Source organism: Asparagus officinalis, chromosome 8 (assembly GCF_001876935.1).
Source record: "Asparagus officinalis chromosome 8, Aspof.V1, whole genome shotgun sequence".
Classification (NCBI taxonomy): domain Eukaryota; kingdom Viridiplantae; phylum Streptophyta; class Magnoliopsida; order Asparagales; family Asparagaceae; genus Asparagus; species Asparagus officinalis.
In genome coordinates, this window is record NC_033801.1 from 112,871,849 (window position 1) to 112,943,937 (window position 72,089).

General features: G+C 36.3%; 4 protein-coding genes, 1 long non-coding RNA gene and 1 pseudogene across 10 annotated transcripts in view; 5 read left to right on the forward strand and 1 right to left on the reverse strand.

Moving 5' to 3' along the window:
* Nucleotides 1-539, reverse strand: part of LOC109822966 (protein FAR-RED IMPAIRED RESPONSE 1-like) — a 2,509-nt gene extending 1,970 nt beyond the window's left edge. For all 6 annotated transcript variants that reach the window (XR_002242332.1, XR_002242335.1, XR_002242334.1 and 3 more), the window contains exon 1: nt 1-539. This exon is cut by the window's left edge and continues 607 nt beyond it. Coding sequence is in view for 2 of the 6 variants with exons in the window: in XM_020389251.1 (XP_020244840.1) it covers nt 1-204 (204 nt within the window). In the remaining 4 variants the exon portion in view is untranslated.
* LOC109821728 (60S ribosomal protein L17-like) lies at nt 961-2,647 on the forward strand. Its single transcript, XM_020387890.1, has 4 exons — nt 961-1,217; nt 1,556-1,658; nt 1,736-1,803; nt 2,388-2,647. The coding sequence occupies exons 1-4, from the start codon at nt 1,020-1,022 to the stop codon at nt 2,451-2,453; spliced, it is 435 nt and encodes a 144-aa protein (XP_020243479.1). The 5' UTR covers nt 961-1,019; the 3' UTR covers nt 2,454-2,647.
* Nucleotides 3,518-7,607, forward strand: LOC109822511 (serine carboxypeptidase-like 40). Its single transcript, XM_020388725.1, has 8 exons — nt 3,518-3,884; nt 4,339-4,455; nt 4,547-4,821; nt 5,708-5,953; nt 6,388-6,506; nt 6,608-6,700; nt 6,953-7,058; nt 7,287-7,607. The coding sequence occupies exons 1-8, from the start codon at nt 3,539-3,541 to the stop codon at nt 7,434-7,436; spliced, it is 1,452 nt and encodes a 483-aa protein (XP_020244314.1). The 5' UTR covers nt 3,518-3,538; the 3' UTR covers nt 7,437-7,607.
* On the forward strand, nt 30,209-42,708 carry LOC109821733 (glutathione S-transferase DHAR3, chloroplastic-like). Its single transcript, XM_020387896.1, has 7 exons — nt 30,209-30,305; nt 31,373-31,432; nt 33,486-33,576; nt 33,687-33,830; nt 39,531-39,648; nt 41,804-41,944; nt 42,428-42,708. The coding sequence occupies exons 1-7, from the start codon at nt 30,209-30,211 to the stop codon at nt 42,512-42,514; spliced, it is 738 nt and encodes a 245-aa protein (XP_020243485.1). The 3' UTR covers nt 42,515-42,708.
* LOC109820567 lies at nt 33,841-34,645 on the forward strand. Its single transcript, XR_002241898.1, has 2 exons — nt 33,841-34,304; nt 34,378-34,645. It is a non-coding gene; the product is annotated as an uncharacterized LOC109820567 (long non-coding RNA).
* LOC109851523 lies at nt 54,869-58,818 on the forward strand (annotated as a pseudogene).

Genomic DNA, 72,089 nt, shown 5'->3' on the forward strand with positions numbered 1-72,089 from the left:
ACCTGACATTTGCCTTTCAAACAAGGATGGCGTCTTTACAGCAGGTTCTTTATGCCAAGTGTTAAAATTTGCATGACGTTCTGCTTCCTCGCTATCCTCCAAAGCCATCACATATTTTTCAATGAATCCCTTCAATACAGTCATCTTGTTCACATATTTATCAAAAAAGGAATTGATACTCTCAGATCTTTGAGAAGTTGACATGCCTGCAATAAAAATTAAATTTAATGTCAATGAAAGATTTGCACCCTTGTTAACCCTTAACTAAAAAAAGAAAAAAAAATAGTAATAGAGGATTAGTTTCTCACACCCTAAACATGAGAGTACAGCTCATTCAAATAAAATCTGACGAACTAGAAGCATGGTTAGTTCATGGACTAAAATTCATCAGAAAGGCAGAAACATTGAACTCACTAAGTTGTAGAATAAACTTCAGTTTAGTAAATGTACGAAGGGCAAATTACAAGCAGAAAGGACAAACAAATGAATACTACTAGGTGATAACATTATATAGCAGCATGAGCAAAATTTAACGACATTATAAATTATGTGAAACTGTTATATGATTAAAAAAAATTGGATCTGGCAGACACCGACTTTGGCTAGTTGGTCTGCAAGGGTATATATATATATATATATATAGAGAGAGAGAGATTCTTATGTCAACTTAAGGGCGCGTTTGGAACACTTATTTTTGGGTGTTTTTTGGGTGAAAGCCTGACAAAGTGTCAGGCTTTCACCCAAAAAACACAAAAAAAGTTTCTGTCCAATGTCAACTTAAGTGGACCATCCACCAAACTTTCTATCCATTGATGATACCTAGGGATCCATGCAAGATACGAAGAGACTTTTTATATATATATGAGTGTCTCTAGCTACTATGTTTTTGGTTGCCCAGTTCTCAAATGAGTGTCTCTAGCTACTATAATTTTCTAAACATTACTTTCTTTCCCAAATCATGTCCAATAACTTGTTTAATCTAACAGAATACCCGGGAGACAGCGTTTGCACTTAGAAAGATGCCTTTGGGCAAGGCCAAGAGATATCTTGAGGATGTCATTGCACATAAGCAAGCTATACCCTTCCGGAGATATTGTGGAGGTGTTGGACGAACTGCTCAAGCTAAGAACCGTCACTCTAATGGACAGGGTCGTTGGCCTGCTAAGTCCGCCAAGTTTATTCTCGATTTACTCAAGAATGCTGAAAGCAATGCTGATGTATGACCACTTTGCGCTGTTTTTTGCCTTTAAATTTATGATTAATTTGCTGCTAGACCCAGTACTATCACCCGAATGCATAGAGTCGCCTTGAATAAATTTCTCTATTGGCTCTTTTACCCTGAGGGAGAAAGTTGTTTTTTTGACTAAAAGAACTCTTGAGGATAAAAGAGTTAATTAAAAAAATCGCACTGACGGCGTCTATATGCAACAATAAAACTATAGGGTGTCTATCTACATTTTGGTGATAGTATCGGGGGGTTTATCCGCCATCAACCCAATTTATAATCATCTTCTCATCTGAGTGATTTTGTTACTGGAATTGGTAATTTCTTTAGGTGAAAGGCTTGGATGTTGATGCACTTTACATATCTCACATTCAAGTGAACCAGGCCCAGAAGCAAAGGCGCAGAACATACCGAGCCCATGGACGAATTAATCGTTAGTCCTCTTCGTCCTGAATTTATTTTTATTTGTTTTTCTTTGAGATGTTGCTTATTTTAATTTCTCTATTGCAGCTTATATGTCATCTCCTTGTCATATTGAATTAATGCTGTCTGAGAAGGAAGAACCAGTTAAGAAAGAGGTACGTAACTTGAATGTCCTTTAAATTGTTGGGATTAATTTGAATTTGCTTCTAATTCATTCATTGCATTTCCTTGCAATTACAAAGAGTAGCATGTCAGTATTTTTTACTGAATCAAAGATCAAATGATTGAAAATCTTCTATTGTAATTTGGCTATGTATATGAAATTTAATTTTCCAACTGTTTCTCTTTGTATTGTATAGGGTAATTTACAGAAAATCTCCTGAGGTTTGTACGAGTAACAGGAAAAAAACCACCCTAAGGTTTTAAAAGTGACAATTTATGCCCTCTCTTTTTAAAACTTACAAAATTAACATTAGTATAAAAGTTAAAGTCACGAATATTTGCACTCCAGTATAAACACATATATGATTATTACATTGAATATCATTGACTACATCAAAAATTTAATCATTGTTTGACTAGAAATAGAAATGAGGGGCGTAAATTGTTGTTTGTAACCTTAAGGGGGACCTTCAGTCAATCATGCAAACCTCAAATGGGATTTTCTGTAATTAGCCCCATTGTTGGTATGATATCTTGTATAATTTTTGGTTTTAATTTCACAATATTCTTTTTGCAGCCTGATACACAGATTGCACCCAGGAAGCCTAGGAAAGACCAACCTCTGCGAAGTGGCACCTCTTAATTTTCTTTGTAGCGTTTGCTGTAGAAGCTTAAATTAAGGAAATTAAGGAGTTTTGATTTATTTTCCATGGTTATTTCAAAACATTTTGTCAGAACTTATTGCATCTTTATCTTTAATTTCTTGCTGATGTCTGAAAAGAGATTATTAGAAGACTTGACTTCTGGAGAATATGAAGTATTTAGTATTTGTGTGAAGTATGTTGTGGCAGTGTGACTCCTCTCTAATTGTTTTTTCATGCTTTTGAATTTCTGCGAGTTCTTGATTGCATCTGTTGCATGCAATTATAAGCCTATGTGAAAGTGAGTTTATACATCGTCAATTATGAATGATGTATGTTTTGGCTGCCAATCACTATTGAGGTTGTAATTGATTTATGAGAAACGAAGTGAATGAAATGATCTTATAAGGTCAGGTAATATGAGCAAAAGAAATTGTTCTCTTGACGCATGTGTTGTATGGTTCCAGAGTTGGTTCTAAAATATCCGGTATGATTCAAACAGCAAAGTTGTTCTATAATATCTTGTGTAGTATCGTTAATTTTTTTTATTTGTTCTCTCAACTTATCCCTTTATTTGGCCAGCTATAAAATTTGAAATTCACATAGATTAGGTGGCATGCTCAATGGTACAGATTTTTAGTTTGTAAAACTAAATATTATTTTGGTATCTGTAAATCTGGATAACCCCTTCTTGGATATTTAGTAATCTTACATAAAACTTGTCCTTTTCCATTGGAGCTAAAAGTATGCGACATGGAGACATGCGAGATTGTTCGGCGAACTCAAACAGAATATAGAAGAGCATGAAAAATTGTTCCCATATGATTTCTTCGCGCAATTAAGTAACATTTACTATGATTTTTGCTCAAATTAAGAAGGTACAAAGTTAAGAACAGGTAAAATCTGAAACAAGAGCCCCAAAATCAGCATAACATCCCAAACCCATGCAATCCGAAACTTAAGCAAACTACTCACAAGACACAAAAGCATGAACAACAAGCTTGCATCTTGAAACTTCATTTCTCCCTCTCAATCCTTATATAAACTCCGTCGAACTCTTCAAAAACTTTCAGGCACAGAAACAACAATGAGACCCTTTTCTCTCCTCCTCACTCTTGTTGCCACTGTAACTCTAACCAATGCGCAATTTCATAAGTTCATGAAGGGAGGCTCAGCGCTTAACATATCGTCGTGGGACCACGACGTGATGAGGTTCTGCGACGCATATGTAGACAAACAGTGTGGGCAAAGGGAGGACGATAAGGTGGAGAGTTTGCCAGGGCAGCCGGATTGTGATGATGATTCTGAGGCTTTTGATCAGTATGCTGGGTATATCACAGTTGATCCTAAGGCTGGTCGTGCATTGTTTTATTATTTTGTGGAGGCGGTTAATGATTCTAAGTCTGTGCCGCTTGTGTTGTGGTTTAATGGAGGTAATGGAGATGATTTGCAAATTATTGAAATTTTTAGATTATTATTATTATTATATTTGGACATGGAAACTTTTAGAATTTTACGATAATAGTTTTAATTATATATATAATGAGTACATATTGTTATAACAGCAAGTTTATTATTTTTTAACGGAAAAAGGGTTTTAATACATTTTGATTATAAAAGACAAAGAGCAAAATGCAGAAAATGATGGTCATAATAGTCTGATACTAAAAGCTATACAAGAAGAATACAATCTTAAAGCCAGAATTATGCAAGTTGGGAAGAATCGCAATGGCTTCAGTTAAAATGTTAACTTATGATATAAGAAACATAGTAGGAAATCAACAGGATATCAATTGCACTAGTTTGTATAGTTCTCTTCATGTGATCATCTTGAATAATTTCATGGGGCAAGTATATGTTTTATTGAGAATATATATACATGTGTAGGTGGATATTGGGAGTCTCATTCTTCCTTGGGACACGGAGCTCTGATGGGGCAGGGACCCTTCAGAGTTAATAGCGATGGCGAAACATTATCACCAAATAATTATTCATGGAACAAAGGTAAACCATCTCAGCTCTTCTCAATTTACGAATGCATGCCTAAACTACAAAGAAAAATATTGGAGGTAAAAATTCATTCGTTTCTCTTCAGTTGCAAATATCATATTTCTCGAAACACCGGCTGGTGTTGGGTACTCATACTCGAACTCAACACTGGACTACGAAGAGATTGGAGATAAAAAGGCCACTGAAGATTCTTTCGCATTCATTCTTAACTGGCTTCAGAGATTTCCTCGGTACAAGAAAAGAGACTTTTACATAGCAGGAGACGGATACGCAGGCCATTGTCTACCTCAACTAGCTTATGCAATTCTTCACAACAACAAGAAATGCAACAACACACACATCAACCTCAAAGGAATTGCTGTAAGTCAACTTCATTCATCAATGGTTCATTCATTTGCATTACTTTGCGTAGAAGTTAACACTGGACTTTTGCTTTATCAGAAAATCCAGTCACAATTGCTCATTCCTTTTAAAACTTTAGGATGTGCCATGCATGGTAGAAAAAATAGGGTTTTTTCCCCTTATATTGGACCTTAAATTCTATCATATTTTTACATTTAATTTAGTCCTTAAATCCTCATGTGCAATTAAACATTCATCAGCCTTCAAGCGATCGTTGTAAGTTTAAGACCGACCAAAATGGTTACACTATCATGCGTCAATGATATATTCATCCATTTCCATTAATTTCCATAAAGAAAGTAACATCAGAATTTTGTTAAAACTCATTCATATCTGCTTAATCCTTTTAAAAATACACGTTTTTCTCATATTAGGCCATAAATTCTATCATATTTTTACCTTAGCCCCTAAGTTTTTAACTTTTACACCCCAAAATAACCCTCTTAATTGTTAACAACACCCCTTGATGGAATTCCATCCAACTTTCATTGGCCTTCAATAGTCTATCTTCATCAATCTTCAAGGGATTGCATCAATGTTTCCTCTTTGATGCTTAATGACGCGTCCATTTCCACTAATTATCATCGTGAAAGTAACAGCGAAACTTCATTAAAAATTCCGTCGCATACAGTCTCTTATTCCTTTTTAAGTTGTAGGATGAATTCCACTAAGAAACAATTAATAAAGGAGTTCATCCACTCAGACAATTGGCCATCTTACTTTGACAACTGATGAACATTAGTATCGAGATTAGAGACCATGAAGCTTTACGTGTAACGTTTTCCTACAATATATATTTCATGATATTATACAACCTAACTTTAGAATTCTTCGGTTATCCTAGATTGGCAATGGATGGATGGATGAAGATGATTCTTTGAAAGGAGTATACGATTTCCACGGGGACCACACTTTGATTTCTAATGACGTCCGTAACAAAATACTTTTCAACTGCAACTTCACTACTCCGATAGTCTTATCACCTGATTGTTTGGACTATTTGAATCAAGCTTCAGAGATGGTGGCAGGCCTCAATCTATATGACATCTACGGTCCACCCTGTAAACCTTCGTCCAGAACTAATATCTCTGTAAGTGATATCCATGAAAGACACGCAAATATAAATTCATATGCATTGAAACGTGCATTGATAATTTTATGTTCATAATATGGAGAACTTTGTTTGTGATATTTCAATGAATCACAAGCACTGTGCTAACTTCACTTCTGGTACATATCAATTTTCTATCCTTATAGAGGTTAGTATTAAGAGGATCATCCTTTAAATAGACCATATGATATCTCCATGGCACCATCGAAAAGTGGAAAACGCTACATGCTTTCTCAAGAGACAAGAAAATTATTCCTCCATGCATAAGTTAAACTATGGTTTTGGTAAAAGGAATACTTTGTAAAACTAGAAAATTGCTTATAGATGGAAAACAAAATTTCATAGAATCCACGTACGTACCTACCTATTTTACGAGACAAACTTCACGTGTCAGTTTAATTTCATGTGAACAGATTGGAGGCTTTGATACATGTTCACATATGTATGTAGAATCCTATCTCAACCTCCCCAAAGTTCAAGAAGCTCTACATGCGAACATTACATCTCTACCATATCCATGGACAGTTAACAGGTAAAATAATATGCCAATATTTCCTTATACACTATTTGTGCCTTTCATGTTTTTGGATTTATAACTCGGCTTTGAATATTTTGTTGATTGCATCTGAGCAGCTCTGTAATCAAGGAATGGAAAAATTGGTACCCAACCATTACACCTCTAGTCAAGAAATTGATGGCAAATGGCACAAGAGTCTGGCTCTATACGTAAGATTTATTATTACTTTTCTTCTTCTTAATTACAAAATTTTCTAAAGTAAAGTCCATTTCAGTCATCTCCTAACGATCTACGAGCTATAGAGATGTTATGCGCTTTAAAACTTATGTTGGCATGCTTCTTTATTTATATGGGCGTTGATATATCCATAAATATCTGAAATTTCTCAGCTAATTATCAATAAAATATCAATATCGCAATGTTCATAACTAACGAATGCTTATCTAATTTTCATAACGCAGCGGTGATACTGATAGTGTGGCGCCTATAACATTGACAGATTACTTCATAGAAAGACTTAATGTAACTGAGCAGACATCTTCTTATCCTTGGTACTCTGAAGGAGAGGTAAGCTAATTTGACATGGATAACTTCAATAATAAGCATTTTGAACACCAGCGTAAACTTTATCTGGTTTTGGTAAACTAAATATGATTTTGTTAAAGGAATAGTTAGTAAAATAATGCTTATAGTTGAGAAGCAAAATTTCAACTAATAAGCATTAGGAGTTCATCCACTCAGCATAAATTATATATTCTCATATTTAAATTTATTTATTTTCATTGGTATGTGAAGGTTGCTGGATTTGCTGTTGGATATGAGAATCTCACACTGGTGAGTGTGAGAGGAGGTGGACATTTTGTTCCAAGCTATCAGCCAGCTAGAGCTCTCACTCTCTTCTCATCCTTCATAAAACAAGAGATGCCTCCTCGTTCTCCTCACTAGATAGAAACAACATTTGCAAAAGATGTCTAATAGAAATTGCTGTTTCTGGAACGAATACTAGATTGGTACTTTAACTGAATACAATGGTTGAAACATATGTTTATTGAAAATAAAGATGAAGTTTGTGTTATTTTTATGCCTATAAATGTTTCTAAAGTATGAAATTTGACATGCTTAGGTCTCCTCCTCCTTTAGCGTTGCGTATAGTCTATACGATACATACAGTTTGTTGGGAAAAACAAGCATAAAAACAGATCCAAAATAGTACAGAACAAACCATATAGGTAAGAAGGAAAATAGCAGAAAGTTAGAAACATCATATTAAAAGTACTTCAAGTTTGAAATACTTTACAGAAGTGTCGAATCGCCCTCTTAACAGAGGACTGACCTTAAAGAAACTATGCCCCACCTACGGTAGCGTTGGGTTTGCACAGTACTTTCGAGAATGAGACGACTGTAGTCTAAAGAAGTGCTCTCTTCTTGTGAACACCACGACTATTTCTTCAGTTCGCCAGAACCTCCAATACTTAACAGCTTATAGAATTATTAAAAGAATAAGAAGACATGAGATTTTATTTTTCTGTGTGTTCCAAATGATCAGAAGGAGCCCTTTTATAAGGTTCATGGGAGACGAAGATTTGAATTTCAGTTACTGCAATGTTTGTAACATCTGCAATAAAACTTATTCAATCCTTGTAATGTTTGTAACGTACGAAAGGTTCAACTAGTTTTAAGTGAGCACATGCAAAATGTTTAAGCTCGTTTAAAGACAACACGTGCAAAAAGAGCACGCGCTAGCACACGCGCCGGACCATGCACCCGGACCGCGCGCCCGAACCCCGCACACACGGTCCCGTTCACTTGCTCGCATGCTCGCTTATATACCAACACAAGTGTATAATACTAAAACCTTTATTATACCATATATAATACATGTGTTAATTTGAACCAACTAAAATGCATTCAATTAGCCAATATGAGACTAAAACTCACATACTACTTATTAAACACATTTTAATTTTCATATATAGAATCCAATCATTAAATGATATCTTTCCATAAAATCCCTCTAAGATTCATTTATTTCAACAATCGCCCACAATTCCATAGCTGACAGTAATAAAGATTATACATATCATGCTTTCGGAGAAGGTATCTTCCGATTTGAACCTTCCCTATAGTTATCAATTTTATCACCACAACCACAAAGTAAAACTAAGTCTTGAACTTGAACCTTGGATGTGGTGATATTTATTGGTAACAACACGATATAGGCTATAGAAGCAATCTTTAGGTTTGACGCATTATGACCATGCTTTCTTATCATTTTCAAGAACAATTTTGAGGAATAACATTCTTCCTCTAATTGCGGCCACACAATTATGTTAATATAGTGGGCATCTCCAGGGCTGCATTGCTTGCATCTCGTCTTAAAGACTTGATCCCATTCAGAGTCGAAACACTCTTACTATACAAGCAATTATCAACACCTTCCAGGTATACATGATGATAGACTCAGATACAAAGTATCAATCTATGATTAGGTGTTTAACTCACTCAACTGTTTGTTATTACCACATTTAACCTACTTTGTGGGATCTCCACTCAGATAGGTTGGGTTGTTACTGTCGATGAGTTAGATAAGGGTTTCGATCCCATCATCAACCTAGATTTAAGAACTAGTGACAACTCTAGTCCTTTTGTAAAGGGATATGCTATGTTGTCCTTAGACCTGACAAAGTCCACAACAATTACCCCTTCATCAACAAACTTCTTCACACTCTTTATCCGTACTTGGATATGACCTCGAGTTTTGCGGTTATACTTTGAACTTTTAATTCTTGCAATTGTGGTCATATTGTCACAATATATGACCTCGAGTTTTGCGGTTATACTTTGAACTTTTAATTCTTGCAATTGTGGTCATATTGTCACAATGCACAGAGATTGCAGGAATTATACTTTGAACTTTTAATTCTTGCAATTGTGGTCATATTGTCACAATGCACAGAGATTGCAGGAATAGGCTTGCTGATTATGGGCAATTTGAACATAAATCTCTTAAGTCATTCAACTTTTAAACCAGTAGTGTCCAAACAACAAAGTTCTGCCTCAAACGTAGACTGAGACAAAATAGTTTGTTTGACAGATCTCCAGGCAACAGCGCATCCACCCAAGGTAAATACATACCTTGTACAACCATTACTACATGAACCCATAGCAATCCAGGTAGCATCATTTTATCCCTCCATAACAGAAGGGAATCTACCGTAATGCAATGCAAGGGAAACAGTTCCCTTCAGATACCGAAGTATCCTATCCAAGGCCTCCCAATGATTCCTATTTAGACAGCTAGTGTATATACTTAATTTAGAAACCGAGTAAGATATATCCGGTCTTGAACAATTTTCAAGATACATCAAGCTTCCAATGATCTGAGAATATCTCAATTGAGATATAGAGACTCCACTTACACTATTGTAGAGAGTTACTCAAGGATTATATGGAGTTTTGACGGGCTTGCAATTCTTATAGCCAAATTTCTCAATAACATTCTCAACATAGTGAGATTGGGAAATAGCTATACCCTCAACTGATCTTATTAATTTTAGGTCAAGAATCATGTCAGCAACTTCTATGTCCTTCATTTTAAACTTACTACTCAAGAATGACTTAGTCTCATTGATTATCCCAATATTAGATCCAAACAATAGAATATCATTAACATAAATGCACAGAAGAATACAAGAATTGTTAGGACTCATGTTTTTGAGCCTACTTGTCTAATCTAGTTTTGATGATTAATAAACAATTTCTAATCTTGTTTCTAGCATCTGCGTTTTTTTCTAACATGCATTCAGGTTCTATTTGAGCATAACTATGATATTCGTGAAGTTTAAATGCAGCTATCAATTCAAGTCTAGATTCAACACCGCTTCATATGCTACCAATATCGAGCTAAAACGAAGAATCATTAGCTTGGGTAAAATAGTTTAGGTTTATACTTTGTGCGTTATACTTATAGCTCGGTTCATACACGTACATGTTTTTGAGAAAATATCAAGCTTTTGAGCTATTGACTTAACGACAATGTTTTATATCTTTCATTAAGTCCATTAATCCACTCAAAAGTATTTCCAAACTTGTATGTAATCATTGTGTCAAATCAAGAACTTAACGAACTCATATTTTTGACGATTTTGCAAAATGACGAGTTTTCACAAATGAGAATTGAGTTTTTAAAAATTTATTTGTTGACATGTTTATCTTCATGTTTATAAAAATTCCTCAAAATTTTACGATTTTTGGAGTTAATTTATTATTTTAATTGATTTTAGAAAGTCAGCATTTCTGGAAAACTGAGTATCTGATGTATCATACATCAGTTAACTGACCTATGTCAATCGGTCGACTGATGTAGGCAATAAAAATTGCCTTTATACTTGCACAGTAACTTAGAACAAACAAAAGAGCTTAATAGTCCATCTGAGTGAAGTCAGGCCCACCTGAGCGAAGTTAGGCCCACCTGAAAGTCAAGTTCGCCTGAATGCTTGACTTTACAAAACAGACAAAAACACTGATATCTCTCAAATCAGAAGGAATTTGGTAAAACGGATAGTGACAAATCAAACTTTAGTTGGTTTGTTCAGCCCGTCTCATTGAGATAGTCGATTATCATATATAATTTGTCCAATTCTAACTTATGGTTTGAAAGTTATGACCTATGCTTCGTAGTATGTTCTGGAGCTCGCATGAAGAGCAAACTCGCCTGCAAAGGAGTTTATCTTGCCTGAAGAGAAAACTCGTATGAAGGCTTGAAGCTTTAAGCTCGTCTGAATAAGGTTGGCTCGCCTGCACAGCCTCGTCTACCAAGCTCGCCTGAAGGCCAAAATCGCCTGCATAAGTCAAGCTTGCCTAACAGCTAGAAGCTCGTCTACATAAGCCAAGCTCATCTAACAGCTTGAAGCTCGTCTGACAGCTTGAAGCTCGTCTGCATGAGTCAAGCTCTCCTGAAGGCCAAGCTCGCCTGAAGGTCAAGCTCGTCTGACACCTAGAAGCTCACCTGTATAAGCCAAGCTCACTTGACAGCTTGAAGCTCGCCTACATGAGCCAAGCTCGCCTGACAGCTAGAAGCTTATCTGCATGATCCAGACTCGCCTAAAAACCAAGCTCACCTGATAGCTTGAAGCTTTCCTGCATGAGCCAAGCTCGCCTGATAGCTGGAAGCTCGCCTGTATGACCCAAGCTTACCTGCATGCTTGAAGCTCCCTGCACAGGGCAAGCTCGCCCGCAAGCTTGACAAGCCCACGCACTTGAGGCATGGGAGAGGTCACTTCTCACGGTTTAAGAGAATGACTATGATTTTTCTCATGGCCATACCCAGTATGGGAATGTTCACTTCCCACGATTTCATGGATTGGTCACGATTCTCCTCATGGCCATATCCAGTATGTGAATGATCACTTCCTATGATTTAAGAGAGTGATTACACCATCCTTCCTCTCTATAAAAGGCCATGAGCAGTCATAGAGAAAGGGTCTTAGGACCTGTCCTCTTTGAGGGCGAATTTGAAAGATCTCAAGACCATCTTGGACTTGAGATCCATCTTGTTCCTGGTACACCATTGGTGGAGTCTTGTTCTTTGGAGATCAGACTTCTTGTCATTCAAGAAGACTGAATTCGTGGCATCTTTGGCCCACAAGCACAAGCACTTGTTTGGCCTCGATTGATCGAACTCATCCAATCAAGCTTCTACTATGTACTGAAGCTTGTCCACAGCCTCGTTCGGATCGTCCAAGGGAAGCAAACTCGACGCAATCATTCGAAGTAGGTGTTCTATCACTACCGAAGAACCCACGTTAAACAAGAAGAGCATTCTCTTCGCTTCTATTGTAATTGTTGATCCTTAGTTTGTAATAATCTATTCTTATTAATACAAACAATCCCTTTTCAGGAGTTAATTTTTACGCCGAACAACTGATAGCATCGAGTTTATAGGGTCTGGAAAATTCCTCTGGCAAGTCGACCGATACACAATTATCGGTCGACCGATGACTTAGGTTCAGTCGACCGATATAACCTTATCGGTTGACCAAATGAGCTTGAGATTTCTAGTTTGCTAACGGTCATCTCATCGGTCGACCGACCATGGTCCATCAGTCAACCAAAGTCACTGTAACGACTAGTTTTCTAGACTCCAGGATTTTGGGGATTTTGTTGGTTTTGAGGATTTTCTTAGGATTTGGGCTATTGTATTGAGTGCTTGCTTACGGTCATCTCATAGATCGACCGGCCATGGTCCATCAGTCAACCGAAGTAACTGTAACAGTTAGTTTTCCAGACTTTGGGATTTTAGGGATTTTGTTGGTTTTGAGGATTTTATTGGGATTTGGGCTATTGTATTGAGTGCCTATAAATATCTTCCAGCCCTCATTTGTTCAAAAAAACCAAGAAGTGAGTTTAAAACAAGTTTTGCATGTTTTGTTTAAGGGTTTCAAAGGAAAACCAAGTGTAGTTTGTTTGTGTGAAGAGATTTTCACCAGAGAAGAATTGCAACAACGTTCTTGAGGATTTCAACCTCAAATTTATACCTTTCTTGTTTTGGATAAGTTTTCTAAACTCATTTATCTACCTTCTTCTTATTTTTATTCTCATATATATCTTTGTTAGATTTAATTGAGTTTTAATTTCATTTTTACTCATTGCTTTCACACGCAACCATTTAAGCTTAAGTATTTCATATATAGTATATTTAGGCTATGGGTGTGATTCATTGAGTGTGAGATTACAATTTTATTCTCATCTTTGTTGGAGAACAAAACATTTGTTTGAGCCTATTATTGTTGAGAGAACACGTTGTAATACACAAGGACACTTAGAGAAGTGGTTGGTGAGAGATGAGATCAATTCCAAGATGAGTGGAGTTAGTTTAAATCCTAGGGAGATGTAGTAATTTCGAGCACTTGAGGAATGTGACATGAGCTAAGCCAACACTTAGAGGAGTGTATTGTATATTATTAATTGTGTGAGTTGTAAACATCTCACCATTGAGAATTAAAAACTGATTGTGTAGTTGTTTTTGAAATAGTGGAGATTCTCTTCGAGGGTGAGGAGCGGAGACGTAGGTTGAGGGTGACCGAACTCCGTGATCATATTGTTTGTTTACGTTTGGCATTGACGCACTTATCATTGTCTCATTGTTTATATCGCCTTTTGCTCATTGTATATCCTTGCATATTTTGTTGTATATCAAAATTACTATGATATTGTATTAGAAGTTTTTATTTGGCATTAATATCGGATTAGATTAGCAATAACCATATTCATACCCTCTAAGGTACTTTCAAGAATCACCTCTTACTTTGTGTAGACGTCAAAAATTGTCTATAGATTATCATACATAGCTCAAGATAAAGAGAAGGCGATAAAAATCATCATCTGAGTTGCAGGGGATCATCCAAAGCCAAAGATCAACTAAAGAATACACAGAAAGTGCATCGTACAAATTTCAAGGCGCAAAACATGTCTCAGAAGCATAAGAGGAATTCACAATTTTTGAGACAGTTACAAGTGTCTTAGAAACTACGAGGAAGATTGCAGCTTCTGAGACACATACAACTGTCTCGGAAGCATGAAGGGAACATACAGTTTCCGAGACAGTTGTAACTATCTTGGAAGCTATGAAGAAGGCTATAGCTTCCGAGACACTTTCAACCGTCTCGGAAGCTAAGGTGATATAAATGACGATTTTCTTGAGATTCGCGCATATCACGTGGCTCCATAACTATCAAAGATCGTGTGTGAACGTGGGGAGGACGTTACAAGCAGAAATTACGTCAATAACTATCAGAATAATGACATTAAAACATGTTTAAAGCAGTTACAAAAGAACTAAAATGAAGCATGCTTTCGAGACAGTTTAACTGTCTCCGAAATGGAAAGCCAATAATGCTTCCAAGATAGTTACAACTGTCTCAAAAATAGGAGTCCTCGACGCGACTTCTTTTCGACTTCTGACTTCAGTTATTATTCCTAAGGGCTATAAATACCCCCTAGGACCATTACTGATGAGGACAGAGCAATTTTTAGCAGATTAAGCAGAGAGACTTGAGCAATTTAGTAAATTCCAAGCAAGAAAGAGAGAGTCTTTATTACGTGGAAGCCTTTTTCAGAGTTCTTGTGATTTCTTAAGATCTAAGCTTTGATTTGATCTTAAGAAGAGTGTTTATCTTACATCGATAAGATATTCACTTTCTTTTTCTTACTTCTAAATGAAGCAAAAATTCCTAAATAGCCTTCATGGTTCAATTTGAATCTGTGATTCGGTGGTCGACGGGCAACACACCCCCGATATAGGCAAAGATCCCACGCAAGCAGCGATCCAAAATGATCATGTGTGTGTTTCTAAGGAGCATTTGTAATTTGATTTTATTGTAAAGAGTAGTTTTACAAAGTACGAAGCTCACCCTTTTGTATTCATTGTAATCGATAAACAATTATAATGAATTATGCAACAAAACTTGTTCCTGACGCAAACACTTTGCTATAAACGCGCTTATTAGACTAAACCATTTTGAAACCAAAATCAATGATAGTTGTATCAAACCTTTTATGCCATTGTTTAGGGGCTTGTTTAAGTCCGTAAAGAGACTTCACAAGTTTATATAATTTTCTTTTATTTCTAGGTCCTACAATCCCTCAGGCTGATCCATATAAATCTATTCTTCAAGAAAACCATGAAGAAAAGCAATTTTTATATCCATCTGGTGGATTGTAAAATTATATATAGAAGCCAATGTTATAAGCATTCCGATTGTAGTTATTTGGGCAACTAGAGAGTATGTGTCAAATAAATCAATTCCTTCAACTTGTTTGAACCCCTTAGCAACAATTCTGGCCTTAAATTTTTTTACGGTTCCATCTGGTTTTATTTTTCTTTTAAAAATCTATTTAGACCCAATTGTCTTGCACTAAGGAGGAAGATCAACTAATTCCCATGTCCCATTAGAGACAATGAAATCCATTTCACTTTTGACAGCTTCCTCCCACTGTTTAGCCTCTTTCGAGGTCATAACGGTTCTGTAGGAAATGATCATCCTCGATATGGTAAGTGACAAAGTCACTTCCAAAATCTTTGATGATCCTAGCTCTCTTACTCCTTCTAGGTTCATCTAAATCATTTGATCTTTTAGATTCAGATTTAGAACTATATGCCCCCCATATTTGTCATCTTTTCCACATGATTAGGAATGGAAGTTGAGACAGATATGGATTTTCATTAGAAATATTTTGAGGTATTCTAGTTTTCACAGGGAGAACATCCTCAAAAAATATCGCGTCACAAAATTCAATAATTGTATTAACATCTATTGGGATTTTAGATTTGATCACTGAGAATCTCAAAGCATAGGTGTTTTCTACATAACCCAAAAAGATAGAGTCTACTGTCTTATGACCTAGCTTCTCCCTTTTGTGTTCTGGAATTAGCACTTTTGCTAGACACCCCCACACTTTAAGGTATTTCAAGCTTATCTTTCAACTTCTCCAAAGTTCAAATGGACTACTTTCTTTATGTTTATGAGGGACTCTACTCAGAATATAGCAAGCCGTGTTCAAATCCTCTCCCCACATATATTTAGGAAGTCCTAAACTTTCAAGTAGACTACTAATTATATCTTTTAAGGTTCTATTTTTTGTTAAGCTACACCGTTAGACTGAGGAGAATAAGGAGCAGTTTCCTCATGTACTATGTCAAAAGATTGATATATAGAAGAGTAAACTCATTTGATGTATATTCTCCACCTCTATCAGATCTTAACCTTTTAAGTTTCTTGCCAGTTTGGTTTTCAGTTTCATTCTTAAAAATGATAAATTTTTATTGAGCATCATCTTTAGTTTTAAGCAAGTAAACATAATAGTATTTGCTATGGTCATCTATAAATATGATAAAATATTTTCATGTCTATGGTCAAAACACCATTAAATTCACAAATGTCAGTACGAACTAAATCAAGCAACTCAGAGTTTCTATCAATCGATTGAAAATGTTTCCTTATTTGTTTAGTTGTTACACATACTTGACATTTCTTACTATGATCTAAAGAGTGTTTTGGAATCATATTAAGATTCATCATTCTTTTTACAGAATTAAAATTAATATGACCAATACGTTTGTGCCAAATATCAGATGATTGAATATTATTACTAACAGGATAATCCGAAATAGAAATTTTATTTATTTTAGAACTAAGAACAGGTTATACTCTAACCTTATAAATTCTATCAATAGTCTTTAAAGATAAAAGATCTAGCATGTGACATAACTACTTTATTACATTTAAAAGAAAACTCATAACCCTCCCTAACTAAACATGAACCACTGATAATGTTGCGTCAAACAACAGGAACATGAAGCACCCTGTGTAATGATAGAACTCACCCTAAAGGAAATTTCAGGCCCACTCGTCCATATCCTAACACTTTAGATATAGTTTGGTTCCCCATCTTCATAATATTTCCATTTGTAGGCTGGTAAGACACAAACAACAATTTGTCAATACAAAAATGTACGTTTGCACCAGTGTCTACCAAACATTCATTTGGTTCATAAATATTTAGCAATTCAGAGTTAATAGAGACATACCCTTCTATGGACCTAGTAGGCTCAGTCATAACCATGTTAAACTGAGGTGCACTAGTGGACCCTGGATTGGCTTTAGTTTTCTTTGTAGGACAAGCTTTAGCCCAATATCCAACCTGTCCACAATTCCAACATGGTTTGTTTACTTTTGGTTTCTTTTGGATCTTATATTTGGCTTTGATTTTGTCATCTGGTTTGCCATTAAGTTTATTTTTAAGCTTTTTCCCAGAAGTTATAATATTTATTTTAGGTTGGTGCTCAATAGTCACAACATGTTTCTGATTCTTATGCTCTTCCTCAATAGCTATGGCAATCATCAAGTTATAAAGATTTATTTTTTCCTTATGATCATTGAGATACATTCCAAAAGTCTCATAAGAATTAGAAATTTTCTCAATGATTGCCATGACTTAAAATTTTTTTAGGAAGCTCTATTTCAGCTTCTCGAAGAGCATGAAGAATGAACAGAAGTTCATGTGATTGTTTTGTTATAGATTTACCCTCGACCATTTGAAACTTTAAGAAATTGGACACAAAATATTTTTCAAGACTGATGTCTTCAGTATTATATTTTTTATTCATTTTATCCCATAATGCCTTTGTAGTGGCCGAAGAAGAACAATTGACATTGAAGAGCACTTGGACAGAGCCAACAAAATGCATCCTCTGGTTATTTGGTCCTTCTCCGTCCACTGTGCAATTTTATCTGCACTATTAGGATATTTTTCATTTAGTTTTGGGCATTCTGTTAATATCATTACCAACAGCCCCTTAGTCATCAACCAGATCTTCATACGTTAATGCCAATGTTTGAAGAACTGACCAACGAACTTTTCAGGCATTCCAGACATGTCCATTTTAGAGGCATATGAACATGAACCAACTCTAGAAACAGACGACATAACTTCAATTAAAAATAGTTTCTTCAAGATTGTTGGGAAAAACAATCACAAAAATAGATCTAAAATAGTACAGAACAAACCATACAAGAAAGAAGGAAAAGAGCAGAAAGTTAGAAACATCATATTAAAAATACTTTAAGTTTGAAATACTTTATAGAAGTACCGAATCGCCTTCTTAACAGAGGACTGGCCTTGAAGAAACTATGTTCAACATACGGTAGCGTTGGGTCTGCACAATACTTCCGAGAATGAGATGGATGCAGTCCAAAGAAGTGCTCTCTTCTTGTGAACACCACGACTACTTCTTCAGTTCACCAGAACCTCCAATACTTAACAGCTTATACAATTACTAAAAGAAGAAGAAGATATGAGATTTCGTTTTTCTATGTGTTTCAAATGATCAGAAGAAGACCTTTTATAAGGTTCATGAGAGACAAAAATTTGAATTCTAGTTATTGCAATATTTGTAATGTTTGCAATAAAACTTATTCAATCCTTATAATGCTTGAAACGTACTAAACATTCAACTAGTTTTAAGTGAGTACATGCAAAACATTTAAGCTCGTTTAAAAAGTGCACGCGCCGGACCGTGCACTCGTCCCGCACGCACGTGCACGTTCGCTTATATACCAACACAAGTGTATAATACTAACATCTTTGTTATACCATATATAACACATGTGTTAATTTGAACCAACTAAAATGAATTCAATTAGCCAATGTGGGACTAAAACTCACATACTATTTATTAAACACATTTTAAGTTTTATCTATAGAATCCAATCATTAAATGATATCTTTTCATAAAAGCCCTCTAAGATTCATTTATTTCAACACAGTTTTGGTCAGAAGATTTCTTATTCCTAAGCTCAGACAATTTGGTGTTGCGCTGCAAAATTTGGGAGTACATAGCAATTTATAAGATTTACGGGACTAACAAATAATTATCAAAGGTGTAAGAGAAGAGAATAAAATTAGTGTCTCCTCCATTGAGGGGGCAGCGAAATTCCCAAATTAATCCATGCTATTTACACGCCCAGACTTGTGAACTTGGTACTTCTAAATTTTAATCATTGCAAACAATATAGAATGCAAATGGATATGCAAAATCAATACAAACAATTAAATGCTACACAAATAATATAAGAATTAATTTAATCATCAACTTTAAAATTGATGTCATGGTATTTGTTGCTTTCTTTGTCCTCCTTAGATGAATTTCTACTATTTTCCCCCGAAAAATGTATCATCTACAATTCTACAATTTTATGTAAAAGACTTGGACGTGAGAATGCCTTACGCTCAATCCCTAAGGGTCAATTTGTAGCAAACATACTAAACTAGATTTACTGAGATAAAATTTGATCAATCTTAGTTTGGCAACTGCAATATTTGGACCTAACCATTTTTTAACCTTGGCGGATTTTTTCCAATAATCATACATAGTAGGGTTTCTTTGGTTTATATATTTTATTTCTTTGTTATTTAGAGTTGTTTTTTTTTGTTATGCACGTGCTTCTAAATCAATAGTACTATTCTATTTTCTTTGCAATGCTGCATCTCTTTTTTGTGTTTGCTTCATACTCCGCTTTCTTATGAATATGAGGAAATAAATGATGTATAACAATGACTTATATTATAAAAATAAATATGATATTGTTATAGGCTGCAAGTTAACCAAGTATTAAACTTTGCTAGGAAGCCGATGCGTGTCCATCCTACGCTTGATCAGATCATTCTAGAAACCATACTTGTCGGCCTTCAGCCAATCAACTAGAGAGGCGTTGTGTCCTTGACCCCCCCTGCGACAACCAACTACCGTCGCATTAACTGCTCTGACAAAGTCATCATTGCTCTAGTTCTCATAGTCTTTATGACTCATCAGACCTAGTCAGCACCAAGTAGCTGATGTCGTCTTTGAACTAACTACTTGGATGACTCATCCTCGTCTGCAGCCAACACCTATAAGACACCTACTGAGTCAGCTGCTTGCCTGGACTCGGCCCAAGTTATCTTTTTGCCCTTTCGATTTGCTATAAAAGGAAGCTACACTGCATGAGGTAACTTCTTCTGCTCCATGCAACTCTGAAACTCTAGATTAACTTCATCACTTATATTATATTTCTCCACTCAAGTTCAAACACTGACTTGATTGTCGAAAGAACCACAATAGCACCCAACTCCGGTCTCTTATGAGTTATTCATGTGCAGGAAAGAATAGCGAGCCTCCGAACTGTTAGACCCTAGAGGGGGGGTGATTAGGGTCTTATGCTAATCTAATCCCGATTAAAAGCCAATTAAAATTATGTTGATTAATTTGTTCTTGCAAGAATAATATAAGATAGATATGAGCAAGAGAGATATGAATAAGCACAAATAAAAAGTACGCTAAGCAAAATACAAACAAACGATATGTTTACGAGGTTCGGTCACCACGGCCTACGTCCCCGCTCCTCACCTCGAGGAGTTCTCCACTATCAAAATCCGGTTTGGAAGCTGGAACTTCTACACATTCGGTTTATAAGCTTACCGAAAAACTCTCACACAACAAATATTATGCAATCACACTTTACACACTAAGTGTAGGAACCTAGCCCGTGTCCTCCTCCTCAAGTACTCGGATGCAACCTCTCCCTAGGTTCGTCAACCGATGCTATTCCTATTGGATTTGACCCCGTCTCACGCCTCACACTTCTCTCGGTGTACAAGTGTATTACAAGTAATTCTCACAATAAAAGGTAAATACAATGATTTGTTCTTAACAACAAATGAGAACACAAATGAAGCTCACACTCACTAAATCACACCCCACAACCCACACTATATAGTATGAAGATATTAAGCTCAATATGTGTGTGTGATAATAGTGAATGAAAATAATACAACTTAATAAATATAGCTAAATAAATAAAAATAAAATAGTAAGCTATATAAGGAAGAGTTTAGAAAACTTCTCAATAAACAAGAAGAGTAGTAGATGATGATTCCAATAGGAATTGAAAGCCACTGCTTGTTGTAGAAAACTTCTCTTGAAGTAGATTAACGAAAATTAGCTTAACAGCTCTTTAAACGTCTCTTAAACCTTTGTTAAAACTTCTTATAAAAATAAAACTCTTGGTTTTTCTTAGTTACTAAAATAGAAGAGAAATGGGGTATTTATACCCACTCAAGAACTCAGCAAAAACCAACTTGAAATGACCAAAAAGCCCCCAAAGAATCAAATCAGAAACTAGCCGTTGGAATACAATCATAAGTTCGGCGGTCAACCGTGGCGGTCGACCACGAAGCACAAAAAGTCTGAATTTGGAAATTAAAAGCTGGCGGTCGACCGCAGTGGTCGACCGCGAAAGTCTCTGGATGATTTCACGGTCGACCGTGAGCACTAAAACCATAATATGAAAGTTTGCTTTTGGCGGTCGACCGTGCGATCGACCGCAAACTGATACTTTAGCATATGAACGGTTTTTGGGCTGATTTTGAAAATACTTTAAAAATATCAAATCAATTCCAAAAATAGTAAAACTTTGGAAAACTTTCAAATGATAAAATGAATATGTTAGAAAATGAATTTTTGCGAAAAAATAATCTTCGTTTGCAAAAACACACTGTTTTTGAAAAGTGTTCGTAAAACATAGTATTTCTATGAACATTGAAAATTTTGATATGCACTTTATAAACATGATATATATATATATATATTATATATATATATATATATATCATATATATATATTATATATATATATATATATATATATATAATGCATATATTATATGTATATAATAAAGTATGAATGAGCTGTAAACATAAAATAAAAGATATTCTAACAACGTTTAATGAAAAATCATTTATATGATAGAAAACGTCAAAAATTGTGTTAAGTGTACATATATTGAGCTTAAATATAAACATACAACATATGTAAGTAAACTACTCTTATACCTAGGTAAATCCACATATATGAACTTGAATCTTTAACGCTTGATTGCCGTGTATTGAAATACCTGTAAAGAGAAACATAAAAACAAAATTAGAGAATATATTAGCGATAAATTATTTGACAAATCATCATCAAAACTATAGGGCCAACAATCTCCCTTTTTTTGATGATGACAAATAATTTATTTATTGATATGAAATATATATTGAGAAACCATATATAACATATAGACCATATATATCATGAATCAATATATCATGATCAAACATCAAACATTAGATTTTCCCCCCCTTTGACAACATCAAAAAGGAAAATAAATAAATATATATTGAATAGGAGCAATGCTCCCCCTGCATACAAGCACGAATAATAAACAAATATACAGCTAAAGCTCCCCCTGTCAATTTGCATAGATGATATATAAAGATCATATACATACATAGGAGCTAAGCAACCACATCCATCCATATACAACCATAAACATTTGAAATATATAGACTAAATAAATCACAAATCATCACTTAAAAACTAAAATACTACATAGTTTTCCACAATCATAACTTGTTCCACAATACTACAAACCATACACAATTTGTTCCACAATAACACATAGTTTTCCACACAAAACATAGAGTCATTTAAAACTTAAAATAAAAGCATAAGTATCAAGTATTGTTTCACCAAGACATAACCATGAGCATGAAAGCCAACAATAAAAGTCAATCACCACCATCATCATCAGATCCAAAAGCAGATCCCAAACCAGAGCCTGACGCAGATTCATCAACAGAGCCCTCCTCAGAATCAGAACTGGAAGATGGATCCGGAATCCTAAGAGATTGACACTGATAACTGAGAATGGTCTTAACATCCTTCTGAATCGATGAGACCTGAGTCTCAAGACGATCCAGCCGGTCACAAATATCAGAAGTAGAGATGGAAGAGGCTCTAGACCGGGAACGAGAAGATGATGACTGAGTAGGATCAGATAAGGAGTCGAAAATTTACATCCGGGAAAGTGAGACCCTATCAAAATATTCTTTACTAGGCTCCACTTTGGGTTCATTAGACAGAGCAACACCGAAGTGTTGGAGAATGAGAGTGATGATACAACCAAAGGGAAGGAATTTGAAATGCTTACATGCCATACTCTTGAGAAAATGATTAGCCCAATTCACTTTTATTTGGGCAAAGATGGCATAAACTGCATTAACTTTATCAGGGGCAAAGTGATCGAAACTCCCGGTTTTCGGAATAAGGTTTTGAGCAACAATACGAGCTATAATTTTAGCAGTGAGATTGAGTGATTTGTTGTTCATTGGGTAGGTGCAACCGAGCTTAAACATGATATCGTTCACAACTTGATCAGTGTGTTCGATAGACATAAGCTCGACATCGCTTGATGGGATCTTAAGGATTCCCGCAAGTTCGTCGGCATTAAAAGAAATCTGTATGTTTTTAACTGATGTGGAGATGGTTTGGACACCATCAGCAGTGGAAGTGACAGACAAATTCGCATAAAACAAATATACCAGAAATGGATAATAAGGAACTTTGCGTTGCTCATCTAGTAATTTGTCTAAGCCAACAGCAAGAAGAATTTCATGAATGTTGTAGATGGCCAATTGATCATATTTGATATACCTACTAGGCAGGATTTTTAGTTTGCGCAGCTCCCTATATTTCTTAACTAGGGGTTTAAACAGAAGATAATCCTCATAATGAGAGGCAATGATAGATGAGAAACTAGATTCAGGCTTGGATCTCTTCTTAGGAGGCATAATTACAGATAGTAACAGCTAGGGTTTTATAGATGCAAATAAAACAGAAATTGAATTAAAAACCCTAGATTAGGCAATGAACCCTAAGAGAGAAATAGAACACAAGAAATGAGAGATAGGAGAGATTACCCAAGATTCCCAAAAGAGATTATGGAGTAGATGATTTGCGATCGAATGAAAAGAAGGCGACGGGCGACCGTGGTGTTGAACTGGAAAATTTGGGGAAGAATTTTTAAATGAAGGAAAATTGAGGAGTCGGGTCTTAGAGAAGAAGAAGAAGCGGCTCAGATCAGATCAGAGAAAGATCAATGGTGGTGGTGAAACGAGTTTAAAAAAATTAACCAAATAAACCAAAACCCCATAACGAAAATGAGCAGAAAACCAAAAGAATTCTCTTGTGGTCGACCATAGCGGTCGACCGTAACAATTTCCAGAAATATTTACGGTCGACCATGGCGGTCGACCGCGAGAAAGATAAATGCATAGACATCTTTAAAACCTGGATTTTAAGAAAAATTTCATTTTGGTCCTTAATAAAATTGTTTTATAAGATATATAAATACATATAAAGTTTTTAGTTATTAAAAAACTTGAAAAATATTTTATTTTAACTTAATAAAAATAAAGTTCATTATTTAAGCTCAAAAACCAATTATTCAAAATAAAATGAACAAAACAAAAAAATGATATAAAGATCATTTTGGAACCCAAATCATTTTGGTACCACTAAAATTTAGGACATGACCCCTATCATTTAAATCCAAGGTCCTAGGGTTATGAACCCGCTTGGGCGTATTTTGTGTACCGATACGATCAAAGCAAAAATCGTAAACATAACCCATACGATTGCAATTTGTGCAATGTAGAGGTTTGAATAGTTTGCGTTGACCGAAATGAAATGCACGTGGTTCATTTGTAAAAAATAGATTTTTCTTTGTAATTATTTTACAAACAAGAATTTCTTTTCAAATCGAAACAAAACATGGCCAAATGACCAAAACGACCACAATAATCACATTTATACACATGAGCATGTTTATGATTTACACTATGTGTGTGTACATATGTATGTGATGAAGAAGCTTGATGGGATGCACAATCATGAATAGGCTTGTCAATTTTTGGTGCATTATGACAAAATTGAGCTAAATGGCCTTTAAGACCGCAAATAGAATATTTGTGAATTTTGTCATACATATGTGCATAGTGAATAGGTTTCTTAGAAGAATTAACATTGAACTTTGTACACAAGTCCATAAGCTTTTTATTATTAGCAATACAAGTGTTTAGTATTGAATCTAAAGAAGATATATATTTTCTCATTTGATTCAACTCATCATTGTGCATACAAGCATTGCTACTAGAAGTAGGATAAACAAGATTACTCATCATAGATTTCCAACTCATCATTGTGCATACAAGCATTGCTACTAGAAGTAGGATAAACAAGATTTTTTATCATAGATTTCAACTTATCTACTTCTAACAGCATTGCTACTAGAAGTAGGATAAACAAGATTTTTTATCATAGATTTCAACTTATCTACTTCTAACATAACATCACGTTTTTCATGAAGCAAGCTAGCATTTTTAATTCTCAAATTTTTATTGTATTCTTTAAGAATTATATTTTTATTTATAATAAAATTAAACTTAGTGGCTAGTGTTTCATGAGTGGATTTCATATTTACATACTTACTCTTTACATCAATATAGCAATTGTGTAATTTTTCAAACTCAAGAGTAAGTTCATCGAAAGTAATAATATCATTGTTATCAAGATTGCATACCTCACTAGGGTTATCACCTAGTGGTATTGTACATGGAGATGAGGCTTCCTTAGAGCTTAAAGCGCGATCTTCCAACGCTTTTTGAATAGCCTCCGAGTCTCCTTCATGTGCTTCAATAAATTTCCATAAGGCGTAAGCACTATCAAAATGAGTAAATTTGTTAGAAAACGATGAATGAAAAGCATTAAGCAAATATTCTAACAAGAGCTTGTTCATGTTAAACAATCTTTTATCATTTTTACTCCATTTGGATTTTTCCAAAATGGGAACAACATAGGCATCCTCAATAATCTCCCACAAATCGAATTGTTTAGATTGAACAAAAAGTTTGAATCTAACACGTCATTGAGCATAGGGGAAAATATCCAAACGAGGAGCAACTTTAATAGCATAACCTAAACTAGATGCATCATACATATCCATAAGATTATATGCAAGAAGCAAAAAGCAATCAACACTAGATTAACACAAAAACGATAACTTGGATCTTTAACTCAAGGCGATTAGTCCTTAAATCAAAGAGCACCAAGCTCTGATACCAATTGTTAGACCCTAGAGGGGGAGGGGGGGAGTGATTAGGGTCTTATGCTAATCTAATCCCAATTAAAAGCCAATTAAAATTATGTTGATTAATTTGTTCTTGCAAGAATGATATAAGATAGATATGAGCAAGAGAGATATGAATAAGCACAAATAAAAAGTACGCTAATCCAAACACAAACAAACGATATGTTTACGAGGTTCGGTCACCACGACCTACGTCCCCGCTCCTCACCTCGAGGAGTTCTCCACTATCACAATCCGGTTTGGAAGCCAGAACTTCTACACACTCGGTTTACAAGCTTACCGAAAAACTCTCACATAACAAATACTATGCAATCACACTTTACACACTAAGTGTAGGAACCTAGCTCGTGTCCTCCTCCTCAAGTGCTCGGATGTAACCTCTCCCTAGGTTCATCAACCGGCGCCACTCCTATTGGATTTGACCCCGTCTCACGCCTCACACTTCTCTCGGTGTACAAGTGTATTACAAGTGATTCTCACAATAAAAGGTAAATACAATGATTTGTTCTCAACAACAAATAAGAACACAAATGAAGCTCACACTCACTAAATCACACCCCACAACCCACACTATATAGTATGAAGATATTAAGCTCAATATGTGTGTGTGATAACAGTGAATGAAAATAATACAACTCAATAAATATAGCTAAATAAATGAAAATGAAATAGTAAGCTATATAAGGAAGAGTTTAGAAAACTTCTCAATAAACAAGAAGAGTAGTAGATGATGATTCCAATAGGAATTGAAAGTCACTTCTTGTTGTAGAAAACTTCTCTTGAAGTAGATTAACGAAAATTAGCTTCACAGCTCTTTAAACGCCTCTTAAACCTTTGTTAAAACTTCTTGTAAAAACAAAACTCTTGGTTTTTCTTAGTTACTGAAATAGAAGAGCAATGTGGTATTTATACCCACTCAAGAACTCAGCAAAAACCAACTTGAAATGACCAAAAAGCCCCCAGAGAATCAAATCAGAAACTAACCGTTGGAATATAATCATGAGTTCGACGGTCGACCGTGGCGGTCGATCGCGAAGCACAAAAAGTCTGAGTTTGGAAATTAAAAGCTGACGGTCGACCGCAGCGGTCGACCGCGAAAGTCTCTGGATGATTTCACGGTCGACCGTCACGGTCGACCGCGAGCACATAAAAACCATAGTATGAAAGTTTGCTTCTGACTGTCAACCGTGATGGTCGACCGCAAACTGATACTTGGCATATGACAGGTTTTTGGGCTGATTTTGAAAATACTTTAAAAATATTAAATCAATTCCAAAAATAGTAAAACTTTGGAAAAATTTCTAAATGATAAAATGAATATGTTAGAAAAGGAATTTTTGGAAAAATAATCTTCGTTTGCAAAAACACACTGTTTTTGAAAAGTGTTCGTAAAACCTGTATTTTATGAACATGAAAATTTTGATATGACTTATATATATATATATATACATGAAATAAATGATATTGTAACAACGTTTGATGAAAAATCATTTATATGATAGAAAACGTCAAAAATTGTGTTAAGTGTACATATATTGAGCTTAAATATAAACATACAATATATGTAAGTAAACTATTCTTATACCTAGGTAAATCCACATATATGAACTTGAATCTTTAACACTTGATTATCGTGTATTGAAATACCTGTAAAGAGAAACATAAAAACAAAACTAGAGAATATATTAGCGATAAATTGTTTGACAAATCATCATCAAAACTATAGGGCCAACACGAACTAGTCATTTGAAGGAGCTTGAGGACCCAAACATCACTATAATCCACTCACAAACTCTGTTTGATAACTGACATCAACAGGTGTCCACATGGTAGCTTTTTCCCCAAAAAATTAGTATATTCTGTGGTGGTTCTATGAAAATAAAAAAATTATGGTAGTTCTCCAAAAAAACCACTATGTTTTGGGTGATCTTGTATAAAAACCACCTAAAGTTTAATCAAAATAGGTTCATATTCAATGGTGGTCACACTTTTGAAGGTTGCTAAATAGGGCCTAACACTGAAACAAAGGCTCACTGCGGCTGCCTTTTATTAAATCCACAGTGCAAAGCCTCAAGCGACTTATTTGGGGCTGTCCATTTGGGCCCAAGGCCCGAGCCCAGCCCGAAAACCCGGGACTGATAGGGTTCGGCAAGCAGCATCGTCGGTGTCGGCACGGACCCAGCCTGGCCGACGTATCATACCGCGACAGGGCGGGCCTACCCATCGGCAAAACAGTCATTTTTAGTACCATTGTCGGTCTAACCGGTCGGATCCGGGCCGGCCATAACGGCCATATTTTGGCTTTTGACCAAAATACCCCCAAAACAGTAAAAAGGCCAAAATTTAAGGGTATTTTGATCATTTGCCTAGGGGCTACCTCTATAAATAGAGGGAATTTTTATTTGTTTTTCTCATCCAAAACGCATCTACTTCTTTCTAATACTCTCTGATACTCGTTTTTGCTCTCTAATTCTTCAATCAAATAGTTTCCTCCTCTGATTATGAATGATAAATCCCAACTCCCGATCCTGAAATGAGTCGTAATACTCCTACTACATAAGCTACAGCTACTCCTCCTACTCCTACCGATGTTGATCACGACTACGGTGGAGACGATTCTGCGCCAAGAGCTCCTAAAAGACCGAGATCCGATGTGTGGAACTTGAGAAGATATAAGTCACCAGGGATCAACACGGTAAGCCTCCCACCCAGAAGGCTAAGTGTGTATTTTGCTGCCATAATTTCCAAGCTCATTATAAGAGCGGCGCACACCAACCACCTCAAACGCCAATTGGAGAAACACAACAAAGGTCAGGCAACGCCTCAAGGTGATATCCGACAATCTTTACTCTCCCAATCCTCATCTTCCTGTAGTCCCGGTAGTTGGAAATATGATGCAGTTCGAGCTAAGAAATGCGTCATCAGGTTTATTATTCTTAAAAACATTTCTTTTAAATTAGTAGAAGATGGTGAATTTAAAGATATATTTACAGATGATTTTTTATACCGCATTAAAAAAAATTTCTCGTTAAACTTGTCAACGTGATATTTTAAAATATTATTAGGAGGAACAAGCAAAAATAAATTTTTATTTTCAAAGTTTAACTGTAAAATTTTTTTACTTCTGACATTTGGACATCTAGAACACAAACTGGTTATTTATATATCACAACACACTAGATTGATGATAATTGACAAATATTTAAAAGAGTTATTTCTTTATTGTATTTGAAGATTCACATAGTGGTATTAATATTACAAATTTAATAATTGAAGAACTTATAAATTAGAAACTTTAGAAAAAAATATTTTCTATTTTCCTAGATAATGCAAGTAATAATAATGTAGTTATTGTAATGTACTTGTTGATCATATCAAAACATCTATGCTATTGTCATGTCATTGTGATATTTTTCATATTAGATGTGTGTGTTATATTTTAAATTTAATTGTTCAAAGTGCATTTAGTAAAATTAAATCAATAATAGAAAATGTTAGGAGAGTAGCTTATGCTCATAATGCTTCTAAACAAAAAATTAAAAGATGGAAACAATTATGTAAAATAAAAAAAATTTAAACTCAGATTAATTCCAAAAGATGTTGACCATAGATGGAATTCTACCTATGCAATGTTAAATGTAACAATAGAGTATAAAAATTATAAAAAAAATTTATTGTTTTCTATATTTTTAGTTCTAGCTCTGGTAGTATGTATAGAATAATTAAGGATGAATGGACAGTTATATATAGTGTAGAAGAGATGTTACAAGTTTTTTATGATGCTACTATGTTATTATCTGGTTGTTATTATCCAACTATTATTCATTTTTTATGATGCTACTATGTTATTATCTGGTTGTTATTATCCAACTATTATTCAAGCTGCTTTACAAATTTTAAATATTAGCTACTATGTTATTATCTGGTTGTTATTATCCAACTATTATTCAAGCTGCTTTACAAATTTTAAATATTAAAAAAATTAATAATTATCATATGGATAATTATTTTGGAAATATGATTTTTTTAAATGGAAAGTAAATTTAATAAGTATTTTAGGACTATTCCTATTATTTTGGTTTGGGGTTCTTATTGATCAATGTTTGAAGGATATTGGCCTTCAAAGTTTGTTAAATTCTTTATATGATAACATGATAATAGACACTAATGGTGGTCGAATTATTACTGTTCTTACTCATCATAATACTATTAGAAATTATTTTCAAAGATTATATGATGAGTATGCAGGTAGATATTGTGTAAGTACACATCAATCTATAGCTTCTGCTTCTACGAGTTCAAGTCGGGGCAAAGGTATGAGTTTTGATAGAAAATCAATGATAGCTGAGCTAACTGGTGGATCTAGACTTGGATCATCAACGGAAGTTTCCGAAATTGATCAATATTTAACTACATATTTAATTAAATGTCAAAATAGTAGTTTTAATATTTTGTAATGGTGGAAAGTATATGGAACAGTTTCATATCCTATACTTTCCATTACGGCCCATGACTTATTAATAGTGCAGGTTTCTATGGTAGCTTCGGAATCCGTCTTCAGCACAATAAGATGTTTGATCGATGACCACAAGATATCATTAGATTTGTATACTATATAGACAGTAATGTGCCTACAAGATTGGTGAAGGTACGAGAAGAGAAAGTAAGACATCAATCGGATGTTGATATTGAAGATAAATTTAAAGAGTTGGGACTAGCAGATAGATATAAATAGTAGAGATTATTCATCAGTTTGTAATTTTATTTATTAGCTGAAAATTTGTGATAAATTATTTTAAAAAATTACAAATGATAGTGATATAGATGAGTAGGTGTCAAACTAGTTGGAATATATTCATCTATTGTGATGCGATGAATTCCAAAATAAATTTATAATTGTAGATGATTGACTGATTATTAATAAAAAATTATTTTTATCATTTTAATTTTTATAATTTTTTGTATTTATAAATTATATAATTACAAGTGATTAATAATATAATTATTTTTATTAAAATTTTGTTTAATTTTTTGCTATGTATTAATAAAAATAAAAAAACCGGGTCGCCGATGTCTGGCCACCGGGTTCGGGGCTGGGCCCTGGTTTTGTCCGGGCCCGTTTGGACAGGCATAGGCTTATCCCATTCCTTTGCCGTTTGCCAAATGTCGGCATCGGCAAGCAGCACCATGAGCATGGGAACGAGCTCTGTAGTTCTCGCTCGCTCCTCCGCGCTCCTTCTCTCTCCTCTATGCCTCGTCAAAATCCAAACCCGCGTTCTCTCTTGCCCTAATCGACGCGTTCTATCAACGACGAGGATCAGAGCGGCNGGTCTGCGTCAAGGAATCCGTCACCGTCCCTGGAAAGCTTGGCGACTGTATGAAATTCTCAATCACTTCTGACTATTTGCATTTCCTTTTTATATTTGAGAGAGGAAAATATGTTGAATCCATTATTTGCTTAGTTTTGCTTAACAAAGAAGGAAAAAAAAAACGAAAGAATTTGGTCACCAAATGCCCAGTGTTCTAAATGTCGGATGTTGAAAAATTCCATGTGAGATGGTATATATATATATGAGAAACCAAGTTTCTCCATTGAACTTGGTAGTGAGGTGGCCAAATCCCCACCCTACATCACACATTGAAGAGAGAGCCTCAATCACTATTCACCTACTTTTAAAAAGAGACTCCATTTTCAAGGTGTGATGTAGGGGGGTGATTTGGCCACCTCACTACCAAGTTCAATGCAAGAACTTGGTACCAAGTTTCTCCATATTTCTCTCTCTCTCTCTCTCTCTCTCTCTATATATATATATATATATATATATATATATATATATATATATATATATATAGAGAGAGAGAGGAGGAGAGGAGGATTAATGGGTATCCTTAAAGACAGGAGGATTTTCCTCTTAACAATGATGTGACACACATCCCCACCATGTGAAATTCTCTCTCCTACTTTATTCTCCTCACATGGTGGGGATTGTGCCATCATTGTCAAGGAGAGAATCCTCCTCCTTGTTAAAGAATACCCATTAATCTCATATATAATATTATATATATATATATATAATATAATTATATAATATATATATATTATATGAGAATATGGTATAATTGGGCCAAGGATCCTTGTAGTGATGTGACACATCTTGTCCATACATCACACCTTGGAGTTGGTGAGGCTCCATCTTTCTAGGTGTGATGTTATGGACAAGATGTGTCCACATCACTACAAGATGTCTTAGTACCAAGTATACCCATTTTTTCTCTCTCTCTCTCTCTCTATATATATAAATATATATATATATATATATATATATATATATATATATATATGATATATATATATATATATATATAAATGATGTATGTCGGGGTTTCATGTCGGATAATGTCATTGTTCGTACTTGATGTATATATATATGTGTGTGTGTGTGTGTCGGGGTTTCATGTTGGATAATGTGCATATATTCGTACTTGATACTTGATGCGCCAAAGAATGGAGCCGTGAGAAAGGAGGTTGCAAAGGAATTTAGTCTCAGTTGAGCCCTAATTCTTGCTTGGGTTTAACCTCAATTGAAGAATAAATCCAAACCATTTTTTTAAAAAGGCCAAATCAACATTGGAACATTTTGGTTGATTTTTTAATGTCAAAATGTCACATGACATATTGGAAAAATCATGATATATTAACAAATATTGCCAAAGTGGTAATATTGAGACCTTATTGATATGCGGGAAGCCTTATTAGAGGACATATTGTCCGATATATCCGCCATGTGTGGGATATTTAAAACAATGAAAATATCATTGCAACTGCTGAGAAAAATTCAGGGCGAAGAATTGGGAAACTTTGTCCTTAATGGTTATAAGTTATAAGAGTATTGAAACTTGTGTTTATACTTGATAACTTTATCAATCAGCAAACCACTAGTAACTTAGTGTCTGGAGAGGTAAGGAAGTAAAATGGGGAGTTAATAATTGTAGATTTATTGTTACTCAAACAAAAAGATAATATTATATTGCTTGAAATATTATAATACTCTTGATAATGATAGAATTATAATTACAGGAAGTTCGCACAGTATGATTTCATTTCGTAATCAGGGTGAAATTAACAAACCTTATCATCCCTCTCTTCTAGTGATCTGGCATCAAGTCAGTTCATCGATGGCAAACTTATGTCAAAACTTTACAGCATTTTGATCGTGAAGAGTCTGAAGACCTATATGATGGATGATATAATTTATTTTGGTATTGTTGCTTCAGTTAATATAGACATGATACACATTGGTAACATCGGGCTACTATCAGTTTTGATAAATAGGGACTTTAAATATCTTAACTGAGAGAACATTCTCCATTGCTTTACCTCTTTTTCTTGCCAATCCTGTAAATAGTTAACATGCATTCTCCTTCCAGGCCCCTTCTCTCAAAGAGTTTTGTTGACCCTTGAGGAAAAGCATGTACCTTATGACATGAAGCTAGTAGATCTTTCAAATAAACCAGAATGGTAAATATAGAGTCCTTTCGTGCTGGAAAGTTTAAAAATATGTATGCTTTTTTCTTAAATCATCATATGCAGTAGGTATACTTATTCACATTTTCTTGTTTCTGTACCAGGTTTTTAAAAATCTCTCCTGAGGGCAGAGTTCCTCTGGCCAAACTAGATGAAAAGTGGGTTGCTGATTCAGATGTTATCACTCAATCAGTTGAGGAGAAGTACCCTAATCCACCATTAGCAATTCCTCAAGAGAAAGCTACAATGTATGTGTAAGAAGTGTTATACATATGATTTCTGTTATGATGTTGGTTCAATCAAAGGCATATAAAATTTTCTTTTTAATTCTGTTATCAAGTCATTAACTTCATCACTATGGTCCATTTATCACATTCAAGTATTTTAGTGCTCTGATATATTTTTTTTCTTTTTCCAATTGGTACAAATAAGTAGATATTTCTGGAGGGTTTTCTTTTTGTGTGGTTTAATTTCATGATCTTAACAGCAGTTTTTATCTCTGCTAATGATTTTGTGACAAGAGGTTATAGGCCTGGTTTAAAGCTGGTCATGCATTTATAGCCATGGTGTTGCAAGAATGCTGTTGCGTTTGTTGAAGAGAAGAGATACGGAGATGGGTGGAAGGTAGTAGGGATTCAATGTCGGGAAATTCTATCATTTAGGAGAATCATATTTGGGAACTTTTGAAGCCAGCAGTGTGGTCACATAATGGAGATAAACAGGTGAGAAGGAGAGGACCACCAATCCTGTTGTCTGGGTTGAGAATTTTGACATAATAAATTATAATGTTTGCAGATGTGGTTGGTATGAGAAATAGATCTAGAGTTATGACGTTTGTTTTCGGGGAAGAGAACAATTCTGTGAATTCCATCTAGAGATTACTTGTCCATAGAGTGGGATGTCGTGCTGCACAGTATATTGTATTGGGTTCATTTGGTGAAGCTGATTATGAAATTATATGTATAATCTCGTGAAACTGATAAATAAGCTTCTTTGCTTGGTGAAGTATGTACACTGTAATCTGGGTCTCAAATTCTGGTTGTACGAGGAGAAGTATTTTCGATGGTCGATAAATGTTAAATGATGATATGTTTTGAAGTTGGTGGAGTACTGTTCTAGAACCTCTGGCCAAAAGTCGCAATATTGAAGTTGGTGGAGTACTGTTCTAGAACCTCCGGCAAAAGTTACAATATCTGTGATGAAGGCAATAGTTTTCTCTTTTGTATATTATAACTGGTATGTCCTTTTATGGTAGCATCTATTGAATACCATGACATTTCCTGCTACCACAGTAGTTAGGTGACGCATAGTTTATAGATTGAATCTAGATGCTTCAGAGGAGGTTTGTGTACATGTGAGTCTGCTAACATGCTGCAGGTTTTCTAATTTTCTAGGTTTATGGATGTGTTTTCAATGAAGTAATGGAGGAAAGGGGGCATGCGGATTTAAAAACATGGACTTGCAGAAGGAAAAATAGATTTGATATTAAGAATTAATTTAAAAAGCACAAAGAATGGCTTTTCACAAGACAACTATGGTGCTAAAGGATGAGCATTGATGTCTTTAGAACATCGATACTTATGATACGGTTACCAGGCCAAGGGGTACGTCATCTCCAAGAGAAAGTTCAGATAGAAATGAGGAGAATTCTTTTCTGCAGGATTTTGTAGGATAAATGCGTCAAAATCAAAATCAAATGACAAAGATCGTGAACACATGAACTTGGACAGGACCAATCAGTTTTCCTTAAAATTCTGCAGGATTTTGTAGGATAAATGCATCAAAATCAAAATCAAATGACAAAGATCGTGAACACATGAACTTGGACAGGACCAATCAGTTTTCCTTAAAATTCGTCTACCCTTGGGTGCAACCTATTTCTCTTGTAACCTTGGGTTTCTTCAAAGGGACTATATAACTATCCATGTTTCCATGCATTACTCATGTGTCCAAACCAAATGCAAAACACAATATATTCAAAACGGGGGGGAAAAAATCTAGACACTGCTCCTAAACCTGTACTTTATATTGAATTATCCAATTGCTACAAAGATGTACTCAGTGATGTCAAATTTGCAAATCACAATAGTGGTTCTATATTTAGTTTTATAAGTATACCTTAATGGTTGCATCAAATTGGTTAATCACTTTTACCTAGTAGATCAGCCTCTAAGATTTCTCAGGACAAATGTCAGAAAGAATTTCTCTTAATCACATGCATCTTGAAGAAAGTTGCTTAATATTATCATCTTAGCCTTTCCTACTAAAAATGGGTCTTGCTATAAAGGATAACTCTGGTCTCAGGAAATTTGGTAAAAGTTTATTGACCTTCTGTCATCTTATAACCATTTAGCTGACATGGACTTCTTGGCCGAGAAAATAACGGATAAAACAGGAGCTCTGCTTGATGGCATGTATGCATCCTCTATATCCTAATAGTTTTTTATTCGGTTTTGGTGAGCTTAATCCATTCTATTGTGGCTGAATCATCAGGCATTCTTCTGCCGCATTTGCTCACGTGGAATTAGTTGCATGCTTGTACAAGATTTAATAAGACTCATGTTTATCATAGACTAGGATACTCGGACACAACGTTTTGGATGCCGTGTCCGTATTCGACACGTGTGTGACACTGATTCCCCACAGATTTTCTATGGACACGTGTGGTTCAAATCATAGTTACATGATTCACAATATGTAGCGGGTTGTCGTATGAATTGGGTACGCAATTCGAGACTTTGAAATTCTGGATTCGACAGGAGGTAGCTTGCTTCGATACGCAAGTTTGATATAAGATACGATGTAATTTTTTTGGGTACGCTTATCATTTTTTAAAGTGTATAGTAGAAACTAGAAACTAGAAAACTTTTTTGCATTTCATTATTTTTTCATAAAATATACTTAAATACTTCATTTTTATAGTTTCTGAATACATAAAATTGAAACTATTAAATATTAGACAGTCTCTTAATAATTTTTTTTTTCTATTTTGCAACTTTCTTTTCCTTAATATCAATTACATTTTCTGCTAATTTTGAGTCCAAACAATTCCATCTAATCTCCTCCAACTTACTTGAAGCATCCTCCTAGATATCATTATTGGGATCCATATTCCATCATTAACTTTGTAACTCTCACAAAATCGTGATAGGAGGTGGAAGTTTGAATGGATGAATACTAACTTATCTACCTTCCACTGTTCAATCTATTCCTTTTCATATCATGTATGTAGGAAGTACTCTAATTTCTCTCAGCTGAAGAGCTACTAATAGGCCGAGACAAGATCTTCTTAACAACATCAGTTAAAAAAATAGTAATCTAGATTAATTATTAACTTTGGATAACTTTCACTTACTAAAAGAATACTTTTAATAATATTATCGAAACATATAAAAAAATCCAAGCGCATGTGCATGAAAACGGACTTGTAAATTAACTTTGGCCCCCTCATATTTAGTAAGCGGTACACTAATTGTGGGGAGCCAATTCATGTACCGGAGGGCAAGGTTTTAAATATCGGATATCGAAAAAATATTAGATGGCCAAAATTCATATCGGATTGCGGATATCGGGAAAATATCGGGGATATGTGGTAAATATCAGAATATCATGATGAATGTTTGCATACATAGTGTAATGCATTAACATATAGTCTCAACGTATGTAATGAAATTTAAGCATACAAAATATGAATAATATATATTTAGGATCACTAATCAACCTTCTAAAACAAACAAAAGTACAAAGCAACGTTGCAACATTCGATCTACTTTTTTTAGGGCAAAATGTCATTTGATATAATGGGGAAATATTGATATCTCGCCCAAAAATTCCAAACGCGGTATATTATTTTGCAACAAGCTATATAAAAAGATATATTGGTCCACATATCGGCTAATATATCAGTCATATCGGTAATTTATCACTCAAAATAGCGAAAAAACGGTAAAGGATATTTAAAGACTATATCGCTTGTGACAAGCCCTGTAAAAGGATATATCGGGAGATATATCGGGCTATGTCGGGGATATTTAAAACAATGCCGGAGGGAATTGGTTCGTAAATGTCTCAGGAATCGGTTCGCATGAACTGTTCGACAATTCAAGGGGTGTCCAGGGAATCACACAACTATGATTCAAAGCAAAACTTGATTTCTCTAAACTAGTTTTTTGGTAATATTGGATTCAAAACCAATCTGTTTTTGAACTCGAAAACTAAAACCCATCGTATTATCCCATGTAATCCAAACATTATTCTTAGTTTGATTTAACTTGATTCTTAATTGCTATATATAATAGAAAAAATATGCAAATATTATAGGTATTTTAATTCAATATTTGATCTAATGTAAATTATATATATCCTATATTTTACAAATTTGCATTGTCCTCGTATCCTACATTTTGCAAGTTTGCCATGTCTTGTGTCCTTATCCGTGTCGGTGTCCGTATCTGTGTTCGTGATACCTAAGTCATAAATGATGTTATATGCAATTATCATTGTACATCTTGAATCCATAAGCCCTTTATTATTTTACATATTATTTTCCACTATGGATATTCATTTGCAGCGATATATTACTGTGGTTAAATAGTCATAAATAAATTACATCCTTTCTATATAGAAACGTGATGTTGCAGGATACCAACACACTAAATAGTGATTTCCCTATATTATGAGAATCCCCCCCCCACCAAGAAACCACGTTTAAAACATGATAGATACCACTTTTTATTTTTAATTTATACATAAACCATCTTTAAAGTGAATTTTTGTTCCAATCAACCACCTCCCGGTCAAAAATTTCACTGAAAACCCAGAACTACCCTAAAAACTCATATTTAAGACACGTAAGTCATGTGGTTAATGTTTGGTGAATGCTTAGGTCTAGCTAGGGTACAAGTCACCTACCTTAAACATGCATTTTTTATGTTTTTAATTTTTAGTTAAAATTTGACTAGGAGGTGGTTGGTTGCAACAAGAACCCACTTTAAAGATGGTTCATGCATAAATTGTAAATGAAAGGTGGTTTCTGTACAATGGCTCTATTTTTAAGGTGGTTTCTAGGAATAACCCCTTACGAAAACCTGGTGTAAGATATCCCATTAAGTTCACTGGATCCTTGCAGAGAGCCGCAAGCGCATGCACATTCCTTAATATATCCCATTAAGTTCACTAGAGCCTTGCAGAGAGCTGCAAGCACATGCGCATTCCTTTCCAGTGGTACCTTGGTCCTTTCTACACTTCTGATTCCCTATTCTGAACTTCAAGATGCACATTCTGTGGTGTGGAGTTGGATGTTCTTAATTTAAATCTGGTGATATATGAACTATAATATTTTCCCTTTTATACATTGTATATCTGCAAAAGAGGTGTTCTCTTTAATGAGGTTTAAACTATATAGGTCAATTCCAGAGTCTGCTTGTTCGCAACTTGTATTGAATTGGGAGGCTTATTTTGGAATTACAGTAATATAGCCTCTTTCCAAGCTACTACATAAAGTTTACATTCATATAGTAGTCATATGACTTCTTATAGACAGCGTTGGCACTATATTAAGATTGCCATGTTAATGGTTGCACAACCTAAAAATTCCTTCCCATCACGCAACATCCTTTTCTTTAAAACTAGGGGTATATCTATGAAAAAACTTTTTTCCTATACTTACTAGAAATCTCGAAGTATTCCCCGATGATATTATCTGCTTTATCCTGACATTTAAAGAGGATAAACATAATCCTCACATTTAAAGAGAAAAAAACATAATATGAAGTTAATATGATTTATACTGTGTAAAAATTTTCCATCTACTTACTTTAGTTATCATTATGTTGAGCTGTTCAAGTTTTGTTTTCTCAGTCCTGATATCGTTCACAGCTGCTGTAGTATAATACTATCTGAAGTTTACAGTTCTATGCAGTCTTATCATTTATTTATGTCTTTTCTAGTGGTTCGAAAATCTTTTCCACGTTCATTAGTTACCTTAAAAGCAAAGACGCCAGTGACGGAACGGAGCAGGCTTTGCTGAGTGAGCTGAAATTGTTTGATGATTATATTAAAGAAAATGTAAGTTTCATGTGTGCTTCATATTCTGTTAATACTAGAAGACGACTTTGTTCCTACACATGTTTTATATTTTTTCTGCTGTGCTCGGCTTTCATTTTACATCGGTGCTGGAAGTGCGTGCATATTCTTTACTGAGGCCGTTCATCTGCAAATGATGTTAATGTTGTTAGTGTTTGATTTCTGTCTTATATCCAACACCTGAAATGCAAATTTCTGAAACTTTAATGATGCGATTTAATGGGGATATTTGCTCACCTTTATGACTTTGTTTTATTGGGTGATGGAGGTCTCCCATGGAATCAGATTCTTATCAATAGATGGATGACATCCTCCACTAAGTTTCTTTTAAGCAAAGATAATCTCTATCCCTTTTCCAAATGATAAAAAGAGATGGAAGGATAGCCTACTATACTTAGGATGGGAAAGGATAAAATATGAAAAGCCCTGTAGTGGGTAAGATTTTCTAAGATGGTTCACCACGACATTGTGTATCAAGAAACTTTGCTTCTCTGCTTGCTGAGAATTTATAGGAAAAGAGATCTTGTTTAGGAAAAGAGATCTTTGTGTGCATACCCTATGAGAACTAAGTTAAGTGGCCCTTTATTAATGGATGAGCCCATGCTAGGGAGTCACTATCTCCATCAAGGGTTTTGTTAGGATGTATCCTGACATATAAAGAAAGGCACAAATTTTAGAGTCTGTATGCTGATTGCAATGTCTATTTACCCTCAAAAGTATCAAATGTTCTATTTGTCTGGTCACATTACTGCCAGCAGGAGTTTTGCTTGATGATGAGAAGGAACATGAATTGAAGATGATCGAGCTTATTTTCCCTTGAAAAAAATTGCGGCATATCGGTCTTAAGCCACTATTCACACTAATACTGATTCTGATATTGATATGATTACTTAGGTTATTCTCCAAAGAATCTAGATAGTTCATGGGAGACCCCTGAAATCTTTCAAGAATCAAACACTTGTGATATTCTTTATTTATTAGATTAACATTCGTAAGGTATAACATAGTTGAGGTTTTGTTGTCAGTTAATATTTTGCAGCTTACTTCCATGATGATGCATGTGATCAAATCTGAAGTATAGGGCGCTAATCAAATACAAGTATTTATACCTTTGATTAAAGTCTATTAGTGGTTCAATTTTTCATTTGGATAAGGTTACTTATCTTTAAAAGTTTGATATGCTATGAAGGTTTCTAAAATTACTTCATATGTAGAACAGATATGACTGTTCTATATTGTTTTCCTTTTTCAGCCTGTGCAGCGCTTCTCTGGTTAGCATCAATGTCTGTTCCCCGTGTGTGTGTCTTTTCCTCCCCCCCCCCCCCCCCCCCCCCCCCCCCCGCNTTGTTAGGGGTGTTGGGGGGTCGTTTTGTTTAGTTTTTTTTTTTCGGGGGAGGGAGGGAATGTGTTTTATGACTATAGAGAAAAAAGTATCCGAGAACATCGCTGTGGAAACAAAAGGTTACTGGGTAGGATACTGGTAGTAAATCCTGCATTAGTTAGTAGCATAGGAGACGGATCTGAGTGTTACCTGCGTCAATATGCAACAATTGTCTTGTTCCGAAATTTGATGGAGCAAAAAACGTATTAACTTCCAGACTATGATTACACTATCCTAAGCTCCTACTTTGTTTAAATAAAAGACCTACTGGAGCTTACATTCTCTGTCCATTTCTCCATCGGCTAGCGGTGTCTTAGAAAGTGTTGGTTTACATATATTTCCTGTTTCATTTCACCCTAATTGTAATCACTTGATGTAGTTGATGTTCGTACAAAAGTATCTAATAGTTTGATGCACTCTTGATGAACATGCAACATTTTGCACCACATCCAGAAGCATACGCTCCCACACCTACACACAAATGGAAATAAAGGGTTATTTGTTCAGTTGCTAATCCCAGAGTGAAATTGTTCTTGATTCTATAAAGCAGGTAGTTTTAATGGATATGATAATTCTACACTACAATGTTTGTCAAGTTTGGTATTTGTTTAGTATGTGAACATCTTTGAAACTTAATATTTCATACAAGCATATGTTTTTAAAAGTCTTGTTTCATTAATTAGATCTGTTGTTTATCCTCATATACCATGATTCAACATGATATATATCTGATCTAATTGTGTTATTTTTCGTTAGGGTCCTTACATCAACGGCGACAAGATATCTGCCGCGGATCTGTCACTTGCTCCAAAGCTTTATCATATGGAGATTGCTCTAGGACACTACAAGAATTGGACAGTTCCAGAATCACTGCCATATGTGAAGAGTTACATGAAGGTATGAAGAGCTGTATGCAAGACAACTTCATTATGAACCTTATAATTATTGCAATTAACCTTCCAACCCTTATTCATTTGAAGGTAATATAGAAGGTTTTAATAAGTTTCAGTATTACTGAATCATTTGCTAGTAAAAAATAAGCGCAGTTAAACTACCTGTATTCAACAGTGTCATTAACAAGCAGAAGGTAAGTGGGGGATACCAAGTGTGAGTTCAGTTCTGTAATTCTTAGGGGCTGAGTCTTGTTATCTACGAGTCACATTAACAGGATTTAATAGAAGTACAATCTTTGCTATGTGCAATTTGTACAATGATTTTTAAAAGCATTTGTTTTGGAAGAAAACTGAGACAGGCCTCCAGCTTTTCATGAAATAGGATTCAAACAAAGAAAAAGTTACAATAAGCGATTTGATTCAGTTATGGTTATGCCCATATGAGTTCATTATGGAACTGATTTATGTAATATTTCTCGATGTGCAGAATGTTTTCTCCATGGATTCCTTTGTGAAAACTAAAGCACTGCAAGAGGATGTGATTGCTGGATGGCGCCCCAAAGTTCTTTCTTGAATTTCTCAAATTTTGTAAGTCAAAAGTATTTCCTTGTATGACCTGAGTATATCACTGTTGTAAATAAAAAGATTTCACCATTTTGGTGAATTTCACCATCTTGATCTCCTTAATGGTGTACGCTTCTTGCATCTTTGATATTTCACTCATATTGACGAGTGCGGTATATATAAAGAGGATTCTAGTGTTAGTTTGCTTTGGGGTTGTTGGTCAATGGTACATTTTCATGCCAAGTGGGATAATTGTTGAAGTAGAACAATTTTTGGCTAGTGAGATATTTTAATGGGATAAATGAGAATAATTTTGTGAAGATATTTTGATGAAATAATGTGGGATAACCTTTATAATTATGAAGTATATATTTATGCATTTTGAGGATATAAATACTATTTTGTATTTTTAACTTACTATTATTGATTGATAATTGTTTATGAGAATGTTATTTACTATTAAATAATTTTTGGTTTGACTATAAGATATTGGTAATTATTATAATAATATATGTTATAGCTTTTTTTTATTTAAAATTATTACTATAGTAAAAGGCTACGAAAAGTTTTTCACACTTTCCTTCCCTTTTAGCTTCATGGAATCTCTTTGCCTCATCTTTCAATTTTATTGTTTAATAAATTATGGATTCATACGATCTTTACTTTTAGATTAATTATATAAGTATAATATTCGATAAAAAAAAATCAAAGATGACTAAGAGGAGACGAGATCTAATTTGCCGGCATGGTCTAATGATAGTGATGACCATGGTAAGAAAGAAGTAAAGAAAAAATTATAAAAAAATAAAAAAATAATAAAATAAATAAGAGTTCTAGTTTTTTACCACCTGGTTTCAAGCTAAAACTTGAGATAATTGGAGAGACTAGAACTTTGATTTTTATATATAGAAAAATAAAAAAGTGGGATAATTTTATACAATTATCCCAGTTTTAAATCTGTTAGAGTTTTAGTTGATTAATACTGTAAATTTTTATTCTAATTTTAGTTTAAGTTGATTAATATTATAAAATGGAAAATTTATTTCAATGCCCTAAAACCCAAAAAGCTATGTGCCCCAGCCCCTCATACTATTTGTAATGTGCTGTAGCTCCCAAATTTTAAAAAAATTGTGCCACAGCCCCTCCAACTCATAATTAGCCCAATTTTATATGTTTTTACCTAAAAACACAACTTTATCTATCCCCACTTCTTCTTCAATCTTCTTCCCTCCAACCCCAGCCCCATAAACCCCCCAAATGCCAGAAACCCAAAACCAGCAAACTCCCATTAAAACCCCAAACAAAATCTTCAAATGGAGCTCCCTCCTCCCCTCTAACCGCCTTCAAACCCCCCTCTCCGGCGAACTCCCTGACCCCGCGCACTCTCCCTCATCCTCTCCTCAACCTCACCCCTCTCCTCCCCTCCCTTCCGCTCACAAATCCCACTCTCCCTCATCCTCTCCTCAACCTCACCCCTCTCCTCCCCTCCCTTCCGCTCACAAATCCACTCACTCGCTCTCAAGCTCAACCTCCTCTCAAACCTCCTCCCCTCCCTTCCGCTCACAAATCCACTCACTCGCTCTCAAGCTCAACCTCCTCTCAAAACCCCATCTCTTCTCCTCCCTCGCTCTCTCCTACGGCCCCACCAAGGGCCCCACCCTCTTGGTGAGGGAGTATGAGGAGTATGAGGAGTGCATTGAGAGGGACCCTGGAGATGTCATTGCTTTGAATAACAATGCTTTGTGTTTGATGTATTTGAGAGATCTTTCGGATTCGATTAATCATTATCTGTTATCTGTTAACTGTTATTTGTAAACTATTAACTATAATCAATTATCTGTTAACTGTTACTTGTAAACTGTTAACTGTTATTTGTAATCTGTTAACCGTTATCATTTAACATGTATATGACCCTAAAATTCTTATATATATATGAACTGTAACCAGGGTGTGATATATAAATGTTGTACAAATTTAGCGTCGCATTAATATGTTAACTGTGTTTCTTTAAAGTAAAATGCAAAATGCAGCATTAAATGATAACAATTTACTTTAAAGAAACACAGTTAAAGTAACACAGTATTGATGCAGAGTTTTACGGATAAGAGTGTTAGTTAACAGATTAAAAATAACAATTAACAAATTGTTAGATTTGGGGGTGGAAACCAAACCTCCGACGGAGGAGGAGCTCCGTCGAGCTCCGACGAGCTCGAAAATGGCGGAGATGACGCAGGCGAAGTCGACGAACGCAACCCTTCGAGCTCTGCGTTCGAACCCCCCTCCTTCGAGCTCTGCGTTCGCACCCACCCCGAACTCTGCGTGCGAACCCGACCTCGGCGTTTTTTGGGTGATGCCGACCTTTGCGTTCGAGTGCTCCCACCTTTGCGTCCGCGGGCCGCTGGCGACAGGCTGTCGCCAGCTCATCCACCTCGCCTATAAAAAGGCCTCCTAGGGTTTCGCTGCTGCGGTGCGATTTTCCCCCTTCCTCCAATCTTTTTTCTTCTGGCGGCTGCCCTAAAATCGCTGCTGCGATTTTGTTTTTAATCCCCAGCTCCAACAGTGATTGAAGGGGGATTTAAGAAGAGAGAGAGAGAAATTAAAGAGGGTTTTAATTGTGGGGTATTTATTCTCAAGTGAGAATTGAAAGGGTTCATACCCTTTGATTATAAACACTGTAACTACAGTGTTTATTTGAGAAATCTCAGTTTTGAGATCTGCTCCTAAATTGTAATTTCTTGTTTGATTAATAAGAAATTTATTGTGTGGCTCCCGAGGACGTAGGCAGTTGCCGAACCTCGTTAAAACTTGGTGTATTTTTCTATTATGCGTTTCCGTTGCATTAGGGATTTCGGCGTTAAATTCCCAACACAAATAATGGATTATAGTTAACAATTTACTAAATACAGTTATCAATTTATCAATTAAGGTTAACATGTTAAATGAGAATGTTCACACGTAAGCGTGATATAGAACCACTACATTTTGCATTTTACTTTAAAGAAACCCAGTTAACATATTAAAGCGACAGTAAATTTGTACAAAATTTATATATTACACCATGGTTATAGTTTATATATATAGATAAGAATTTCAGGTCATATACACGTTAAATAATAATAGTTAATAGATTATAAATAACAGTTAATAGATAATGGATTATAGTTAACAGTTTACAAGTAATAGCTAACAGATAATTGATTATAGTTAACAATTTACAGATAATAGTTAACATATAATGATTAATCGAATCCGAAAGATCTTTCAAATATATCAAACACAAAGTCTTGTTATTCAAAGCAATGACATCTCCAAGGTCCCTCTCAATGCACTCATCATACTCCCTCACAGTCGAAACATAGTCCTTCACCACTACTAACTCCAATGCTTTATTCCTCCCTATCAAATTCTCAAACTCCACCTACTCCTCTTTCTTCAACCCCTCAACTCTAAAAAAACAACGCCTTTGCGCCATCCAAATCCCCAGTCTGAAACTGAATATACCCCGACATCAAGATAAGCACCGGATCCGTCGGATTCGAGTCCAAAACCTCCTGAATCAGCAAAAAACACACATCAAACTCCCCAATCACCCGCAAGCCTTCATTAAGACAATGAAAGCTACGGAGTCGAGTTCGATGTTAAGTTGGAGCATTTTGTCGAATAGCTTGAGGGCGGAGTGGGGATTGGATTGGGAAAGGAGAGTGCATGGGAGGAGGTTGCGGGGGTCGCGGGATTGGGAGAGGAGGATGGGGCCCTTGGTGGGCCGTAGGAGAGGGCGAGGGAGGAGAGGAGGTGGGGTTTTGAGAGGAGGTTGAGCTTGAGAGCGAGTGAGTGGATTTGTGAGCGGAAGGGAGGGGAGGAGATTTGAGAGGAGGTTGAGCTTGAGAGCGAGTGAGTGGATTTGTGAGCGGAAGGGAGGGGAGGAGAGGGGTGAGGTTGAGGAGAGGATGAGGGAGAGTGCTTTGTGAGCGGAAGGGAGGGGAGGAGAGGGGTGAGGTTGAGGAGAGGATGAGGGAGAGTGCGCGGGGGTCGGGGAGTTCGCCGGAGAGGAGGGTTTGAAGGGAGTTGGAGGGGAGGAGGGAGCTCCATTTGAAGATTTTGTTTGGGGTTTGCTGGGGTTTTGGGTTTTTTAGTTTCTGGCGTTTAGGGGCTTGAGGGGGCTAGGGTTAGAGGGAAGATGATTGAAGAAGAAGTGTGGAGGGGTAAAGTTGAATTTTTTTGGTAAAAAAACATATAAAATTGGGCTAATTATGAGCTGGAGGGGCTGAGGTACAATTTTTTTTAAAATTTGGGGGTTGCAGCACATTACAAATAATATGAGGGTTGGGGCACATTGCTTTTTGAGTTTTGGGGTCTTGAAGCAATTTTTCCTTATAAAATTTTATCTCACAAATTATGGTAGTTTTAGTTTTGAGTTCTTTTAGTTTTGAGTTCTATTTGACCACCCCAAATTAATTAATAATAACTTCCATAAAACACTGGAGGACTATTTATAGTCTAAAATGACCTGTTAACTACTTAAGGTACCATTATGAATCATATAGTAGGATTTAATGTCTCATAAGGGCTTGACAATGGGCCCATAGATCAAACAAGTGGAGCAAGACAATCCATTTGAATTTAAAGGCCTGCTAAAGTCCAAATTGATCTGTCCATTTCCCATTATTTACTCCACTAACAAAGCTATTAACAAAGGGGGAAGTTAGTTAGTGAGTCTTATCCTTGTGAGGATTCTCCGGTTTATGGAATCCCCTCTTTTGATGGATTTTTTGTACTTTAATGGATATTTTTCTAATGGAATTTAGAAAATATCTTTTAAAAAGGTTTCTTTATTGGCAAAGCTCAAACCTTTGCACAACAAGTAGAATCTAATGACTGTTCTTCTCATCTCAAAAGGCATTTAACATAGCAGCCTTTGTTTCTTTGTTCATACCTTTTCTTCTCCTTTCTTTTTCATCTCCTTTAAACTTTTCCCAACATTAGAATTAAATTACAATATTTCTCGTAGAGGAGAAAGAGGCTGAGATCGGTACTCTTTGTAGATCTATGCGAAGAAGATAATATTTATGGCCTACAGCTTCGGTGCTCCATAGAGATTAGTTGGAGCAATGATGACAAATCCGTAAATAAATTCCTTAAAAATAGCTCTCACAATTCTAGGTAGATAGATTTGATGGTTATGAGGTGTTCCACACCCAAAATTGTAATTAACTATGGGTAAAAAAGTTATTTTAGGAAATATAATTTATGAGAGAAACATAATTTATTGTTAATTAGAATTCTTTGGAGATTACACGTGAATACGTACTTGGTTGTTTCTCTGTGCTGCTTGAATACTTGCAGCTTGTTAATAGGAATTTTATCATTGAGAGAATTGAAGGGCGTTTCATGAAACAGGTATTAGAATCAAGTGATTAGATGATTATCCTCTGATGCAATTTGCATCCTGTCCCTAGATATAAAGTGTTATGGTGCTTGCACTTGCATAAATATACTAATGTTAAACATCTTTGAGTTGTCAATTTCAGCACGTATTACATTATTCACACATGCTTACGACTGATGATTTTATCTTCAATTTGTGTATATTATATGTCTGATAAAACCTGTCAGTTTACATCTTTACATTCCACAATTTTATTTTGTAACCCTATGTTGTCCGACAATTACTGATGGGATTTTCAAAGCTATAGAATGACCCATATCAGATATATGGTTTTAATTCCTTGGCTAATTTTTTTTTTGCTGCGTTTAGTTAGCGGTTTAGGATAGAAACCAGGTAAAAAGATAATTTTGAAAGACTAAAATATCCTTTTGTTATGTTAACTCATTTGTTATTTTTGTTAGTTTAAAAATTAAAAAAAAAACTATTTTTGGAGCACCGAAGCAAACCTCATATTTATGTTGTAAGTTTTGTGAACGAATCAATAAGTCATGAAACCATCTGTTTGCTCATGTTACTGACAATTAACAACGCGTTATATAAAAATTATATGTAAAATTTATTATAACAAACTCTACTCCTCATTTTATATAGAGTTGCCGTTTGGCAAAGGGTTAAAATGAGGGGTTAAGGAGAAGGGTTAAGTTTCCTTAACCCCTTCTTAACCCGCTAAACATAAAAAAATCTACACAATAATTAAAGTGAGTTAGCCCTCTATAGTTTGCCATATGTAAAAAAATACAGAAGGGTTAAGCTAACCTCTTTTGAGGGAATTAACCCCTTAAAATGAGGGGTTTATAATACTCCTATTTAGAAGGATTAAGAGTTAAACCCTCTAATTGTAAAGAAAATAGTCAAAACATTTGTTATTACCAAACACTAAAATGAGCATAAGTGCTAAAATAAATTGATATAACTATGTTAATCCTTCTCCTTAATCCCTCTTCCTTAACCTTTTGCCAAATGGTCAAGGTTTTTTTCTTTTCTTTTTTTTTTATTTTTTGGCTAGAGTTCATAAAAGCCCCTCAAATTTGGACGATTATCAGATAATCCCCGTAGCTGTAAAAATAACAGAAACTCCTCTTAATTTTAGGGGTTAGTAGGAAGCCCTCTTTAAATTTAAGAATTTACTAGAAACTCATCTAGTAAATTCTTAGATAATATTTTTGTTGGATAATATTTTTGTCAGTTAGAACCGTGGTTCACACTTTTAGAGGGATCGTCTGAAAAATTTTAAAGGGTAAGGGAGTTTTCCCATAGATCCGAAGTAAGTTTGCACTCGTTGCATATTTAGCATGTAACTATCAAAAATATAGAAAATAAAAATACAACGGTAATACAAATATGAAATAAAAAATGCATATGGAGATACCTAGTCTTTTAGAACCTGAGCTTATTTTGAGTAGAGGGTAAGACACTAGTGGCGCATGTAGCTTGTTGGAGATTAAGGCGGCAGTATTAGTTTAATTTAAGATTTAATAAATAAAATAATTATACAGAGATGTACGAGATTTCTGCAGTTTGATGATGGCGGAAGCGCACGCGAGCGAATATCAGTTCTCTGCTGCCCACTGCATAACATACCCTTCTCCTTTTACTTTTGGTTGGTCCAATTAAACTTACATCTAAACATTTGAACGCACGATCACCATCATCATAAAAATATCTTGAACGTTGAAGATAGTCCTTCCTTTACATTACAGCACAATTTAATAAAGTATAATTATTAATTAAGATGAGAATGTGATTAATGCCTCCAAATAGGAAAATTTGTATAGGGTGAATTACATATAACCTCCTCCGTTAACCCCTCTCAACATATTTATTAGCACGTAACACTCTGGCCTGTCATATTTGAAGGATAAATTACGAGTAACAATCATATTCATAATGGGTTGAGGGTGACTAACACTTGAGTTTATTGTGATTACTCACGCCTCTTTTCAAATTGATGCTAAAACAAAACTAATTCCTGTGGATAGAGAGAGTATTAGAACTATTCGCATGTTAGTGGATGGTTCTATACTATTTATGAGATACAGAAATTTCCAAATTGACCCTCTGAATTGCATAGAATTGTCTGCATGTGTGCAAGTAGTTTTGACTAAATTCAGACTTCCATTCTCGTTGTATAGGATTATAGGGATGGAATCCATTTAGTAGTTTTAACTCCAAAGTGTGTTATTCATAGGGTTTTTTCCTAGAAACAACTTCAAAAATAGGGTAATTATATTGAAATCACCTTTCATTTTTAATTTATGTATAAACCACCTTTAAAGTTAGTTTTTCGTTGTAATCAACCACCTCCTAGTGGAAGTCTTCACTTAAAACCCAAAATCACCCTAAAAACTCGCATTCAATGTACATGACTCATTTTTTAGTGTTTAGGCCTTGTTAGGATACAACTCGCATACATTGAACCTGAATTTTTTAAGCTTATTTTTTATTTTTTTTAGTGAAAATTTGAATAGGAGGTGACTACTTGTAAACCCTTACTTATAGGACCTGTTTGGTTCAATAGAGGCTAGGAATAGGATTAGGAATCCTATTTTATTTATGGATTCCAACCTAATCCATATAAAATTTATAGACAAGTTTTAGTTTTATGGAATCCCATTTTTTTTGCATTCTATGTTTGTTTCACCCAAAAGGATTAGGAATCTCACTTTTATAGAATTGGTCCAATTCCTAATATCATGTTTGGTTTAGAAAGACTTTTTTTTAGGGATCGACACTGTAGCAATGGCTAGCCCACTTTTCATTAAAAAAAATCACTGTAGCAATGGATTGATCCACCAATTTCAGAATTCAAAGAAGCAACACTGTAGCAATGGCTATTTCCACACTACTTCAAAATTCAAAGGCATAACACTGTAGCAACGGCTAGTTCAGGGTCATGGTGGCTATAAATTCAACTTGAGGCCTCAAAATTAATCCATGCATTCTCATTTTTCAGCAATTATAAAATTCCCATTGTCTTCAATTTGGATCCCAGACATCAAAATGATATCAGAAGAGTGCTACCATAATTATGAAGTATCTTGCGACTGCAATCTCCGAACACCGATGAAAGTGTGCAAGAATGGTAAAAATAAGGGAATGTGTTATTGGGGGTGTGCAAAATTCCCAAATAAAGAATATAATTTTTTTCGAATGGGCTGAAGAAAGAGGAGACTCAAGCAACCAAGGAAGCTAATATGTCAAAGAAAATAGGTACGGAGATAAATATATTTTGTAATCAAAGAGGCTGAAGAAAGAATTGAGACTTATCGAAAATAAACTACTAGCTTGGAAAATATCTGTAATTTTATTAGCAATTTTTTGTATTATTTTAATTATTACAAACTTAATGTCATGTACCTGTACTTGCAAAAACTATTGACGATGTAATGAAAACTATTTTTTGAATTGGGTATAAATTCTAATTGATATTGTATGGCTCGGTAATAGATCAACTTGTCATAATTGATTGCCCCACCTATAACTTACATGTTTATTACAGATTACATTATAAGGATGAATTGCCTCGCCTAGACATTGTCAATTCAATGTAGGTTGCAATCTCATCCCCTTTTACCTCATCTGGATATAATGAACAATGTAAGTTAGATTGCATTCTCAGTAAACACTGATCATCATCATTGCCACATATCAAGTGCAAGGAGCTACACAAGCTCAAAACAAAACAGCAAGTAACCCACAGGCAAGGAAAAACAAAATAGCTCCCACATAGCAGCAATCCCCATTTACAGGAGTTACACAATCTCAGAACAAAACAACAACAAACCCAGCAGCAAGGAGCTACACAAGCTCCAAACAAAACAGCAACAACCCAGCAGCAAGGAGGTACACAAGCCACAACGAAAACAGCAGTAAACCCCATCCACAGGAGCTACACAAGCTCAGAACAAAACAACAACAAACCCAGCAGCAAGGAGCTACACAAGCTCTGAACAAAATAGCAGGAAACCCAGCAGCAAGGAGGTAAATAAGGCACGACGAAAACAGCAGCAAACCAATTTCACAGGAATAACACAAGCTCAGAACAAAATAGCAACAAACCCAGCAGGAAGGAGCTACACAAGCTCAGAACTAAATAGCAGCAAACCCAACACCACGGAGCTACACAAGCTCAGAACAAAACAGCAACAAACCCCAGCAATTGGAGCTGCATAAGCTCCAAATAACAGGCACAAACCCCAGCAGCAAGGAGCTACACAAGCTCAAAACAAAACAGCAACAAACCCCAGCAATTAGAGCTGCACAAGCTCCAAATAACAGGCACAAACCCCAGCAGCAAGGAGCTACACAAGCTTAAAACAAAACAGCAACAAACCCCAGCAGCAAGGAGCTACACAAGCTCCAAACAAAACAACAACAAACCCAATTCATAGGAGCTACACAAGCTCAGAACAAAACAACAACAAACCCCAGCAATTGGAGCTGCACAAGCTCCAAATAACAGCCACATAACCCACAGAGCAAGGAGCTACACAAGCTCAAAACAAAACAGTAACAAACCCCAGCAGCAAGGAGCTGCACAAGCTCCAAACAACAGGCACAAACCCAAAGAGCAAGGAGCTACACAAGCTCAAAACAAAACAACAACAAACCCCAGCAGCAAGGAGCTGCACAAGCTCCAAATAACAGGCACAAACCTAAAGAGCAAGGAGCTACACAAGCTCAAAACAAAACAGTAACAAACCACAGCAACAAGGAGCCGCACCAACTCCAAACAACAGGCACAAACCCAAAGAGCAAGGAGCTACACAAGCTCAAAACAAAACGGCAACAAACCACAGCAGCAAGGAGCTACACAAGCTGCTAAGATGTTTTGGATGGCCCCTTTTCGCCCTCTAAACCGTACAACTAGGTCACTAGGTAACACCGCGTCGACGTGTGTGCCATCTATCAAACCAATGCAGTCCTATAAAAAATTATAAATTATACATAGTTGAATAAAAAGTGATTTATTTAAAAAATTGTTAAGATGTATGTATTTAATTTACCTTAAAGTAAGGAAAATAATTTGAGTTGTTTGCAATCTCCACGGGAACTTCTTTTGGGGCTTGCTTCATGTACCGATCATGTAATCCATTCATTGCTTGCAGGACTTTATTGAAATACCTGCTAACTGTTTCCCCTGATCTTATGAACTCAGTTCTTATTCTTCTATTTTTAGTTTTGTGCCCAACAATACTTAGGAACATAGCAAGCTGTTCTTCAACTTGAACGTGTCTTGTATCTTTTAATAAACCGTTTGCTTTCATTACTTCAACAAGTTTGAAAAAGGTCGTCGGTCTCATTCTAATATAAGATCGGCAGCTATCTTGATAGCCCTCCAATACACGTCTGAAGTGAGCCTCTCTATAATATATTTTTCTGATCTTTTCTTGCTTCGTACAAGTTGATATTCTCTTGCGCTTAGCATGCATTCTCAAAATACATGTTACCAAAGTGACCACGGCGCAGACAGCTGTATTAGCACACATCCTCTTTAATTCTTCCTCATCTTCCATATCCATCTACATCCGTTTTAAAATTAGGATACATTTACAACTTATCTTGTCTACTTATTTCAGTTGAAAGTTAATTAGATAACTGATACAAATATTTATTCGCAAGAAATCTAATTATACTGAATTTTATTTTAACTAGTGTTGCATTCGATTTCACACAATTATCAATAACAACACATCTACTATCCGGTTCCTTTCATGTAATAAATTTAACCCCATTCTTTGGTAAACATAACCCTATTATTTTCCATGCACTCACATTCTTTTGTAATAACACAATTATCAAGAACAATACATTCACACAAATATCATGCATTCTATTTCACACAACTAACTGAATTTTAGTAAACATAACCCTATACTTTGTTAAAATTCCCAAATAATGAATTATCACGAACAAAAAGAGGGGGAAAATCGTATACCTTAAGCTGCAGAGGGGACAAAAATGTCGAGGTCCAAGCAACAAACCCAGCAAACCCACCAAAGCCGGGATCAACACCGTAGTCAACAAACCCACCCGAACCAACACCAGTTCGAGAAGGGATCACCAACAGCCAAAGCCAAGGAACCCACCAACAAGAAGTTGGAAAACAAATCAAAGAAATCACGGCTCAACCAGAGGTGGGATCAGATTTAGAGGGAGAAGCCGATTCGACATTTAAATCTGCAAAAAACCATGGCTCAACCAGAGCTAGGGTTTCGAGTTCCAGACACGACCACGCACAAGCCACGACGAGCGACGGGAGAAGAGGCGCGAAGAAGAGAGCGCTGTGGCGGGAGAAGAACAATAGGGAAACCACGGATCAACAGATCTAGGGTTTCGTTAGGAATCGGAATAAGAATTGGGGAGGTGTCAGAAATCACGCCAAATTTCTCTAAAAAGAACGGATTTGGGTTTCCTGAAATTACCACTGTTTGAGCCACTTTATAGAATAACAATTCTATAAATTTTTTTGAACCAAACTCAGGATTAGGATTCAGTTGGATTCCACTAATTACGAAAACATTACTGTCAGGTCTAAATACCATTCCTATTCCATAAACTTGGTGAAACAATCAGGCCCATAGGGTTCTAACGTTATATTTAGTAAAGTTTACTTATTTACCTATTCACTTATAGGGTTCATAATTAAGAATCAGGTGAACATGCCTTAGGATACGCGTCTGTTGGTATTCGAATGGACATGTCTATTGACGTTTGAAAGGCTGTGTCTAAACGAAAGCCCCCAGTTCTCGTTTTGGGAAGGAAAAAATTGCAAGTAGCCCCTTCCCTTTTACAAACGGAGGTTCGGTACTTGGTACTAAAGAACGCTACGAGGGGGTTATCTGCAAGTTCACCTTTTCCTCTACTATTAATAATGCTAATCTCGTATCAAGATCTCAAATCACGCAGTAATATCCTAACTCCACATCCACAGACCTCACCATCTGCTGCCACGTCACCCCCCATTCCCTACATCCCCCAACCCACGCTCTATTCTTCTGTCCCCTTCCTCCCTCAATTTTAGTGGCGCTCTCAAAATCCCAACCAAATACAAACAAACCCATTTACCCTTAAAACCACCCACCCGTCCACAAAACTCTCTTCTCAAATCCCAAGCAAACCCCTTCCGAAAATTTTAAAAAAAAAAAAGAAAAAAAAAGGGCGGTTTTTCGAGCTAAGCGCGGTCCTCATGCTTAGTAGACTGTAATCTCCGCCCTTTCCCATTCCCCTGTCCCCTCAACCCACATGCTCGTATCCTCCTATTTCAATCTCTCCTTCGCCTCGGCCTCCTGCATAAGCCATCAAGAAAGCTGAGAGGGAAAAACGAGCGGTCGTCAAAATGATAACGCTGTCGGATTTCTACCACGTAATGACGGCCATGGTGCCCTTGTACGTGGCGATGATCCTCGCCTACGGCTCCGTCAAGTGGTGGAAGATTTTCAGCCCTGATCAGTGCTCCGGCATCAACCGCTTCGTCGCGCTCTTCGCCGTCCCCTTGCTCTCCTTCCACTTCATCTCCACCAACAATCCCTACGCCATGAACCTCCACTTCATCGCCGCCGACTCCCTCCAGAAACTGATAATCCTCGTCGCCCTCTTCGTCTGGACTCGCATCGCCCCCAGATCCTCCTCCCTCGACTGGTCCATCACGCTGTTCTCCCTCGCGACGCTGCCCAACACCCTCGTCATGGGGATCCCTTTGCTGATTGCGATGTATGGGAAATACTCCGGGTCTCTTATGGTTCAGATTGTTGTCCTTCAGTGCATTATTTGGTACACCCTGCTTCTTTTCCTCTTCGAGTACCGGGCCGCTAAGATTCTGATCGCCGATCAGTTCCCCGCGAACGCGGGTCCGATCGCGTCCATCGCGGTCGACTCGGACGTCATGTCGCTCGACGGGAGAGGGACGCGCTGGGAGAGGAGGCGGAGATCAAGGAGGACGGGAACTCCCACGTCACGGTGAGGCGGTCGCAATGGTCGTCGCGTCGGACATTTATTCGAGGAGGCTCGCACGGGTTTTCTAGCACCACGCCGAGGCCGTCGAACCTGACGAATGCCGAGATTTATTCGCTGCAGAGCTCGAGGAAACCCGACGCCGAGGGGGGTCCAGTTTATATACACCGCGATTTCTACTCGCATGTCGGCCGGAAGCTCCAACTTTGGGGCCGCCGATGCGTCGGTCATGCCGCCGCCGCCGAGGGGCCAGAACACGCCGAGGCCGTCGAACTACGAAGGAGGAGCTCGCGGAGGCCGCCGCTGGAACCCCGCTGCCGTCGGCGTAGGGGCGCAAGCCGAGGTATCAGTATCAAATGCCGGCGGCAAGGTGGCGGGGGGCATTACCCGGCGCCCAACCCGTGCGTGTTCTCCACGCGGGGCCGCCGCGCCGGCGCGGCGAAGCCGATGTTGCGGGCGCGAGGAAGGCTAATGGGCTGCTGAGGCCCGAAGAGGGGCGCGGGAGGCCACGCGCGAACGCGGGTCCATCGCGTCCATCGCGGTCGACTCGGACGTCATGTCGCCTCGACGGGAGAGGGACGCGCTGGAGAGAGGGCGGAGATCAAGGAGGACGGGAACTCCCACGTCGACGCGTGAGGCGGTCGAATGGCGTCGCGTCGGACATTTATTCGAGGAGGTCGCACGGGTTTTCTAGCACCACGCCGAGGCCGTCGAACCTGACGAATGCCGAGATTTATTCGCTGCAGAGCTCGAGGAAACGCCGACGCCGAGGGGGTCCAGTTTATATACACCGGATTTCTACTCGATGGTGCGGCCGGAGCTCCAACTTTGGGGCCGCGCCGATGCGTCGGTCATGCGCCGCCGCCGAGGGGGCAGAACACGCCGAGGCCGTCGAACTACGAAGGAGGAGCTCGGGCGGAGCCGCCGCTGGGAACCCCGCTGCCGTCGGCGTAGGGGCGCAAGCCGAGGTATCAGTATCAAATGCCGGCGGAAGTGGGGGGGCATTACCCGCGCCGCCCAACCCGTGCGTGTTCTCCACGCGGGGCCGCCGCGCCGGCCGCGCGAAGCCGATGTTGCGGGCGCGAGAAGGGCTAATGGGCTGCTGAGGCCGAAGAGGGGCGCGGGAGCACGAAGGACTTGCATATGTTCGTGTGGAGCTCCAGCGCTCGCCGGTTTCCGATGTGTTCGGAGCAACCAGATCAGTACGCTCTGAGCGCGGCCGGCCGCGGATCCCGCAGGAATGGCGTAAGGATGTTCGGGTGGCGGTGTCGCCGAGCAAATGTATTTACATCGCGCCAAACCGCGTTCCGATATCTTTTCGATACGAGCTGAGTTAATTTCATCTTTTGTGCATGTGATTGTTTTATCAGTGAAGAGAGAACGAGTATATGGTGGAAAGGGAAGAGTTCAGCTTCGGCAAACAGGGGATCGAAGCCGGCGGAGGCCACGATGGAGGCGATGAAGAAGATGGTCCACGAGCGCAAACAGCGAGAAAGTAGGGAGGGCGACGGCGATGCCTCCGACCAGCGTGATGACGAGGCTAATCCTGATCATGGTATGGAGAAAGCTCATCAGGAACCCAAACACCTACTCCAGTCTCATTGGACTCATTTGGTCTCTAGTCTCTTTCAGGTAAAATTTAAAAATTAAAAAAATAATAAAAAAAAAACTCAAAACGAGTTTATTTCTTTCAGTTACCGTGACATGTGTTGTAATTACACTGGTGACTCCAATATCGCCCGTGTAATTATACGAGCACAGTAATATCCCGATTACTGTCATCGCATCGATCATATCTCAGGACATCTGAATGCTCAGTAAATTTAACCAGTCCTTGATTAACTTGGCCCGTTTAATGCCTGTGTCTGTTGTTGGCGATGCAGGTGGCATGTAGAGATGCCTGCAATTATATCCAAATCCATCTCCATACTGTCTGATGCAGGGCTTGGCATGGCTATGTTCAGCCTGGGTATAACACTGTGGCCCTCTTCCCGGTTGTTTTTATGTTTTTATTGCAATCTAAGTCGCACACGAATCAAATGTTCCCCTTTGTTTACCTACGTTGCTGCTGCAGGTTTGTTCATGGCATTGCAGCCGAGGATCATAGCATGTGGGAATCGAGTCGCGGGGTTCACGATGGCGGTGAGGTTCCTCGTCGGACCAGCTGTCATGGCCGCTGCCTCCTTCGCTATCGGTCTACGCGGCGTTCTCTTACACGTCGCGATAGTACAGGTCATTGCCGGGCCCCCCTCGCCTTCTCATCTTGTTACTTGACATAGGTCTCTCTCTGCATTTTGTTGTTTTTTTTTAACCTTGACGCGGTGGGTTCCTTTTCCCTTTTCTGGTAAACAGGCTGCACTTCCTCAGGGTATAGTGCCATTTGTGTTTGCGAAGGAGTACAACGTGCATCCTGACATACTTAGCACAGGGTGAGTGTGCTTTATAAGTTTATTTTCGGGGTCGGCGCTGCTGCATGAATCGGCATTCTTGTACTGATTTAATTCGCATGATTTTTGATATAGGGTTATATTCGGGATGTTGATCGCGCTGCCCATAACCTTGGTCTACTACATCATGCTCGGGCTGTGACGTGTAAAATGTGGCAAGAAAGAGGAAGGATTTTTAACGTTAGAAATTAGCTCGCCGAGCAAAGAGGAAAGACGAGGAAGGGGATTGCTGGCAAGTTGGAAAAGAGACTTCGATTTCGGTTTATATGTGATTATCTTATTAGAAGAAAGGGATTGTAAAATGACCATCAATGTGCTATTCAATTTTAGTGAGCTTCTTCCTCCTTTCTTTTTTTCTCTGCTCATTTTGCTTTCAAATTTCCTGTTTTCCAATTTATAATGTTTTAACTTGTCACCAAAGTAAAGGTCATGTTACAAATGTTCTATATGAAGCCTCCTATGTTTGAACGAGTGCTGCGTATTGATTGTTGTGAACCAGACGCGCAAAACCGAGTATCTATGAGCGTGCATTACGGGCTTGTTTATACTAAAATAAAACGAAACGCTATTTGAATTATACTTCTTTTTTTACTTATAAAAGTTTCAAGACTCGGTAACATGTAGGATTTGTCTAATAAAGATTTACTTGCCAAGAGAAAGAACAGGTAAAATCCCTGGTGGAAAATCATATGGTAAATTGCACATATATGCTACCTTTATGGTGTCGTTGTTTTGAACATTACTACCTACACTTTCATTTTGGCAGATGGACATCCTCCCTAAATTCTTTTTCAAACACTTTCAAAAAGACTTTCACCCAGAGGGGGCTATTTGGCAAAATGGAAAATTTCAGGGATACTAAGTTCAAAACGACTGTATAAAGGTTTATGTATGGGTTCTAAACCGTATCTGTATTCGAGGAAATATCTGTAACCATATCCGTAAGGATACAGATATGGTTACTCAAGTCTATAACCGATAGGATATGGTTACAAATATAGTTTTGCAGTGAAATATCCCTATTCGTATATGAAATATCCGAATACATATTAGTCATGCTCTTATGATAGTTTCGATTCTTAGGTTATGGATTTGTGGTTAATTTTGATGATCAAGATGTCTAATCTTAACCTTAAAGTTATAATGAACATATTAACGAACTCTTTTGCATCACATAAACTATGATTTTCTCAATACTATCTAGTTTTTTTTATATCCGTTTTATATCTGCATGCATATATCCGCTTATATATCCTCATGTATATCCGTAACCGTGTCCGATTTTAGCGGATATGGATATGAATTTTTCTTATCGAGTTATTTCTGTATTCATATCCGTATCCGATTGCACAAAGCAATCCATGTTGTCAACACCAGGGGACGCCGAACCCGGTGGGAGTTCGCCCTCCTCAAAGAAACCTGAAGCACAAAACATGGTCACAAATCCCCAAAAGGTAAACAACCTTGAAGCAAGAGCAATTGAATGTTATCTCCCCCTCCATTGGCGGTGCTCCCTAAGTCCACTCCATAGGGACGCTGACCGTCATGGGGCTTATGGGCGGTCTTCTTCCTCTTCGGGGCACCAGCCCTCCGAGGACCAAAGGGTCGAACATGCGCAGGCCTATCACACGTTTCAACGTGTGTAGGAGCTGGTGGCTCATGATCATTGGCTGCCCTACCTAAAGTGACAATAGCCATTTCAGTTTATGTGAAATTAAATTAAATAGTAATATACAAATAAGGAAGGTAGTAGGAGTGAATGATTTGTGTCACAACCCAACAAAACTCTAGGTTTTTCCCCTAAAATTTTCAAGAGCAATCAATAGATATAGAAAGTGGACTAAAGTTCATAACATTTTCTTCCCTTGTGTAGCGGTTGTAGATTACATGAGGGGACTAAAGGTTTCAAATATTAAAATGTGGAGGTGGCTCATTGAGGGTCAGTCGGTCTCATCTGAGTGCTAGATTTGATGTCGACCCCTCTCGCATATCCCTCGACAAACCCCGTCTTCGTGTCGATATCGCAGTAAGAGAATACAAGACTCAAGCTCCAAGGACTAACGATTGTTAGCCCATCTTTTTCCTTGCTTTGCTTTGCTTTGCTTTGCTTTCAACGGTCCGCTCTCTACCTCCCTCTCCCTTCGCTTGTATCTTATCTTTGTTGGCGCCCCATTATGTGCTTCTTTTGTTGAATACTAGTTTGGCCATTGAGCACAAGTTTGGTCATCTAACACTTTTGCATGTCCTCGGTGCTTCAGAGAATCATGAATACTGCTCTAGTGTTGGCAATTCATTCACATACATCATAGTCAACTAAGACTTCACACCTTTAGCTCTATTTTTGTACAATGTTATTTCATATTGAAAACACCCTAGGGGGTGGGTGGGTGGGTGAATATGGTTTATGCTAATCTAATCTGATTTAATGCCAATTTAAAATTTATTAACAATTTATTCGTGTAAGAATTATATACAACTAATTATGAGCAAGAATAAGCAATATAAACAAATGGCGATATAAACATATAAACTAAAATGCAAATATGATAGTGTACAAATAATCAACACAAACACACAAAGATGATCACAGAGTTCGGTCCTTCCGACCTACGTCTCCGCTCCCCACTACCGGGGAGAATCCACTATCACAATTGGTTTTCGACGTTCACCCAAAAACGTTTACATATCACAATATCGGTTTTCTAGCTCATCAAAAACTTTCACAACTCACATTCTTGCAATCACATTTTACACCCTCTAAGTATTGGTCTCTAGCCCGTGTCGCCTTCCTCAAAGTGTTCGGATTTACAACCTCTCCCTAGGTTTTACTACCGATGTCACTCCTCTTGAAATCAACTCCGTCTCTCACCACACACTCCTCTAGGTATACAAGTGTATTATAAAGTGATCTCACAATTTAAGCACAAATACAAATAATTTATTCTCTACAATAGATGAGAACACAATGAAGCCCAACTCAATGTTACAATCTCTCACAACCCAAATATACTATGTATGAAAATACTAAAAGCTCAAGTGTGTGTGTGTAATAAAGAGAATAAAAATCAAAACTAAACTCAATATAAACTCTAGCTTAATAAAAGGATAATCAAACAAGTATATAAATGTAGAACTAGATTGAGTTTACAAACACTTCTCTAAGATGACGAGAGAGAGAGAGAGAGAGAGAGAGAGAGAGAGAGAGAGAGAGAGAGAGAGAGAGAGAGAGAGAGAGAGAGAGAGAGAGAGAGAGAGAGAGATGAGTTGAATGCTCAAACGCAAATGATGATCTCCTCAAGCTCTTGTGAAAATTTCTTCACAAACCAAACAAACTTAAACAAATCTTAAACTCTTGTAAACTTGTTTTAAACACTTCTTTTGGTAGATCAAAATATTTATGACAAATGGGTATATATAGGATGAAAACCAAAGCCCTAAAACAAAGAAAACCCAGCAAAGAGATAAAAATAGAAAGCTGAAAAAACTAGCCGTTACAGGCATCAGTCGACTGACGGGTTGGATCAGTCGATTGATGAGCTGACCGTTACAAGCAACTCATAGCACATCAGTCGACTGAAGATCTCATCAGTCGACTAATAAACTCATCAGTCGACTGATAGTTCATCAGTCGCAAAAATAAAAACTTTTGACAATTCCAAGCGAGTTTATCAGTCGACTGATCAACTCCATCAGTCGACTGATAATAGGTTATCAGTCTGAAATGAACAGTAAAATTGAATTTCAAATATCTTTTAAAAATAGCAAATAAATTTTAAAAAATATAAAACCTTCGGAAATGTTTATAAACATGATAATGAATATGTTACAAAAAGAATTTTTAGAATTGCACTTTCAAAAAATAAAAACTGTTCATTTTGCAAAATAGTCCAAAAACATGAAAACTAAACAAGACATATTTTTGACAAAATATTTTAAACAAACTTTTAAAACTTTGTAAAGTGATTCTATAGACTTGATAAAAGATATAAAGTATAGTTGTTAAGTCTATAAATAAAAAACTTAATATTTTTTAAAATACAATAGAATATGAAACATATGAATATGTTGTGTGTATATGATATTGAGCTTTAAAGTATCTACACACAAGTATAAAACCTAAACTAATTATACCCAAACAATTGGTTTTCAATAAGCTTGTCTTGGATGCGGATGAAGCTTGATCTTGTATATGACTTGATGTGCAATGACTTCATACCAATATTTCCACCAACCTCTATTTGATGTGATCGTGCAGGCTCAATTCCATCCTCAAAGTACCCTAGAGGGGGGAGGGGGGGGTTGAATTGGGTCAATGCTAATCTAATCTAATATTAATATTAATTAAAACTTATTAACAAATATATCCTAACAAGATTGATATATAATGAATTATTTGCAAGGATATTAAACTAAGGACGAAATAAACATGAGCAATGGTGATATAGAATAGAATGAACAATGAGCACAAATAATATGCCAAGGCAATATACAAACACACAAAGATGATCACGGAGTTTGGTCTTTCCGACTTATATCTCCGCTCCCCACTCTCGGGGAGAATCCATTATACAATGAGTTTTCAACGTTCACCCAAAAATATTTACACCTCACAATCTCGATTTTCTAGCTCACCGAAAACTTAACAATCTCACACTCTTGCAGTCACACTCTACACCCTCCAAGTATTGGTCTCTAGCTCGTGTCATTCCTCAAGTGCTCGGATTTACGACTTCTCTCTAGGCTTTACTACCGACGTCACTCCTCTTAGAACCGACCCTGTCTCTCACCACACACTCCTCTCGGTGTATAAGTGTATTACAAAGTGACCTATACAATAAAAGATTAAATACAAATGTTTTGTTCTCTACAATGGATGAGAACTCAATGTAGCTCACTCTCAATGATACACTCCTCACAATCCAAATATACTCAATGTGATAATAGTAAAAGCTCAAGGGGTGTGTGTAATCAATGAGAAATAATCAAAATTAAACTCAATTATAAAATCTAGCTTAATAAAATAATAATCAAACTAATGAATATAAATGAAACTAGAAATTGAGTTTAGAAAAACTTCTCTATAGATCGAGAGATCGAGAGAGAGAGAGAGAGAGAGAGAGAGAGAGAGAGAGAGAGAGAGATGAGATAAAGCTCAAACACCAATGATGATCTCTTATTCCTTTTGTGAAAATTTCTTCACAAACCAAACAAACACTAAAACAAACTTAAACAAATCTTAAACTCTTGTAAACTTGTTTTAAACACTTCTTAGTTTCTTTTCTAAGTGTTAGGTTTGAGGTATGAGGGGTATATATAGGAAACCTAAAGCCAAAAAGAAACCAAGAAAACGTAGCAAAAAGACAAAAAAACAAAAAGCTAGAAAAACTAGCCATTGGGCCGTCAGTTGACTGATACTATTCATCAATCGACTGATGAGCTGACCGTTAGAGTCGGCCCAAGACATCATCAGTCGACTGATGACCTCGTCAGTAGACTGATAGTTTATCAGTCACAAAAATAAAAACTTTTGCACTTTCCAGACGAGTTCATTAGTTGTCTGATAAGATCCATCAGTCGACTGATAACATGTTATCAGTCTGAAACAAATAGTAAATCTGATTTTCAAACCTCTTTTAAAAATAACAAATAAATTCCAAAAAATATAAAACTTTGGAAAATATTTATAAACATGATAATGAACATGTTACAAAAAGAATTTTTTGAATTACACTTCCTAAAAGTAAAAACTCATCATTTTTCAAAGCTAGTCCAAAACATGAAAACTAAACATACATGTTTTTGATATTTTGACTTAAACAAATATTTTGAAACCTTATAAAATAATTATATAGACTTAATAAAAGATGTATATAAAGATTGTTAACTTTATAAACAAGAATACACAATTTTTATAAAAATGTATATACTATGCAATATTATCTTAAACTCGTTTATTTTTTCAAATGCAATAAAATATGAAACATATGAATATGTATATGAATGTATATTTATTTCATATCTATATAACTAAACTAAAATAACTTATCCACATGAAAACAAACATATATGTATATAAACATAAGTTTATTTGTTTGTAAAAACTTTGTTTGTGGATAAAATAAGAAAACGGATAAACCAATAAATTATGTGTGTGTATAATATTGAGCTTGAAGTATTAAACACACAAGGTATAAATTCTAAACTATTTATCCAAGCTATCTTGATCTTCGATGTAGCTCAACTTGGTTGCGGATGAAGCTTGATCTTGTATATTTCTTGAATGTGCAATGACTTCACTCCACTATTTCCGCCAACCTCTATTTGATATGATCATTATGACGCAATCCATCCAACCTCCAACTCATTGTTTGCCTAGAATAAATAAGAAAACACAAGCACTAGACAAGCAACATTTGTTGTAAATTGTTTGTTAAAACATCATCAAAACAAAAAGGCTAACAATCTCCCCCTTTTTGATGATGACAAATAATTTACAAAAAGAGTATATAAAATATACAATAAAGCATAATATTCATACATATAAATATACTCACATATTTCTCCCCCTTTGGCAACATCAAAAATGGGGATATTAAAGAAATAGGAAAGCGAAAGCTCCTCCTATCTATAAGCATGGTGAGTATAGAAACAAATAATAGGGAATGCTCTTCCTATCAAAATTCCTTGAGGAATATATGAAATGAATACTAAGGCAAACATATGTGAGTAAAAGCATATATAGAGATGCACTAATATCAACTCACATATAACAAGACCATGAGACCACATATGGATATATCATTATGGAAGAGTGTGTCTCAATACACAAACATAAAAACAATATATAAATAGATTTATGAAATCAAAAGAAAGAAAAACATGATAATCATGAAAAAAGTTTTCAAACGAAAACAATTCAACCAAATAAAATCACAAGTAAATCAATATCAAAATAGCAAGAGAGGCAACAATATCAAGCTCTTGAGCTTGTTTCAATCCATATAAATTGTTTAGCCCCCGGTAAACATGATTTAGAAAATAAACACCCAATAAATCCAAGGGTTGATCAAACACAAATGTCTTATGACAATGAAAACCAAAAAATTATGAAAACAAAAGAATTGTCCATAAAATTGTTTAAAAAAAAATGTTTTTCAAAACCAAGAAATGAAAAATAAAAAATAAAAAACAATAAGAATCTTGGTTTAAAAAAATATCAAATTTGTTTTGGTACCCAATTACTCTTGGTACCTAAGAGTCTAAGGACATGACTCCTACCATTTAAGCTCAATGCCCTAGGGTTATGATCCCTTTTAGGCACATGTAGTGCACTAACACGATCAAAATAATAATTACTCAAATGACATTCTGATTGCAATATGTGCAATGAAAGAGATCCATTTGTTTTTGTGGACCATTAGCTCGTACACGGGCAACATTTTTAAACAAACATGGTCTATTTGAAAAACTTGGCAAGTTTGAACATTTTCTCAAATCAAAATAAAACTTTGCCAAATGGCCAAATCTACTACAAACATCACATTTAAACACATATGGTCTATTAGAAGCATTTGACAAAAAGCATTTGACTCAGTTGGTTTCTTATAGGTGTTGGCTGTAGACAAGGATAAGTCATGCAAGTAGTTAGTTCAAAGACGACAACAACTACTTGGTGCTGACTAGGTCTGATGAGTCATAAAGACTATGAGAACTAGAGCAATGATGACTTTGTCAGAGAAGTTAATGCGAAGGTAGTTGGTTGTCGGCCGGGGGATCGAGGACACAACGCCTCTCTAGTGGTCCGGCTGAAGGACGACAAGTATGGCTTCTGGAATGATCTGATTAAGCGGAGGGTGGACTATTTTCATCAAAAGTTGCTTTTTCTATTACTGTTAAACCTGTTACACCATTTATCGATTACAAATTCAAACTGAAAGAAAAATCGATCTTTTTATAAGATCTTCTTACAATGAAAAAGTGAAAATTACAAATTTATCCAACAAAACGCAGCAGTAGTTTATCTCCTGTTGCTTTGCGTGAGATCTTTGCCTATGCCGGGGACTCGTTAGTCTGTGGACCACCACAGATTAGATCCGGTTGACAAAATAATTATGCACTTATTTCACGAAGGAAATAATCGTAGCAGCTACAATCACGACCAGCGAGATTGTGGCTCTTCTCGAGATTAAAACCAAGTTTAAGGAAAGAGGGGGAGAGAATCTCGAATCCTTTGAAGGCTTTTTTTTATGAAAACGTTCATCAAGATTCGCCAATTCTCCTCTGAAATTCGTGGTTTACTGCCCAATTCGACAGTACCTCGTCCTCTGATTTCAGATCCTCTCAAATGAAGACCCTGGGCTTCTATATATTTATAGATTTTTATCGCCGTGTTTTCTGATAAGATCTCATGATTTGATATCATCTGTAGTTAATAACCGCTCAACCGCACTTAGGGATAGCTTCAGAATAGTTAGGGAGGTCCTGCAATGAAAGAATCCTTAAAAAAATATCGAAATCCACGTTTTGAGAAGTTTTAGGAGCGAATCACCACCTGGTAGCTCGGAGCTGTGCGAGCCACCAAATGGTGGCCTTGACCTTGCGAGCCACCGTTTCATGGCTCTCACCTGTGCGAACCACCATTTGGTCGCTCGCGGCTCGCAGCCTTGCGAGCCACCATTTGGTGGCTCGCAGCTTTGCGAGCCTTATGGCCTTGTGTGTTGTCTTTCTGACAGTTTTGGCTATCGTAGCCTCTTCAATTCGCTTGGTTTGAACATGTTTTGCTGTGACGTGTGTTTTGTTGCTTCATTGACTTGTGCGTTTCAGCGGTTTGCTTGTTTCGTTAGCTTGCAGGTGGTTTTCAAATGCACAGTCCACTCGAAGATGGCTGATGATCGTGCAGGCTTGTTGTCAGTCCTCAACGCTTAGCCACTTCGTTGTTTTGACGGTTCCTCACCACGTCGTCTTGAACTACATTCAGGACCTATAGACAGTTTTTGACGCCTACAGTAAGCACTATCAAAATAAACAAACTTGTTAGAAATAGATGAGTCAAAAGCATTTAGTAAAAGTTCTAACAAGAGCTTGTTCATAGTAAATATTTTTTTTATTATTTTTACTCCACTTGGATTTCTCCGAAGTGGGTATAATATAAGCATTCTCAATAACTTCTCATAAATCAAAATGTTTAGATCTAACAAATATATTAAATCTAGAACACCATTAGTCATAGAGGAAAGCATTGAATTTAGGAGCAATGCTAGGATCATAGCCTAAACAAGATGAACCATTCATATCCATAATTATAAAAATATGTAAGCAAGATGAAAATGAATCTCAAAACTAGATTAGTACAAAAAGATAATTTGGATCTTTAACTCAAGGCGATTAAATATTAAATCAAAGAGCACCAAGCTCTGATACCAATTGAAAGTATACTAGAGGGGGTAAATAGGGTTAATGCTAATCTAATTTGATATTAATGCCAATTAAAACTTATTAACAAATATATCCTAGCAAGATTGATATATAATGAATAATTTGCAAGGATATAAAATTAAAAGCGAAATAAACATGAGCAATGGTGATATAGAATAGAATGAACAATGAGCACAAATAATACGCCAAGGCAAAACACAAACACACAAAGATGATCACTGAGTTCGGTCCTTCCGACCTACATCTCCGCTCCCTACTCCCAGGGAGAATCCACTACACAATGGGTTTTTAACGTTCACCCAAAAACGTTTACATCTCACAATCTTGGTTTTCTAGCTCACCGAAAATTTTACAATCTCACACTCTTACAGTCACACTCTACACCCTCTAAGTGTTGGTCTCTAGCCCGTGTCCTTCCTCAAGTATTCGGAGTTACGATCTCTCTGGGCTTTACTACCAAGGCTACTCCTATTGGAACTGACTCCATCTCTCACCACACACTCCTCTCGGTGTACAAGTGTATTACAAAGTGATATACACAATAAAAGCTCAAATACAAATGTTTTCTTCTCTATAATGGATGAGAACTCAATGTAGCTCACTCTCAATGATACACTCCCCACAACCCAAATATACTCAATGTGATAATACTAAAAGCTCAAGGTGTGTGTGTGTGTGTTTGTGTAATCAATGAGATATAATCAAAACTAAACTCAATTATAAAATCTAGCTTAATAAAATGATAATCAAACAAATGAATATAAATGAAGCTAGAAATTGAGTTTAGAAAAACTTCTCTATAGATCGAGAGAGAGAGAGAGAGAGAGAGAGAGAGAGAGAGAGAGAGAGAGAGAGAGATGAGATGAAGCTCAAACACCAAAGGATGATATCTTCTTCCTCTTGTGAAAATTTCTTCACAAACTAAACAAACACTAAAACAAACTTAAAAAAATTGATAATCACATTTTATTATAATTTTATACTCTCATTATCTATTTTATATGAATAAATATGTTATTAATAATTGTTTTTATCTTTAATTGCAGGTTAGTGAAGAATAAAGCCCAAGATCTCTTATCTCAACAAAACCTATGAATTAAATGAAGAACACAAGCAAGAGTCAAAAATACCAAGCCCAAAATCAAGCCGAGTAGCCTGTAGAAGCCGGAGAAAATAAAAAAATTAAATATGAAAAAAATGTATTCAAGATAGTTGGCCGCAAAGAAACGACGATATCTCCCAATCCGGAAGGCGGAATTTAACATATAATATATGAAAATTACCTATCTCGACGAGGCGAAGCCAACCGTGAAGTCAAAATTTTTATTGGAGCATCGATGCGGGTATCGATGCCTGTATCGATGCGAAGTCATCCAGATTTCATCAACGGCCGAAATCGCATTCTTAGGGCTCAAGTTTGATCCAAGGGCTCTCATTCACTGATGTTTACTATAAATAGGGGTTGAGAGTGAGGGGTTAGAGATGTTAAAATTTTTGTAACTCCTTTTGAAGAGGAGGGTTACTCTTAATTGAGAAGGCCTTCCAAGTTTGTAACTTTTTGTTACAATTAATAAAATAATTTTTTTCATCACTTTAAATTTTTTTCTTCTTCTCTTTATTGGATGATGAAGATGAAGATGAAGATGGAGATTAATTTGAAGGTTTGTTTTTCTTATTTCTCTTTTATTGCTTATTAGTTTAGATTTATTTTCATGCTTGTAATTAGATTTTATTTTCTTGTTTAAATAGCCAAGAGGCTAAAACCCTCTTGCCTTATATTTATTTCATGCTTATAGATTAGATTTATTTCATGCTTATAGAGTAGATTTTTTTTTGCATTTAATTCTTGTAATTTATTTTGTAGTTTAGATTTTATAATTTATTTTGTAGTTAGATTTTAATTTCTTGTACTATTCATCTTAAGGGTAGAACCATCTTGGGTTTAGTTTTTCTTTTTGTTCATTTTTTTTCTTTGATTCGCCTTTAGGCTATAACCCTCCAGGGAATCACCTTTTTCTAAGAAGTGAATTCAATTCTAGATTACCCATATCTTTAATTGAATCCGCTATCTTTACATTCTTAATTTTTATTTGTTCTTGATTTTTCCTTCTTGCCTTGTTGATCACATTTATATTATCACTTCCACTCTCAAAAAAATTCATTTACACAATCATTTTCATTTCTCCACAATCACATTCACTTATCACTCTTATTTGTCACGCACACAACATAAGAACCGATTTTATATTTTCTCCTACAAAATACCTTCCTCGTGGATCAATATCTTTACACTATAACTTGACACGGTTGTGCACTTGCAACATTTTTAGTACATGTTTATGTCGCATCAAGTTTTTAGCGCTGTTGCCGGGGAAGGTACTTAAGTAGGTTTTAATTATTTTGGTTCTTTAACTTATGTGTTTATTGTGAAGGAAATGTTTGGAGCTTGAAGATCGCGGATTGAAGAACTAGGATTTGAAGATTTGCTTGTAGGTAACTCTTCTTTCTAGAATTTTTAATTCCACCCTTTAGCTACTTCTTAACAATTAGAGACAATTAGGACTTAAAAAAAGATTTTATTTTTGTTAACCATAATAAAATTCACCCTCCACTTTGACATTTACTAACAAGATAATAAATTCAAATAATTTCCCCCTTCTCATTTGTTTGATTGTTAACCCTAATAAAAAAAGAATTTTTTCTTTTCCATCCTTTTTAGTTGCTTTTAATTCATAGGGTTGCATTTCATATTATTAGTAAGAATTCACCAAGTGATTTGAGAATCTTGATCTGGCACACACTTAAAAATATTTTTAAGGGCAAAACCCCATAATCAAGATAAGGTGAGGGATTTCATCACCCTTTCATTAGCCCAAAAATCACTAATTCCTCACTACACCACCCAAGCCTAATAAAACTCATTAGATGTTGGCCCTAAGGATTCGAGCTCAATGAGGAACAAAGAATCTTTAAGTGAACCGGTTTAAGTTTTCTTGGATTAGTTTGTGTCTATGGCAAGGTTTAGGGGTTGCGTAAAGCGCTCCGCAAGGAACGAGATACTTAATTGATCTCTGATCACCCTCTAGTACTATCCTTACCTGACTAACTACCTGGGTAAAACTTTAATCTTTTCACTTTAGGAGTTTTTGGTTAGGAGCTAGTCTAGTTGAGTTAGGCTTAACCCTAGAGTTAGAGTGATTGCAAAGTGATTGATTTTGATTTGTTTTAGTTAGGTTTTCCCTCTTTTTCCATTCTCTCTTCATTAAAAAAAACTAATTTTTATAAAAAAAGTATAAAAAGAAATAGTTTTGGTGTATGCAACCGTGGATTAGGGATAATACACATCGGTTAATTCGCTTTGAACCAATCATAGAAATGGAGTATCCTAATCCACCCATTCTTCAAGATATGTGCTATCCCATTAGGAATGCAATCACCTCTTGCATTAGGCTCCCCGAAACAAATAGAATAAATTTTGAGCTTAGACCGTATTACATAAACATGCCCCGAAACAAATAGAATAAATTTTGAGCTTAGACCGTATTACATAAACATGCTTCCCAAATTCCTTGGAGATGAAACAGAAGATGCATATATTTTTATCTCGGAATTTAAGGAAGTGTGTATTATGATTAAAATGAGAGAATTAACAGAGGATGCGATCAAACTCAGATTTATTCCATTTGCTCTCAAAGACAAAGCAAAAAAATGGATGTATAGCTTATCCGTAAATTCCATCACTACTTGGGAGGAATTTATCACCATTTTTCTTAAGAAATTTTTTCCTATCCATAAAACGGTGAAGCTAAGAAACAACATCATTAATTTTAAAATTATATCGGGAGAACCTTTTTGGAAGTATTTTGACCGATTTAAAGATCTTCTCATCTAATATCCTAATCACGGTTTAGAAAAATAACGATTGTGCCAAATAATTTATGAGGGATTAGATTATTCTGCAAAAACTTCCTTAGAATCAATGTGCCACGTGGATTTCAAGAGGAAAAATGCTGACGAAGCTTGGGAATTTCTAGAGAGTCTATCCGAGAAAACAATGCAATGGAAACACTGTGATGACAGGGTTTCATCAGTTCCTCATTCTAAGTCTAGTGGTCCTTCCTTAGAGTCAAACATTACTTCTGAAGCGAAGATGACAACAATTCTGCGAAGGTTAGAAGCCTTAGAAATTAAGGAACGAGTTCCAACTCAAATCAATCATGTTTCTGCCCTAGGATGTCATAATTATCAGTCTCCTACCCACGTTTTAGAGGAATGTCCTCTCCTAGAAAACAACCATGTATTAG

What these genes read in the sequence shown, in the direction of transcription:
- LOC109821728 (XM_020387890.1), top strand. Translation starts at nt 1,020, where the DNA reads ATGCCTTTGGGCAAGGCCAAGAGATATCTTGAGGATGTCATTGCACAT. An exon ending in AGCCCATGGACGAATTAATC is followed by an intron (nt 1,659 to 1,735) that starts GTTAGTCCTCTT and finishes TCTCTATTGCAG; the next exon opens with CTTATATGTCATCTCCTTGT. An exon ending in AAGAACCAGTTAAGAAAGAG is followed by an intron (nt 1,804 to 2,387) that starts GTACGTAACTTG and finishes TTCTTTTTGCAG; the next exon opens with CCTGATACACAGATTGCACC.
- LOC109822511 (XM_020388725.1), top strand. Translation starts at nt 3,539, where the DNA reads ATGAGACCCTTTTCTCTCCTCCTCACTCTTGTTGCCACTGTAACTCTA. An exon ending in TAATTATTCATGGAACAAAG is followed by an intron (nt 4,456 to 4,546) that starts GTAAACCATCTC and finishes GTTTCTCTTCAG; the next exon opens with TTGCAAATATCATATTTCTC. An exon ending in CGTCCAGAACTAATATCTCT is followed by an intron (nt 5,954 to 6,387) that starts GTAAGTGATATC and finishes TCATGTGAACAG; the next exon opens with ATTGGAGGCTTTGATACATG.